Here is a 71,937-nt window from a genome sequence, read left to right on the forward strand (position 1 = left end):
TGGCCTTGAACTTGAGATCCTTCTGCCTCAGCCTCCTGAGCTGCTGGGATTACAGGTGTGCGGCCCCATGCCCAGCTGTTGCTGATTTATTTATTTTGTTTCTGACCCAAATGAGAGTGCTTTTACTGGTTTATCCTTGAGGTTTTGCTCCAAATAAGTTGGAGAGACCTGAGGCTGCGGGGAAAAGATGGTGGCAAAGTCCGTGACCCTCATTTAAAATCCATGCCTTTGTCTTATTGGCCAGGCTGGCTTGTGGGGGTGCCTGTTTGCTCAGTTGCCCATTTTAACTCCCTACCTCCCCGGGGCAGGGCCATAGAGAATCCTGTGAGAGATGGAGGAGGACCAGGTGCTATGGTTTGAAGGTTCCCTCTAAAATCCATGTTGGAATTCAATTGCCATTGTGAGGGTATAAAGGAGGTGGGACTTTTAAGAGGTAAACAGGACCCGTGGGGGCCGAACCTCCATGAATGGACTAATGCTATTATCTTGGGAGTGGATTATTATAGGGGTGGCTTTTTTTTTTTTTAATAAAACGAGCTCTCTGTCTTGTGTGTTTCCTCATCATATGATGTTTTCCACCATGTTATGACACAAAAAGAGGCCCCTCAGCAGAGGCAGCCCCTCCATCTAGAACCTCAAGCCAAATAAACTTCTATTGTTTATAATTCTCCTGTTCTGTGATATTCTGTTATAGGAACAGAAAACAGACTAAGACACTAGATGAGGGGAGGAGTGGATGGGTGATTCCAGAGAGTCCTATGAATTCCTCTTCATGGTCAAAGCTGACATGGAGCTGGAGGTTCCTCCATTACCATCTTCTGGTGTCTCCCTTCCACTCTCTGGGTCAACTTGGGAAGTTGTTTACTTAATGGAGACAGGGAAGAACAAGAGGAGGGGGAACATTTTCTTGCCATTCCTCCCAGTGCAGCATAAGTTTGAAATATTATTTTTTTCCCTCACTGTTAATAACACACCAACCTATTTATATTTATCACGGATTCTCCTCCATTACAGAACACCCTCCCCCTCCCCCCAACTCATCACGGAAACATTAGAGTAATACTCTTTTTTCTGTTAACCTTTCCTTCCAGGATAGTTTATTTTCGAGAGGAAACATTTGATAGAGCTCAGAGTAATTTTAAATACATGATTTGCCATGTTAACACTTGTCACTTATCATATGCTCTTCGATCCGACCTCCCTGCCTTTCTGTTAACCTTCCGAGGCGCTGTTAAAGCAAGCCATTTGCAGTTGCCCTGTGAAAACTCTGCATTTAAATTGCTTTTCCTCCCTTCCCCAAATTTTCCATAACTATAAATAAATTTAATTACCATTCCAAGAAGTGTAAGCAAATCTTCTATTACATTTTTTGATCTTTTATCTCTTCCTTGTCCCTCCACCAAATATACAGTTTATCAAGCAGACACCCTGCGTCTAGCGGTGCTCACCCCTTCTCTGCTCCCTGCCCCCCAGGAATAAAAACCTTGGTCTGTTTCTCCCATCTGTCCAGCTGGGTTTCCTGAGGGTTACAGTCCAACCAGCACTGAGGACCTGCCCCGTAGACATGAGCATTTCTGTAAAGGATAGAATAGGGAAATGATCTCTGAAAATGCCTGTGTGTGACTCCCTCCCTAGTAGCTAAATGTGGCAGACCCAGTGCAGTGTCCTGGCCACATGGAGAGTGCAAGTTTCCCTGCACCATGAGGTTGGGTCCAAATACCACCTTAAAAAGGCACACTGACATCAATGTACCTTGAAGGTCTTGCTCTTTTCAAAGCACTTTTTAATGCATTCTTTCAACTGCTTTTGGCAAAATCCTCATGACATAGGAAAGGCATCAGTTTTTCTCACTCCCTTGATGCAGAAGGAAAATTAAGACACCTCCTCACTACACACACACACACACACACACACACACACACACACACACACACACACGCTGCCTCAGACTTGTCTCTGACTCTTACCCTCTGCTCTTACCTTACTCTCTCCTTCTTCCTTAGTCACATTTGAAGGTCCTCTTGCAGTGACAGCAGTGGATTTCAGAGCAGGGACTGCTTAACTCCTTTTCCAGAACAGTTGGAGGTAAAGTAAATGGATCTGGATGTCCACCTTGGTCTCTGGAACTTTCTGTGCTTGCTGGACCCTCCCTCAGTCCTCCCCAGGCTCTCGCTATATCTCATCTCCTCAGATTTCCAGAGAATCGGCCCAGGCTTCGTTTCTGCCACTCAGGTTATATGCTATGCTCCAAGTACCTGCCCGTGAGCCAGGCTCATGGAGCGCTGGCTGGACCACCTGTCTGCATGGAATTCTAGCCCACAGCACCAGTTACCTCTGGGTCTTTGGGTTCTTCTGGAATTGATCAGGGAACAGGAGAAAGCTGGATTTGTTGCTCAGGTGGGAGCAGGAAGATTCAGTAAAGGAAAGACTGAATGGGTCTGCAGAAGGCCCGGAATCTTGATCTAGCCCAGCAAAGTGAACCACTTCAGATCTTCTATCTACTAATGGCTGGTTGGGTGTAGGATAAACTCATGCATGACATTCAGAGAAAGCTGTGAAAACTGCTGCTTGCTCAACAAAACAACAATACGTATGTTGATAGGAATCACTGGATGCCAGGCACCCTCTGAAATGCTTTGTATGTAACAACAACTCACTTCACTCTTCACCAATCCTATGCAAGAAGAAATAGTATTGTCTACGTTATGCACAGAGAGGTAAGCACAGGATCTAAATTCACACAGCTCTAGTGGGAGAGTGAGGGTTTAAGCCTAGGGATGAGGCTCCAAAGTCTATGTTCTCCTTTATTATACTTGAGAATCAAAGATAAGAACAAAATTCAACCTTATTTCAATGGATTTATATCTTGGGATGCCTTCAATTGCAAGTATCAAAGTCACTTAAACAAACCACATGGATAAACCTTGAAGACACTATGAGAAATGAAATAAGCCAATTACAGAGGACACATTCTGTATGGTTCCTATTATCTGAGGTACCTGGGGTAGTCCAATTCACAGCCAGAAAGTAGAATGGTAGTCATCAGGGAAGGGGGTGGGGGAAATGGGAGTGTTTTATGGGTACAGAGCTACACAGTTTTAGAACATCAAAGTTCTGAAGATAGATGGTGGTTACAGTTGTATAACAATGTGAACGTATTTAGTGCCACTGAAATGTACACTTAAAATGGTTAAAAGGAGAACTTTTTAGCTGGGTGTGGTGGCATACACCTATAATCCCAGCAGCTTGGGAGGCTGAGGCAAGAGATCTCGAGTTCAAAGCCAGCCTCAGCAATAGCAAGGTTTGAAGCAATTCAATGAGACTGTCTCTAAATAAAATACAAAATAGGGCTGGGAATGTGGCTTAGTGGTTGAGTGCCCCTGAGTTCAATCCCAGGTACGTTCCGCACCCCCCACCCCAGGAAATGAGAACTTTTATGATATATGTAAATATATGTATATATACATATTTATATATACTTACCATAATTTACAAAAAATGATTTACTAATGAAATTTAAAATTCTCACGTAGCGCACAAGGTCCACAGATAGGGTACCTCTATGGTTTGTGTTTGGCGGCTCCATCATTGATGACTCACATCATTCCATCTTTCTGCTGCACCATTGCTGGGTGCATATCATGCTCTACTCACGATCACAAGATGGTTGCTACCAGTTACAGACATCATATCCAAATATGAGATATTGTAGAGGGAGAAGAGACCATTTATCTTGGGGAGAGAGAGTGCTACGGTCTGAATTTTGTGTTGTCCTAGCTCACTCTAAATTCTTATGTTGAAACCTAGCCCCCAAGGTGATGGTGTTAGGAGGCAGGGCTTTAGGGGGTGATGGGGTCATGAGGGAGGGTGGAGCCCTCATGAATGGGATTAGTGCCCTTGTAAAGGAGGTTTGAGGGAGCTCCCTTTGCCCTTCCACCAACTGAGGATGCACAGAGGCACCATCTATGGGAATAGATCCTCACCAGACACAGAATCAGCTGGTACCTTGATCTTGGACTTTCCAGACTCCAGAACTGTGAGCAATAACTTTCCATTTTTTTCACAAATTACCCAGTGTAAGGTATTTTGTTACAGCAACTCAAAGTGACAGGCAGAGGGCTTTCTTAGGAGAGAGGAGTCGTTTCCAGGAGGCTCCCAGCACATCTATCTGCATTTCATTACATCACCTGCTCGCACCTACAAGGACTGTAATGACTAGTTTGGACTCATCAGAGTTCGCCATTAGGGGCTGGGAGCAGAGCCTCCTTCTCTTGAAACAGAAGGCCACATGGAGTAGGGTGGACAGCTGAACACACCGCTTCTGTTCAGGAGGTGGAAGGTGGTAGAGAAGATGCTCAAAAGACACCCAATCACGCCTGCTGGGAATTATTAAAGAATACTTAATAAGGTCATTTATAAGTCACGCTCACCATGACCGTGGCACGCTCATTAAAACACGTGTCATTAATACCTGTCAGGTTAAGCTGTTTTAAATTTCTTTTTAAATATATTACAACCCGGTCTCTTCTGTAGTTCACTTGGCACAATCGTCTTCTCATAATGGCTTAAAAATATAAAAGTGGTCGGGGCTGCCATGCAATTTTGATCATGCACCACTGAATTTCTCTTTCAGTGAGAGAATTTAGGGTAAGGGGAGAGGGATGGGGGCACATGGAAGGGCAGGTGAACCTGAGATGAAATGTCCCTCTCCATACACACACTGGAGCAGAGCCAGCAAGAGCCCGAGAGCCTTGGCCACAAACCCAGAGACTCAGTTTCAAGCCTTCTTGGACAAAATATAAGCCACTTGACCTTGAACAAGTGATTTGATGTTTTTGAACCTCGGTTTCTTTATTATTAAAAAATGGTAATTTAGTGAGTACCCCCCACAAAACCCACAAAGGGCTGTGAGGAATTCGGTCACCCTGGACTCATCCATTCCTCTCTCCACGAGCCTCTTCAGCTGCCAGCCCTCCAGCACCTCTCTGACACTATCCCCACCTCTCTGTCCTTGTCCTGCAGCACCGTCCACACCTGGACTTACTGCAAAGCTCCTCACCTGGCGTCTAGACTCCAATCTTCAACATCCCCAATACATTTATCCTGTGCTCTGAAAGAAGCCTTTCAGAAACACTCCACTGACCATGCTCTGCCTCTGTAGCCGGCAGGGTGATGGGTCTGTCCACCTCTCTAGCTCACTGGTCACACACTGCTGCCTGCCCCTGACCCCATGTCCCTGTACCTGTGGGATGTGCTGTGTTCTTGCTCACACTCCAACCTTTACCTCAGACGCTGTCCCTCTTGCCCTGGTGAATGCATGCTTCTTTCATCAAAGTTTGGATCCAGTGGGTCTAGTGGGTCTGGATTCTAATCTCAGCGCTACCACTAACTAGCTGGGAGACCTCAGGCAAGTAACTTTATGCCTCTGAGCTGAGAGTTCCTGATGGGTCTGATGTTGCTTGCAGGATTGTGAAAATTAGACAACGCCCAAGGAAAGAGCTTAGGAGAGTACCTAGCTTCTAGAAAGTTCTCCAAAATGATAGCTACTTTCAGATCATCATTATACCAGCTCCTGCATCATTTCCTCAAGGGAGATTCCCTAAGCCCCTCAGCTGAAGCAGTCCCTTCTTCATTTCTACATAGACCCTTCCTAGGGGACTGTGCCACCACCTGAGAACTACATTCACTAAGGTTTCCTCCATCCTCAATCCCATGGACCATAAACTCCTGGAGAGCAGGAAGATGGCGCATTTATCTTTGTATGCTCAGTGCCTGGCCCAGGGTGTGTGCATTCTGGACCATTTAGCAACCCATCCACAGCTTTTGGGGAACGTCACCTGTGTGCCCAGTCCCATGTCAGCCTTCAGAAAGACCACAAAATCAGCCTAGACATACAGGTAAAATCCCTGAGGTAAAACCACCCTGACTTCCAGCAGCTCATGTCCTTTGGGTGACCTAGTTGGGTGCCCCTGACTGCTCAGGTGACCCATTGTCCTTCCTCCCCACTCCCACCCAAGACTGGGGGGGAACCTAATTAAACACACACACACAAACACCCCAATTGCTTTTCCCTCTCTCCTTTTTCTCTGGGGGACAGAAAGTCGCATTCCAGGGCCATTGTGTGACCGAGCTATCTCCCAAGTCAATTTGTCAGTCTCATTTTCAGATGAGGCAAGTACTTATGCACATGACGAGGCCTCCAGAAAGGTCTCTGGGAAGGAGGGGTGAGAGGATGCGGCTGCGGGAGAGCAGGGGTCAGATTGTTGGCCAGGTTCCTGAAAATAGTCTTCGTGTCCAGAACTTTTTTTTTTTTTTCTCCCTGAGCCCGTGGACAAGGCTAGACGGAAAGTCTGGTTTACCTCACTCCTCCCCCGAAGCCCACTCCATTTTTACATTGCTCCAAGGTTAATAGCCATGTCGTGTGGGGTCATAGAAGACATCTGTGTCTCAGATAATATGCTTACGGTGATTACCACACATAATTGACTGACCTTCCCTCATTCTTTCCCGGCTGCAGGCCGAGGCTGATAGGATGAAGCAAGCACAAGAGTTTATTTTCTATCACACACTATTGTGCTGCTGAGCAAATATTTTAGTAAGCTTTGAATGAACCACCTTTTCAGGCTCTAGGTTTTCAGACTTAAAATAGGAAGCCATGACCAACCTAATAATATTAGATTTTAAATCAGCTTTGGGCCATCCTACTTAGAAGCATGGTCGTGGGCATCATGGAAAACCAGGTTTGGGGCATGAATATCACAAGGATCTTTGTCTCTTCAACTTCGTCCTTCTTCACTTTGCCTTGAAGGCCGGGGGTGGCATTCTTGATGCTTCTCATTGCAGGGTCTGGTTGCTTAGAGGGAGGGGGAAATTAGTTCTTGGGTTCCAAGACAGTATCCTAAAGGTAACTGGAGTCCAGCCTGCCGCAGTCAGGTCATCTGATCACAGCACTGGCCACCAGAGATCCAGCCACCAGCTCCTACATCCACCTGCCTGCCCTCCTTGGGGCTTAACAAAGGACATCCTGAACTCTCAGCAAATGGATCCCTTCTTCTGCAGAGACAACTAAGACACCTGATCCCAGAGAAAATGGAAAAGCAGAAGACTGAAATGCAAAAAAAAAAAAAAAAAAAAAAAAGAAAAGAAAAAAAATCCCCAAAGCAAACTTCAAAATGTTACATTAAGATTTTAAAACTTTTTAATAATGTTTTACCTTAGCTCTATTCCATCTATCTAGCAATTAATCCATCAGCCTTCACATACTACACACCTACAGGAAACACGATTACAGTCTCTGGGCTGGATTCCACTGTGAATTACTAATGTGTTAACACTGGGGAATTCCAACTCCCTTGACTTTCAGCATCCCCTCTCCCCATTCCACTCCTCCCAAATAAGTTCTTAGGTGTCACAAAAGACGGAATTGGGGTTCAGCCACTCCACTGGGATTCTGTCCTAGCCCCCAGAGAACCAGCCAGTGACTAATTCTCAATGGTACCACCTCTCTCTCCCAAGTTTCAACTCTCAATGCTTACACTCCAAAACTTACATCATCTCCCCCAGCCCCTACGGTGCTGCATCTCAGGAGGATTAGCTAGAAGACAAGTGTCAATAAGAAAGTTTTCTGCCAGTTTATCACATGAGTGCTGCTTCAGAGTCATTTTAATTTGAGCAATAACCTAAATTGGGTTCTAGTTGCCACTTAAAGAAATCCACCTGGAATTGTCAATTCACCAACATTTCACGTAAATCATCCACGTCTTCTGTTGGTGGGGGAGGAACCGAAGAAAGAGGGGCTGGGGGGGTGGTTTCCACTGCTTAACAGAAAAATTATACATATTCTAAACATATGGGTGATCTTTAGAAAATCTCAGCATCACTTCATAATTATATACTACAAGTTTTAATTAACTAAAGCTCTGCAAATCATAATGCCTTATTAAAATGCAATTAATCCTTTGATTAAAAAACAAAAAGCACAAGTATTTACAACAAAAACACAAGTAGAATAATTACAAATATCATGTACCCATTTCTTTTATTTGGGTGTCACTTATGATGTTGCCTGCTCCCTTCATTAATTCAAACACACACATTATCTCGCATCCACAGCAGCGTGAGTGACAGTGGCCACCAAACACACAGCACTATATCCTATTGATTTCGGCAAATCCTGAACAATGCCATTTGCATGCTTGTTTCTGTAATAATAAAGATATGCCATTCAGAATTAAAGCCCGGCCAGGCTAGTGGCAACTAATTGTGTCGTATGTAATGAGTGCAATTTCAATTTGATATCACCCTCAGCTTTTCTTGCCGCACTCGCTAAGTACTTTCAAGTCTTTGTGGGGAAATAATTGATTTTTTTGTGCTGTGGGCACAAGAAAATTATTATGATCTTTTGAATAATGCCAAAGAAAAGACCATGAATGATTTAAATTGGTATATGAAGAAGGCTTCGCCGTGGACGTCGGCTTGACTGACATCCTGCTAATGCAGTATCTAGATTAGCCGTTCTTAAGGAGGTAGCTAATACGGAACTGGTAAAACAGAAAGGTTGCTACCAGTGTTGGGTGGTGGTGGGCCGGTGGTGGTGCGGAGTGCTGTTCCATTTTATTTGTTATCCAGGGAGGACCAACAATTTGGGGATTTAAGGCATGACACGATTACATAATTGCCTGGCCCTCACCACCGAGGGTATGTTTCCACTGATAAATTACACATTTGAAATGGGCAGATAGGAGCGAGCTGAGCCGGGATTGTGAGCGCAGCTACAGTGCAGTTGGGCAGACCCACCTGCGGTGGGCAGATCCCCGGGTCTGGAACATGAAAGTTAGTCAGCATCGTTTTTCTGACATTCAACTCCAGGAAGAAATGGGGAGCAAGGGAACTACTTTATTCCTTAATCTTCCCATTAGGAACAACTGCTCAGTCCTGCTGTGAGCCTGGCTTGGGTCTGGCAGAAGAGCTAAAGCCCCTTTTTGTATATATGTGTATGCGCGCTGGGGACTGAACCCAGGGCCTTGCACATCAAGTCCCTTTTAACCTGGGATGATGACAAGGAAGGAAATCTAAACCCAAGACAGGTTTCCTTTGTGCCTGTGAAACCTTACTTCTGCAAACCCAACCAAGACCACTGGTCCCCCTCCCTTTCCACCCGTCTCCCTTCCCCCAGTCAAGTCCACCATCCTTACTGCGGCAGCAGCCTGGACTTTAAGGATGGGAAAATAAACACCTTAGAAAGATGGATCACCAATTCAAAACACAATTCCACCTTAAAATGCATCCACCTTCCAAATCTCATTCTTCAGAGGAGGGAGTGTTGTTAATTTAGTTGGTCATAACTAAATAGTTTCTAATCTGGAGCAGGAGGCTGCTGGGAATATTGGACAGTTTAAAGGTTAATCACCATCGCCTGGTTACACAAGTGAGGCAGAACTAATTCCTCCAAAGGCAAATGGCTTGCAGTTTTATCAGCAGTGCAGATTAGAAGTGTTAATATACAGAACAGAATGGACGCTTAAGGGCCGGTTTTCCCCTTATCGGCAAACTTTGCAACAGAACTCAGTTTCTGCACAACCTCTGCACTTCTATAATAAGGCCCCTTATTTTGCCTCTCGAGCAGAACTATCAAACAATCCTGTCCAAACCACTGCCACCAAAATCAGGGTATTACAGACCACGGCTAATTGGAAGATCACTATAATGAAGGAAAAGATAAAATACTTTGGCTGTTGGCCTAAAATGTGGATCAACACAACATAGGAAGCTATCTTGCTATGTCACATTCTGAGAGATTTACATAAACAATAAACTCAATCCAACAGCACCCCCCCACACACACCACACACACACACACACACAAAATACATCTTTGTTTATAGTCAATGCAACCTAAAGCCAGACCAGAGGAGGAGGGAGGGTCTTCACATAGGCAATGTGATTAGGCCAGCAGTTTTGCAACTGTGCAGGAGAGCTGGGGCTGTGTGTATTTCCTCTCTTGCAATCAGCAGGGAGAAAATGGTTTTTAATGTTCTCCATGCTTCCTATATCATAGATATTTAAATATTTGGACCACTCAATATGCTAAAACGCTTGCAGCAGTCGTACAAATTGACTTCCTGTGATTCTGTGAGGGCTGCAGGTGCCTTTCCAGGGGAGGGGAAAAAATGGAGTGTGTGGAAGGGGAAAGTTAAAAGGCTGCCAAGGTTGGTACCCAATTGATTTAGTGGGTATTCTTTCAGAGACTGGGAGGAAAAGGGCAGATATGCCCATGTGAGAGGGTGGGACTTTAAGGGAGAAAAATTAGAAACATCCAGCCTGGTCAGGCAGGGGCTGCAGTGTTTCCTTGGCGGAGAATCTGCAGTTGGGCCATGACCAAACATTCCAAATACAAAAGGAGAAGACATTGGGGGCGGAGGTGGGCAGGGGCATGTGCTAAGGCAGGTCCACCCAGGTGGTATATTCTGGGTCCAGGTTTATTTCTTTCCCAAATATCTGAGACAGCCTGGATGAACCCACTTCCCAAGCACGGGATAATGATTTTTCACTGTGGGCTGCTGGCTCTCCCCCCAGACCCTCTAACACCTGTCTGTCCTGAGCTCTGGGGTAGGTATAAAGGGTGGGGCTCTTGTCTGGTAGCAATAGACTTCAGTCATTCTCTTCTCCAATGGCTCCTTCTTCCATTGTCAAGAAGGAGCCAAGTCTTTTGTCCGAATGGCCCATGGCACCTGGAAGAGTGTTTCAATCAGGCACTTCATGATTCATGCCAGCTGACTGATGTGTTTGATACGTATTTATTGAATGCTATTGATGCCGTAGAGGGCACAGGCTGCCTACAAGAACTAGCAAGCTTTCCGGGGAAAGGCTAAGACTCACAGCAGAGAAGACTCTACGGGAGACTACTGGTCACACAGTAAAAGGGGAAATGTGACATGGAAGTGTGGCTAAGCATCAACGACCTAGCCAAGGCAAGAAGTGCTTTGGAAGGTTCACAGGGGGGCCAGGCCTGTGTGGCCAAAGTGATCATGGGCCTTAGAACTGGGCCTATCACCCATTCATGTATTCAGTCATTCACTCACTCAACAGACACATATTGATGCTCCTCCTACAATCCCAGGATGTTCTAGATCCTGGGCATGCAAGGATGATTGGTTAGGGACCTCTGCTGTTAAAGAACTCTCAGTGGGAGGTGAGGAAGAGCCACCAACACAACACCAAATGACCTCCACACGTCAGGCCCTCGGCACTTCCAGGTGTCATATGGCAGCTTTGGATCCCACATGAGTTGTTAAGACAGTGACGTGCAGCTCTTAGAGTTGATGGGGACCCAGGAGGGCCTGTGTGTGGAGGGAGGTCCTTTCCTGATGACGGGTCCTGGCCAACTGCTAATTTAGTTATAAAGGCAAGCGGAGGAAGGAAGCGGAAGCCGAGGAAAAGTGAGGAATATTTAAAGATGGGCAAATTTGTGGCAGATCTGTGTGCCAATGAGATTTATTCAGAGGAACAAGAATGAATGGTGATGCCGAAGATAGAAGACACAATTCTGGAGGAGATTCCCAGATGACAAGGTGGGTTGAATCCTGGAAACTGTGGGAGACCGTTTGCCCAGGACTTGCCCATGTTTTGCACTGACAGTCCCACCTCCCAGGTAAGCCCTCAGACCCAAGCAAATTGAGACGACAGGTTTCCCCAGTGAAGGGTCAGCCTCAGAGACCCAGAGGAGGCGGAGCAGATGGTGCTGACATGAGTGGGCTGGTTGATGGATGACAGGATGGAAAGGTGGCTCCCTTTTGATGGTTCTGTTTCTTTAAAGAGTATCTTATTAGCTGAGGGGAATGAGCAAGGAGAAGAGGCTGAAGGTTTGGGAGGAGAAGAGGTGGTAGAAATACTGGTCTAGAAGAGAGGAGACTTTGAGGCAATGCCACTTGAGACTCAGTGAAAAGGTGAGAGTGAGCCCAGCCAGCAAGGTGGTGTGCTTCTCTTCCACCAGGGTGAAGGGACCAAATAGAAGGGGACTGCAACCATCCAGAGCAGGCAGCTTTGGATGGGGAAACAGAGGGCTCACTGAGAACTGGAATTTCAAGAATTCACAGGCACTGCACCCAACTCAGGTGAGCTGCCGCAGCAGGGAGGAGGAAGCCCTGCAGGCAGGTGGCAGAGGGGGTTCAGGGCATGGAAAGGTCCAAGGAGCCAGTTGGATCATGAGACCGGAGGACACTTTGAGAGCTTCTGCTTATTGATAGGAAAAGGGAATGCCATCTCCTGTGCCTGTGACAGCGTCCAAACATTTCATTCTTGCCACTGCAGCGGAGGGAGATGAAGAGATGACGCTTGCTCCAACTTGGCTGTACCTAGGCTCAGCCGTAGCTTCCCTGAGATTCTTTGCATTCTAACTCAAGCTTGACCATTTCTTTTATGCCTTCTTGGAGGAAATGGATCAGAGGCTCCTAAGGTCATCAAAGACTGTGGCTCAGAGAATTTTATACTTTATTACAGAGGAGCTCTGGAGCCACAGAAGGGACACACTAGTTCAACCAGCATTCACTGGCACGATACTAGGAGCCATGGGAAATAAAGAGTGACCTACCATGTTAGGGTCAGGAATAGGTGAGGAGGATGGTCTGTTGAGAACAGAACCCAAGAGAGAGGCTGAGGGCTACTTTACCCAGACTTGGTGAGTCATGTTCAAACACCTAAGTAGAATCTTCTTATTTGGGACTGTGGATTGAATCCAGGGATGGCTTACCATTGAGCTATGCCCCGCTCCTTTTTTGAAATAGGATCTCTCTAAATTGGCTAAATTTCTGAGGCTGGCTTCAAAATTGTGATCCTCCTGCCTCAGCCTCTGAAGTCACTGGGATTATAGGCCTACCCCACCACTCCCAACCCAAGTAGTATGTTCTTGAGTTCCCTGTCATGAGTCACTGGTGAACTGAGACATCAATTTCAGTGATTCTCTACCTGAGGTTTCCAACAAAGCCAATGAGATGCTTACTAATGGGCATGCTGAAGTTACTTCAGCGTTTTAAAAGCCAAGTAGAAACCACCATATTTAACCACCACAAACAGAACAAAGATGAAGTGTTTTTCTTTGGGCCTGGTATAGGGCAACTCTGTGTGTCATTTCTTGTTGCTCAGACTCTTAATCGACAGTTCTGAGCCTCTAACAACAATGGGAAGGTAGTTACTCAAAATGATATTTCTTTGACAGTATCTTTTAAACTATAGTAGCCAAGCAATAAACTAATAAAAGGAAGGAGCGAAAAAGTTAGAAAAACAATGATCTGCATGTATTTTTGGTTTGTTTGTTTGTTTGGGTACCAGGGATTGGACTCAGGGGCTCTCAACCACTGAGCCACATCCCCAGCACTTTTTTGTATTTTATTTAGAGACAGGGTCTCACTGAGTTGCTTAATTAAGGCCATGCTAAGCTACTGAGGCTAGCTTTGAACTCATGATCCTCCTGCCTCAGCCTCCCAAGCTGCTGGGATTAGAGGCGTGCACCACCAGGCCCAGATTCATGTATGTTTTTTTTGCATAGACTGTTTATTTGAGCCAACATTATAGCTAACATTCACAGGTGGGCTGTCTAGTGGTGTCTTAAACAGAAAATATGTGCATCAGATAAGTTTTGTTCAGGCATGAGTAAGGCTATGGGCTGTGGGCTCAGTGGCATCTGTCAACAATATCTATCAAATAAGGCATCTTTAAACAGAAACACACGTAAAACAAGGGTATATGTAGACTGGTGGACAAAAATCTTGTGAATAAGAGACTTGTACAAAACTGGCCCTTGTGTTTCTCCTAGAAGCAATTATTCAGAATTTGCTAACTTAGCGTTCAAAGCAACTTTACAGAACACAACTTTGCAAATAGTGAGAATCAACAGTGAACTGGGTATTTGTGGAGTTAGACAAAGGTCCCAGGCACTTGGGAGGTGGAGTTGAACAACCTCCAGAGTTTGGCAACTGCTAGCCCTTTATATAAAGCCCCTCGAACTATGAGGGACCTCTGGAGACACTGATAAAGATGCTTTTCATTGTTTTTTAGTTTTTTGTTTTGATATCGGGGATCTAACCCATGGGTACTTTACCACCGAGTCACATCCCCAGTCCTTTTTATTTTTTTATTTTGAGACATGGTCTTGCTAAGTCACTTAGGGCCTCACTAAGTTCCTGAGGCTGGCCTTGAACTTGTGATCCTCCTGCCTCAGCCTCCCTAGCTGCTGAGATTACAGGAGTGTGCCTCGACACCTGGCCTGTTATTTCGTTTTTAAAGATGCTCTTCTTCTATAAGAGTGTTGAGGATGATGATGGGATTTATCTGGATGAATTTCTGCCTGGAATTTCCAGTGCTAGAACTCTGCTTGGACTTGGTCAGTTCCTTTCTCCCTTTTCTCTTTTTGGATGTCAAATGCTCTTTACCTAGACATCCATGTGTAACCTGCTCCTGATTTTTCGTCCCTGCAGCTGATTCTGTCACTCTTTGCCCCTCCTTCTATGCTACCAAGCAGGTCGAACAGCAGCTTCTGACCCTCTCAAGCTGCCCCAGCCTGCCACATGGGCAGGATCAGAGCACACAAACAGAAACTTAAAGGAAAGACATGGAAATGAAGACAGGCTCCTGGGGAAGTGAAGCTGGTATTACAGGGGTCAGAAAGGTTTCCCCTTGACCTCCCGCCTCTGTCTCTCTGCATGGCTCATTCTCCCTGTCCATCCTCCCACGAGGCCCCTCCCAGTCCTTCCCGTTTCTCTCCTGGTCTGCACTAGTCTCCGTTCTCTTGGCCGCCTTGCTCGGCTTCCTCTGGCCAGTCTCTCCCCTCCAATTGGCTGGCTTATGACTTGGGTTTTCCTGGCATTAGTTCTGACTCCCATTTCCCAGGGCCTCTATTTCAAGGGCCCACTGTCAAATACTCTTTATTAGCTTTGTGTTCGCAAGAGAATCTGCTTTTGGTTTTGGTTTTGGTTTTGGTACTGGGAATTGAACCCAGGGTGACTTACCACTAAGCCACAGCCCCAGACCCTGTCTTTTTTTTTTTTTGACAGGGCCTCACTATGTGGCTGAGGCTGGCCTTGAACTTGCAATCCTCCTTCCTCAGCCTTACAAATTGCTGGGATAACCTATGTGTACCAACATGCCCAGCAATAACAGAGACTCTGATTGGCTTTGTTCACCCAGCTCCTAAAATCTTCTTGGAAGTCAGGTGCTCTGGTCCAACCAGCTGCAGCTGGAAGGGAGGGAAGGTCACAGGATAGCCATTTCGACCTTCAGAGGGACAGTGGGCAGAACTTAGTTCCCAGGAATGGGCCAGAACCCCAAAAGAGGCTATTGATAGTAATTTCACAGCTAAGGTCATACTCTGAAATATGAGGCAACCCTCTGGTGGGCATGAGGGGTCCTTATTTAATATTGCATGTTGTTCATTATCAGAGGGAGAGAATAGGAAAGTCGCTGACGAAACCTGACTTTGGGGTTTAGGACTGTATCCCAGGGACAACGTTTCAGTCCTTAAGCCAAATCCCTCCTCTCCTCTCTGAACTTCCTCCCATATTTCATCAGCATTTCACGAAGTATGACATGATTGGCAACCAAGGACAACCATCTCCTCCAGGGAGGACTCCAGCAGGCCAAGGGTCACCCAGGAAGTAATTTCAGAGCTTCTGCTGCACAGAGGACCTGTCTGGGGAGATGGAGAAATGAGTCTGAGCTGGTCACCAGGGAGGAAAGACAATCAAAAGGGGTTTCCTAGTTAAGGCAGATGAACCTCAAAGCAGCAAGGATTAAGGATGGTCTGGACCCAAGTGGGGAGGAATGGGTTATGTCTGGAGGCCAGTGGCATTGATGGTAAGAAAGGACACTTCTCTGCTCTCCTTCCTCTGCTTCTGCTAACTGTCTGTGGGGAGAACAGAACTTCTCCCAGCCTCCCTCTGCAGCTGAAGGAGTGATGGGGAAACATTCAGGCTCCCCTGTCCAGCCTCTCTCTCCACAGGAGGCACCTACCAGAGCGGAATGGTCATAGCACATAAAAGGCTCATGATCACTGAGCCTTTTTTCACTTCCTGCCCTCCACCTGGCTGTGGGGCTGGGTGGCCTAGCTGGTCTACTGGCCTGGTGTTGGAGGGACAGGCTGGCTCACTGTTTTGTCTTGCTCTATTTTCTCCAGTGAAGATGCTTCACCCTGGCCTTTCTCCTTAAGTTCTGGGGATAGAATAGGCAGAGATTTCTGGAAAAGGAAGAGCAGTTGCCACTTTGACCTGGAGCCTAAGCCATCTTCTCCGACTCTACTTTTTGGGGTTATCTGGTATTGCTCAAGGACCTGGTTCGGAGTATCCAGTATTATGCCCAGAGACTCTTTATTGAAGTCAGCTTTTTTGCTGCTATGACTAAAAGATCTAAGCAGAAGTATTTTAGGAGGCAAAGTTTATTTGAGAGCTCACAATTTCAGAGGTCTTAGTCCATAGAAAGCTGGTCCATTCCTTGGGGCTCGAGGTGAGGCGGAACATCATGGCGGAACAGGGTGGCAGTGGGAAGCAGCTCACATGATGGTCGGGAAGCAGAGAGAGAACGCTGTCTCCACTTGCCAGGTACAAATATATACCCCAGAGCCACGCCCCAGTTCCCACGTTCTCAGCCACACCCCACCTCTTCTGTTACCATTCAGTTAATCCCTATCAGGGGATTAAATCACTGATTAGGTTAAGACTCTTATAACCCAATCATTTCTCCTCTGAACCTTCTTGCATTGTCTCACACGTGAGCTTTTGGGGGACATCTCACATCCAAACCATAGCACTCTAAAAGCTACACTTGGTTTCATGATTGGCTAGTGCTCCTTGGGCTGCCATTTCCATCCATCAGAACCTCACAGGGAGAGGAGGCATTTGCTCCAGGATGCCGAGGAGACTCAGAATCCAAATGTATAATACCTGTGGGAGGGAACTCCAAATCTGTTTCACCAGTGGTCTTTTCCGTCATGTTCCCTAAATTATCACAAGTGAAGAGACTGGCTACCTTAGAGACTACTGACTTGTTATTCCTTGGTGGAGGAATGAAAAAATTAAGAGAGGGATTCAAATGTGTGTATTTGCGTGTAAAATTTGATGTAATGCCTGTCAGCTTCATCATCTCTGCATTCACCCTACCCATTTCCTGGGGAGCAAGGTGAAGAATGGAGGAGTACTCCCCTTGAAGGCAGTGGGTGGATGGCTTTAGAGCCCCGGTGAAGATTTTTCTTTCCTAGGGGGGGAAAGAAAAGCAGGGCTCTGAGAACCTGTAGACAGTCTAGAATTAGGCCACACCCACCACCTGAGCCTACGCCCAGCCATGAGGTCCTGGATCCCAGTGGTCTTTCAGGAAAGTAGAGTCAGCCCTGCCTTTTGTGTTCAGTGGTGACAGACAGCCCAGCTAGGACCTACCTGACTGGTTAGTAGATCCATCCTTTGCTCATCCACAGGCCTAAACCAAGTTTTCCCCCAATGAGCCCTTTAAAAATATTGCCTGGGTAAGTATATACTCACTACGTAGACTGTGAAGATAGGCCAAAAGAAAAAAACACCAGAAATCCCACCCTGCCGAAGGGCTATTGTCAACACTTTGTGGGGAGTTAGGGGTGCTTGGGATTGAAGCCAGGACCTTGTACATGCCAGGCGAGACTCTACCAACTGAGCTATACCCCCAGCCCCTATTGTCAACATTTTTGACAGATATCCTTTCAGACTGTGTTCATGCACATGTGATGTTTGCTTACAAATAAATAGATACTATTAAACAATGCTATTTTGTAACCTGCCATTTAAAATCAAACGCTATATTGTGACTATATGTCCATGTGATACATTTGGGTCCACAGCATCATTCCGGATGGCCGCACACTACACCAAGGAAAGGCCGCGCCCTCGTTTATTAACTAACCAAATCAGTGGGTGTTGATGAGGTTTCTCCCAGGGTTCTGATGCTGTCATAAGCACTTCTGAATGCTATTTAAATATTACCTACATTTCTAGAAATGCAACTGCTGGGACAAAGCATATATGGTTATTTAAGGGTTTTGTTGTATTATTGTTGCCAAATTACCCCCCTGCCGAGTTTACCAATTCATACTTCTATGGCAGAGTAGGAAAAGGCTGCTTCCCACACCCACGGACCGTGTTTGGCTTCATTTCTGCCCCCGCACAGCAGTGCTTGATGATTCACATGTACAGGAGGAGGTGAGTGTGGACAGGGAAATCAGCTCGTCTCTAGCAAGTCCTGGCTCTCCCCTGGGTCCAAGTCTCCCTTGTAATACTAACTAGTGAGTCCTCCACCATCGTGGGCCATGAATAGACATAGCTTGGTCCAGTCTTGAAGGTCAGGCTTCTAACGGCGATCAAGGTCAAGCCACTTGCCCCATCTTCCATTCAGATTGCATCCTATCTCCCTCCCTGATTCTCTGGCCAATGTCCTGGTGTCCTCTGGGGTAAGTCAAGGCTGACCAGCCTGAAGCAGGAAGCATTCAGAAAGAGAGAATTACTAGCACGTGAAACTTAGCTGCCTCCCCAGAGAGCTGAGAGTCCGTAAACATCCTTATGGCTTTCTCTTTGGGTCCTAGCTGGTTTTTTCATGGTAGATTTATTGGAAGTTTGGAGCTCCCCTGTCTGTAAGTTGAGAAGAAAAAAACAGTTAAATCACCGAGCAAGCCCCAGAGCTAATCGGAGACCACAGAACCTGGAAAAAACAGAACAAGGTAGAGAAGCAAATGGCCCCCCAAGTTCCTTTGATCTATTTGTTCCTTTCTGCTGCTCTTTCTTATCTAGCATCACCTAAAAACAGTGTCTCCCTCCAGCTGGTGAGGAGGAGCGCTTTCCCACCAATCGACGTGGTGTTGTCTGCACAGACTTGAGCCTCCACTGAAAAGGCAGCCGAGTTATGGGGAATGGATTTCGCCTCCTTCCAGTCTCCGGAGGCTCTCCATCCACTCCTGTTTGGCTCCTCATTCATTCACCCCTCTCCTCATTTGCCTGATCTGATTATTCTTAGATATAATGTATTATTTTGCTCATTTATGTTCCACCGACCACTCGTTTGATAACGGCCACTCCTGTGCTCTGTAGCAGGAGACGTGAAGGTGCTCATTATAGAGCCTGCTCTGCCACTGGGGGTCTTCCCTGCCTCTGGGATGGGGGATGAATCAGTAGAAAGAGAAAAATATGATCAAAAGGTCTAGAGTCTCACCAAGGTAAGGAAGGGGCAGCTTCCCTGGTTCTTTTCCTCCTGGTGTTAGGAAAGTGCTGTCACCGTTAACAGCATGTTCAGGTCTCCGTTGTCCTCCAGGCTAATGCAGTAGAAGGTTCACAGAGGGGGCTGCCTGGTCTACGGAACCCGTGGCAAACACTTCACCTAGGACATGATGGCCGAGAACGTTCCCAGAGCACCAGGGCGGGGTTCAGTGCAGTTTACATGAGATTTGCTCAACTCCAGAGCTGGGTGGGATTGTTCAACTGTCTTATTTCATCTCTTCCCTTTTCCTTCCTCCCTCCCTCTCTTCTTTCCTGCCTTCCTTTCTTTTTCTTTCTTTATTTTTTTTTCATTGCCATCCAGGGAAATGGATGGAGAGGCAAAGAGAATTTTCAGTCTTGAATGCAAGAACCAGGAGTTTGAGGACTTGCCACATGGGCTTAAACAAATCACTTGGCATCTCTAGTTTGGATTTCAATATGTGTAAGATAATGTGTGTCAAAACAGATGATCACTAACCTAGCTTAGGAAGTCAAACTCTGGAACTCCAGAAATGTGCAGCACTATCACCTCCATTGTATAAAGTGGGGAAACTGAGGGAAGCAGGTTGGTGGATGAGGTGCTGAGACCAGTTAGTCTATGTTCTCAAATTGGCCTATTGGCTCAGAGCTCAGGGAAAATATGGCATCACACAGAGCCTGGCGCTGTAACGATTCTTCTCCCATCTTGGCACACAGGGAAGTTCAACACTCCCTCTCTGGGCTTCCTCCGAGTGCCATAAAACCCCACCCACCCCTGTTACTTCTCAGGTTACATGGAATTGGCAACTGGACAATGGTTCAGACTCTCCTATTTCTCAACCAATCTTTTATTTCCTTACATCATTCTTAAGTGTCCTGAAATCTGCTATTGCTAATGCCTGGTGTCCAGGGCAGATGGCCCTTTCTTATTTCCCACTGAAGATGCTTCTGCGCCAACCCCATTACTTTCCCTCAAACCTTATTCTATTTCTCTCCACCACTGCAAAGCGATCCAGATCCCTGGCTTTGCAGATCAGTCTATCTGTCCCTCCACCCCTCCCTCCCTCCATCCATCCGTGCATTTGTTTGGTAGTTCCACAGTAGAAGGTCTGTTTTGTCTGCTCAGGAGTTTGTTCCACATTTGGGGTTTTAGGGACATAAGGTTGTATTCCGCAGTCAATTAGGGCCATTCTTACTTCTCCTCAGAAAAGAAAAACTGATCTCTCCTGTCAATAGCAGCCAGGGAAAACCAACTTAGGAAAATCAAATCCTAAATTTACCAAACAGATCCATTAGAAACTGATGATTAAACTCACAGAAAGACTCTGCTTCACCAAAGGCTTTTCTGGGCCTTTTATTGATGCATTTAAGAGTTGGTTTGTACCCTTCAAAACCAATTATTGGGCAGCAAACAGAAACCTTAGGTAGCAAGCTGGGGATGTGGCAGAGTGCTCATCTAACCTGAACAAGGCCCTGGGTTAAATGCTTGTAATGCAAACAAAAAACAAACCTCAGATTCTATCTTACTCCACAAACCTGGAGCAGGATCATCTGGAGAACTGTGAGGGTTTCCGATCCTCAGGCCAAGTGGGTAGTCAGCTCTATTGAAGAGCTGATTCTGTTGGGCTGGCATTTGGGACATTACCTCTCTTCCTTCACAAGCAACTCAACAGAAATCCAGCTCACTCAGGCAGAGAGACCTGCAGCTCTATTGACAGGAGTCCAGTCGTTACTTAGATGTCAATCTGAGTCATCATGGAAATGGGACTCCGTTGCCAGACTTTCCATTTTTTGCTGGAATTCAGGAACTTGTGTCTTATGGGCCCATGACCATCTGTCTCCTTCTCCCCTTGCATGTATTTGACCCCTGTCACCATTACCCTAAGGGAGGGGCAAGGAAAACATGCCAACCGAGTTGGAGAAGAAGGTGAGGAGGCCCCAGGTGGGGCCCTGGTGGCATTTGGCTCCCTGAACCCAAGGAGTGAGGGGCCATCCTCATGCTGAGGTCTCCAGCCTTTGGAGCCTCTGGGATCCAGATTTTAATGGCGGTTGGGGTTTGGGCAGCTCTTTGCTTAGGAGATACCAACAACTCTGCCAATCCAGAAGAGTAAATTCTTACCCTGAAGAAAGTGGCCCGCCCATGGTGGAATTCGGAATACTCAGTCCCTCCTTGGGCCACCGTGTTCTGGTTACCTGTGCCTCCCCTGAGCTCTCCTCCCACCCCCACCCTCCTCACTCAGGCCCTTCTCTTCTACCCAGCTCGGCTCCCTCAGGGCGAGGAGGTGCTGAGAAGTCTACACCAGGACCTTCATCTGCTTCCTCCAGGGGGACATCACTGATTATTTCCACCCCAAAGGCACTTCAGCCTTTCACAGGGTAGCCCTGAGGGGCCCTTCACCTGGGTCTGAGGGTGTCTCTCAGGTCCACCTAGAGGCCCTCAGCTCTGTGTCATATGTGTCCTCAACACGCAGCACAGTCCAAGTTGGCGTCTCTGCGCCTAGGGACATGCAGAGCTTCTCTCGTGCCTGAGGGGCATCTCAGCTGCCAGCTGCCAACTCCTGAGGATCAGGACCTTTGGCCTTTTCTTCTTTGTGTCTCTTGCATTTAGCACAGGGCCTGCCGGGCACATGGGTTTTTAATTCATGAAAACTCTAGGATACAGACCAGGGTCAGAGAAAGAGTAAAAGTAGGGGGAGCTACAAAATTAAAAGCCCCTTAGAATCTTAGAAGGGCAGAAGGATTATTTCCAGTATTCACTAGAATCGTGGTTTCCAAAGGGTGTTTTGGAGACTGTGGGGAGGTCCCCAAGACCCTTTTAGGGGGCCCTGAGGTCAAAATTATTTTCATAATACTCCTACGATATCATTTGCCTTTTCACGTGCGCATTCTCTCAGGAATACGCATGGCCTTTTCCAGACGCGACTCAATGTGTGATCTCACAAAAGACCCACTGCAGAAGCAGATACCCGAATCCAGCTGTCTTCCATTAAGCCACACACCAATAGGATTTGCAAAAATGCAAAACAATGCACTCCTCTCACTGATTCTTGCTTTTTTTTTTTTTTTTTTTTTGGAGGGGGGCGTGTGGGGAAGACATAGTCCTGATTTCATAAGAACGTGCTAGTAATGCTAATATGTGGTGGACTGACTTGTTTTTTTGTTTTTTTTTTTCATGGTAAAGTAATAAGTAAATATTTATACATTTCTTAGTCAATTTCTGATATGGTGAATATCAACAGATATAGCACACGTAACCAAAGTTCTTTGGGGTTCTCGATAATTTTTAAGAGTGAGAAGATGTCCTGATATCAAAAAGTTGGAGAATCTTTTTACAGGAGCATGAATACTGTTTGTCTGTCTAGTAGTCAGCGCCCCATCCCCCTACCCACCCAATTTCCATCTCTCTTTTATTCCTGGAGCCTGTGTTCATGAATTTTGGGATTATTCTTAGCTTCAGATAATCCATAAAGTGTGGCTCCCAGCGGCCCTCAGTGCCGGCATGCTAATGAGGACAGACCAGCTGTGGGCGGAAGGGGCTTAGCCAGGGTCCCTGGGCGCTCTTCCCACCATGGTCAGCAGATCTTTTCTTTTTCTTCTTTGAGGAAGCCCTTATTGCTCTTATCACCTTGGAAATTATTTGTTTCGTTTCCCACCATTGGACCAGTCCCACACGCAGCCCTTCGGGCTTTTGGAAAAGCCAGAGTCCAGAGGCTTCTCCAGGCAGGTCCTTCAGGAAGAGCTAAACGCCAATTTTCACTCTCCCTTGGAGATGGCAGGGGGTTGGGGAAAGTGAAGAAGGAGGGATGCCCTTCTCAGAAGGCAGCTGCCGGGCTGAGGGTCCTCGTGGCTAACCCCACCCCACCTCCACTCAGTGACAGCCACCCCAGAATCTGAGAAACTGTCTGACCGGGAGACTGTCTCCAGGCCCCGACAAAAGCGTGGCACGTGTGAGTTGGCATTGACGTGAAAATGTGGACCGGCTCGCTGCTCAGGATCAAATCAATTATGGCATGTCAAGGACCCGAAGGCGGGGTCCCAAGAGAGCTGGGTACGGTCTGGAGGACAGAAGGCAAATAATAAGAGTGACTGATGTTCGGGATTAGCACAAGCACCGGGACACACTTTTCCACAACCACCTTGTGGAGTAAGCACATTATTAACATCTCCCTTTACAGGTAAGGAGAGGAAACTTAGCAAGTTCCAGCAATTGGCCCCCAGGGGAGTGGAGGCTTTGCTCTGGAGTGAGGCTTTTTGGGGACTCAATGTTCTGGGAGAGGCCTGAACAGGCAACTGGTTCTTTGCTAATTATTGTCAGAAGGAAAGGAAATAGAGCAGCTCTTCTGAAAGCCATGTCACCCGTGCCGTGGGGCAGTAGTGGCATTCGTTTCCCATGCAGTGCATCCAGGGGACACACCAGGAAGCATCATTCAGTCCAGGCAAACAGTCTCCAGTTCTTTCTTGGCAGGGTGGGGGTGGGTGTCTGGTTCCATCCGCTTTAATCATTTTTCAGGCCAGACAGTTTGGCGCACCCCAGGAGCAAACCCCGAGGGTGGGCATCACCAAGTATCTGTGTGCTGGCACCAACTCCAAATGTCTCCCGAGAAGCAGTGCGGTCCCCTGGTGAGGAGGCTGATGGCAGTCTCAGGAGATGAGCCCCTTATGTCCACAGCCAAGCCTGACCCAACTTGGCTGCCTTGTTATCTCACAAGGGACTGAAGACATTGGGGACCCTCCCAGGTTCCCGCCAGGCAGCACAGAACCCAGCCCGCCACTCCTCTGTGTTTTTCACAGGCTTGGCTACAGGGAGAGAGATCTTACATTTATTTGCTTTAAGGATGCAAGGCCCTTTTGCACTTGCAGAGGCTTAAAACCTGCCCACCCCCAGCCCAGCCAGATGGGCAGAGAACTGGGGCCTTGCACAACTGTACTGGGTCTTTCTGTGATGCTCCTGAAATGAACTGGTCACTGGTGGGTGGCTGGGCTATCATGGGGAGGCTGTTCATTATGTCAGAGGTGACCCCCACCTGAATCTTTCTTTTCTTTTTTTGGTTCCCGCCAGGGATTGAACTCAGAGACACTCAGCCACTGAGCCACATCCCCAGCCCTATTTTGTATTTTATTTAGAGATAGGGTCTCACTGAGTTGCTTAGCACCTTGCTTTTGCTGAGGCTGGCTTTGAACTCACAATCCTCCTGCCTGAGCCTCCCAAACTGCTGGGATTACAGGCGAGTCCACTGTACCTAGCCACAGTCTTTCTTTTGAACAAGTTTAGGCGGAGTTACCTTAATGCAGATTCATGACAAATAGCTCTCACCTCTAATGCTATACACTCCCCAACTCCTAGTCCTTTGTCATGCCCTCCTGTCTGGATGTTCCAGAGCTGCCACTGCTGCTGAGGTTACCAAGACAGAGAGCCAGGAGGCTCCTCCAAAGCCTGGCATGCTTTCACCTTTAAAGTCACCATGGCTCTAAAACTAACCTGGCTCCTTCCTTTATATTGTCTGTTAAAGAGCTTACAGATCAATCTGTGGCTCCCACACTACCAAGATGCAGCCACATCAATGTTTATAGCAGCTCAATTCACAATAGTTAATGCCGCAGTCTGGCTGGGCACAAAAATAACCGGGCGGGCATGAGCCACTTGTAGGTTCATACAGGAACTACTTTATTGCCAGAATCCCATGGGAACTCTCCAGAACTCCATGGAAACTCCGAGAGAGCCAATGGGAACTCAACGGGAACTCAAAAGTAGCGGGCACCGGAGGCAGCAGGAGCCGCCCTATTGCCGGACAGCAGAGGTCTATATACACAACTGAATACACAGCTTGCTTCAACCCAGCATCATCCAGTTACAGCAATCAGTCATTATCTTAATAATTATACACGGCTTAACTTAATTATCATCATCCCAATGGCTAGCTGTCACCACTTCTCAACCACTCCTTCTGGCAAAATGCCAGGTGCCATCCTGACTTGTCCATGGCTCCCAACAAGTTAAGCTACAGAGTCAACCTAGGCGCCCATCAGCAGATGAAAGGTGGTACATATACACAATGGAGTATTACTCAGCCATAAAATGAATGACTTTATGACTTTCACTGGTAAATAGATGGATCTGAAGAATATCATGGTAAGGTAAATAAGCCAATCCTCAAAAATCAAAAGGTCGAATGTTTTCTCTGATATGTGGATGCTGACATACAACCAGGGTGGGGGAGGGAAGAATAGAAGTTCAATGGGTTAGACAAAGGGGAATGAAGGGAAGGAAGGAGGATGGGAACAGGAAAGACATTGGAATGAATCTGACACAACTTTCTTATGTACGTACATAAACATATCACCAGTGAAATTCCACATCACGTACAACTACAAGAATGGGATCCTAATTAGATAAGTTATACTCCATGTATGTGTATGTCAAAATACACTCTACTCTCATATATATCTAAAAAGAACAAATAAAAATATTTTTAAAACTAGTGGCTCCTTAGAGTAAGGAAATACAACTTGGAGGCATTGGTCCAAATCTTATTCTATTTCCTTCTTTTTAATATAGGTTGGGCGAGAATTAAATGTGCTTTGTAAAGCTTTTGATATAGCGCCTGGCACTTAGGAAGCAGAACACAATATATTCATTAAGTAAAAACAGATATTATTTTAATCACCCAGATCATCAGCTAGAGTGACCCAGAGATGTCCTAGAGCAGGAAATGATGATTAAAAATGGCCTCACAGGAGCTGGGCACAGTGGCACACACCTGTAATCCCAATGACTCAGGAGGCTGAGGCAAGAGAATCCCAAGTTCAAAGCCAGCCTCAGCAAATGAGAGAGGCTCTAAGGAACTTATCAAGACCCTGTCTCAAAATAAAGTATAGAAAAGGGCTGGGGATGTGACTCAGTGGCTAAGTGCTCCTGAGTTCAATCCCTGGTACCACACACACACATAAAAAGGCTTCACTGAGTCGGCGTCCCAGAGAACAAGGGCCGGAGCGATTCAGATCTCTTAATCCAGGGAAACTTATTCACCAAAACTTGTTACCTGTGGGGCACAGTAAGGAAGCCTGTCACACAAGACACAAAGAGAATGGCAGAATTTAGGATAGATGGATGCTGAGAACAGGGCTTGATGTTATGACCAAGCGTTCAGGATTAATCCTGTAAGAAGTAGGGAGCCAACAAAAGTTCTATGCAGATGGGACGCATTGCAAGGAAATGAATCCACCAGGGTAGGCTGCCTATCAGATATCTCCCACTTCTCAGTAGCATAAAACAACAAAGCTCATTTTTTACTCAAGATACAAGTGTCTCTGTCGTCAGCCGAGCCGTCACTCCATCATGGCTTCCCTTTGGGAACTGGTGAGAACACGGTCAGGCTGTTGCTGCGAAGGAGAAAAAGTACGCGGCAAACCATGTGCTACTGGGGCTCAGAGCTCCTGTCCAGAAGGGATGTCCACTGCAAGGGCCAAAGCAAGTCACAAAGCTAGGCCTGCTCTCAGCAGGGCAGGGATGTGGGCTTCCCCCAAAAGAGGCAGCAAATATTTGTAAACGATGAAGCCATCATCGTTTCAGGACCTAAGATTGCGATCACACAGCTTTCTGCCCCGAGGTCCCCCCAGCCCAGTTACAGTGTGTCTGTGCATTATTGCAAGTTTCTCTTTAGACTCTGATGCTTCAGAATTTGCCTTGAAATCAATGTGGATCTCCCCAACCCCCAACCTCAGGATGTCTCCATTAGCTGATTAAAAAGGAAAGGGTTCCTCTAAGAACCGGTTTTTTTTCCCCCACCAAGCCTGAGAAATGAATATAATGTCTCTGTTTTCTAGTTGCTCGGGCATCTTGGTTGAGGTGAGCCCGTGCGGTTCTCGGGTTTGCCTAGTTTTATAATTTTGTAGCCTGCTGCGATTTCTGGCCTATTGATTAATGGGTCTCTCTCTCCCTCCACCACCAAGCGACCTTAATCTTTTCTTAATTGCTTTAATGGCTGTTCGGCTTCCCTCTCGTGCCTTCCCCCACAATGTTGTTGTTGCAAAAGCTTTTGTGTCTTAACTTCATTCTCCAACCGAGGACTTTGCAGGCCGATGAAAGGTGAATTCTCTCTTTGTTTACCCCCTTTCCCTCATTTTTCTCTCTTGCTTTATTTCTTCTTTAGCTGTTTTCACATTTCTTAGCTGGTGTGGGGGGCATTGCCTGAGGTAATTGAGCAAAAACAGAAAAATAAACAAAAATACAAGGAAGAAAAGGTCAATGCCAAGGTCCACCACCCCCACCCCCGCCCAGTGGCCCCTGCACTACTCTACCCATGTCCAGTCTGGGTGTTGCACCTCCAGGGTCAGTGGCCAAGCAAACAGCCTGTCCCCCTGACTGAGGATGTGTGAGGTATTTCCAGAAGCCAGATGAGTGGGCTAAGCTTTTTCTTTTTTTTTTTTTTTAATATTGATTTTCTAGTTTTAGGTAGACACAATATTTTTATATGGTGCTGAGGCTCAAACCCAGGGCCTCATGCATGCTAGGTGAGCACTCTCTACCACTGAACCACAACTTCAGCCTTGGGATAAGATTTTACCTAACGTAGTTTGGGGCTCTCTCCTTCCTTGGGAACATAATTCCAGGAGCTTCTTTAAATATGCCTTATTTATTTACTCATTCATTGATATATCTGTCAAAGCTTACCAAGTATATATTGTGGATGGCCCTGTGTTGGGTACGGTGGGAACAGGTAAATGAGGCACGGGCGGTGAGGTCAAGTCCCTGCCTGATTACACTCCCAGAGGTGGGCAGGTACCTGACAAAGGGGTGCATTAGGAATCTATGAAAGTGCTGGATCCTGACGGGGGTCTGAGGTGAGAGGCCACAGTTCGGCTGGGGATTTGGCAGACTTCCTGGAGGAAGTGGGCTTTAAAATGGACTTTAAAGGATGAACAGGACATAGAATGCAGATGAGAAGGCACTTCCAGAAGAGAGAGGAACATGGGGTGCAGAGAGCAAAGGCAGAGGAGAGGGAACCCTAACTCCCACGTGCCTGGGCCTCGCTGGCATGGCCTGGAAGAGCAGGTATGGAGGGAAGAGGGCTTCGCTGTTCTGACCAGGCCAAAGGTCCGCTTGATTTGCAGACGTCCCTTTTTCTATTTGGTTTCCCACTCTTCTGAGACAGGAATAACTAGAGAGTGCCATTTTGAGAGAGAGAAGGGAAAGAAGAGAAGAATATTCTCATTCAACAAGGACTCAACAAGATTTCTGGAAGCTTCTTAGGTTGCTGTCTGTTAGGGTCTGTACCTTAAACATCCCCCCCCCCCAAGGCCATGTGTTGAAGGTTTGGCAACAGCTGAGGCACTGCTGGGAGAGGAGGGAATCTTTAGGAAATGGGGCCTAAGAGAAAGAAGTTGGGTCCCTAGGACCATGCCCCTAAAGGGAATACTGGTCCACCACATTCCTCTCTCTTTGTTCCTGGTCACATAAGAGGTGAGTAGCTTTGCTCCACCAAATGTTCCCTGCCATGATGATATACCTTGACACAGGACCAAAAATAATAAAGGCGGCAAGAGACCATAGACTGAAACTGTGAGCCAAATAAATCTTTCCTCCTTTTAAGGTGCTTATCTCAGGTATTCTGTCACAGCAATGGGAAATGGATTAATACATAGACATAGACATGCAAAGTCTGAAAAGATTCAGATGGAGCTCATGTCCTCCACATGACCCTAGGCCACTGTCTTTTGTGCCAGGCTTGTTGAGATGTCAAGACTCATGAAAATGTCTCGTCCTATTCCACTTGCCAGGAATCCTGACTTGCTTTCTAATGGACCTCACAGGTTTCTATAAGTCCTGGGGGCAGGTCTGAGTCCTCTCTTATATAAGAATAGACAGGGCCCAGGAGCTTGATAAAGAGGGGCTGATACCATTGTGCCTATGGTCCAAGGGGACTCATCTCTGCTCCTCTAATAATTCTTTTCATTTATTTATTTTAGTACTGGGGATTGATCTCAGAGGCTCTCAACCACTGCGTCAATCCTTTTTGAGACAGTGTCTCACTAAGTTGCTTAGGGTCTCGCTAAATTGCTGAGGCTGCTCTCAAGCTTGCAATCCTGCCTCAGTCTCCAGAGTTGCTGGGATGACAGGTGTGCACCACTGCACCCAGTTCTTACTGATAAACTCTTATGGGAGGTACAAAAAGAAACAATGTCTTAAACACTTATGCCAGTAAATTAAGGAAGACATGATGTTTGGGTTAAGATTTATGTCTGGGGTCTGGCAGAACAAGTTCACACCCAAGCTCTTCAAAACTACTGGTCCCCAGATGGATGGCTTTGAGTGACTTGTTTAATTTCTCTTTTCTTTTCCTAAATTGTCATAGTTTAATTATGAAACATTTAAGAGAAATACTTAGTTATTTATATGTATTACACTTATATGCAGGTGCTCAAGTCTTATCACTAGCGTTAAAGACATAAATAATACAGCATAATTACCTACCACCATTATAGAAGAATAAATAAAATGTTCACAAGTAGGTGAACCTACCCTCGTCTTTTTCTCCTCTCTTCTTATCCAAAGGTGACCAGTGTCCTGAGGTTGATGTTTATTATTCCAGTGTAGTTTTTAAAAATTTTACTACATATGTTCTTCATATATATCTACAAACAATATTCGCTGCTTTTATGAGTTTGAAATTTTGTATGAAAGGTACCATATTTTACTGGATCCCTTTGAAAGTTTCTTTTTTCCCCAAACTCAAATTATATTCTGAGGTTCACCCCTGTTGTTCATGTGTGATTGTTGCGTGGCATTCTGCTCTGAGAGTGAGCCATTGTTTATTTATCCATTTCCTAGAGCAAGGGTCAACAATTCTTTCTGTAAAGGGCCAGAGAGTAAATATTTTAGGTCACGCAGTCTCTTGCAAGGATTTAAAGCTACCATTTTAGACAGAAAGCAGCCATAGACTATGTGCAAACTAATGAGTGAGGCTGTGTTCCATTTAAAAAATTGTTATCTCGTATAATTTCATGTTTCATAAAATATTATTTTTTGTTTGACATATCTATATAGATTATTTTTTTTTTTTTGCCAACCTTAGCTCGCACACTGTGAAAGTTGACCAGAGGCCAGGCACAGTGGTGTACCCTTGTTATCCCAGCAGTGTGAGAGGCTGAGGCAGAAGGATTGTGAGTTCAGAGCCAGCCTCAGCAAGTTAGTGAGACCCTGTCTCTAAATAACACTCATTTTGTGGGATATATAAAGGGCTGGGACGTAGCTCTGTGGTTAACACTCCTGGGTTCAGTCCCTGGTTAAGAAAAAAAGAAAGAAAGTTGACCAGAAACTGGTGGCTTGATCTTATTTTCCTCCTGTCACTGTGGCCGTCATCTCTGTTCTCTCTTGATCACATTGTGGGTGTTTCTCCAAAGCAGGGGGAACTGTGGCATCACAGGGTACGTGCTTCAACTTGACCCAGGTATTGCTAAATTGCTCTCCCGCCTTGGGCACCTGTGTGGCCTACATTCCTACCACTCCCTAGTGTGGTGGGACTTGACTTTGGCCAAACAGTGCAGTGTGCTGAGTGCTATCTTACCCTTATTTTAATTTGCAATTTCTTGAGAGGTTGGGGATTTTTCCAAATGTTTATTGCCTGGGTTTCTTCCATTATGAATTGTCCGTGACTAGCCATTGCCCATTTCTCAATGGTATGATCACTTTCTTATTGATTCATAGCGGTTCTTTAGATAAAACTGCTTAAGCCCCAGTTTCCTCATCTGCAAACAGGAATGCTAACAGTCCCTACATTGTTGAGTGGCTATAAGGATGGATGGAAATGAGTGTCACGTAGAGTCCCTGGCTTTATCACACACAGTAAGGATAAGCAGAGAATTGTGTTCCTGTAGTTCCTCTCCAGGAGGGACTTTTGTATCTGCTTGGAGGAAATGATGTGCCAGATGACAAAGAAAGGAGGGTGAGGCAGGCAAGGAACACCCAACAGCAAAAGATGGCTGCTCATTGGCTACGTACGGCCAAGAGCCAGACTGGCATCACCATAGAGAGAAGGAAGAGGAAAGAGAGGCTTCCTAGCACAGGTGGAAAGGAGACCACACACACACACACACACACACACACACACACACACACACACACGTAATGAAGAAACTTCAGAGTGGTGCTACAGGGGAGAGGTCTCCTAGGTACATGCCCCAACTGCTTCTCCTACTGTGAAGTCTCAGGAATGTCACTGTGACCTGTCACTCATCCCTAGAAGAGGTGCCAGGGTGTGCCCTTGGGCTGGAATAAGAATGAAAATGGATAGCGCCTATGCACATAAACACTGATATTGTGGGGGAAACCCCACAGCTCAAAAGCTATGATGTCTCACACTGTCCTTGGTCCTTTCCAAATATGACTTCATTTAATCCTCACAGTGGCCTCATGAGGTCTTAATAGGATCTCTACATTACTTGAAGGACTTGAGGATCAAAGAGTAAAGTCACACTGGGTGTGGTGGTACACTCCCATAATTCCAGCGACTCAAGAGGCTGAGGCAGAGGATCCCAAGTTCAAAGCCAGCCTCAGCAATTTAGCAAGGCCTTGTCTCAAAATCAAAATAAAAAGCACTGGGGATGTGGCTCACTAGGGAAGCACCCCTGAGTTCAATTCCTGGTACCAAAAAAACAATTAAAAAAAAAAGAGCAAAGTCACTTGTGCAAGGTCACACAGCCAATGCACTGTGAAGCAAAGATTCATATGTGGGCCTGACCCTGTTTTTGGTAAGAGAAGAGAAGGGAGGGGCACAGAAGGAGAGGGGGACAGAGAAAGGAGTAGGAGATGCTGGGAGAGGAACAGGTAGAAGCCATTCCATATCTTTTCTGAAGCCCCATGTGGAAAGAAGGAAGATAGGGCCCTGGAACTCCCAGCTGCTCACAGCTCTGGTTGCCAAATGTAACAGATAATTATATAGGACACCCAGTTCAATTTAAATTTCTGCTAAACAATCATGCCACATGCAATATATGGAACATACTTTTATTTTTAAAAAATCGTTTGCTGCCCATCTGAAATTCAAGTTTAACAGGACGTCCTGTATTTAATCTGGCAATCCTTCTCGCAGGGCGTCTAGCTACATTGCAGAGAGAGAGACAAACAGGCTCTGGAAAGAGGCACCAGAGCAGCACTCTCCTTCCTCTCCTTGGGCTCGGGGTATTTAAGCCAATGTGTCCTTTGCAGCAATGACCTCCTTTCAGAGAACCCATCCCTCAACTCCTGAGATACAAAACTCAGCATGGCCGGAAGAGAGAGCATAGGAAATGCTGTGAGCGTGATGGACCACCAGGGTCTTGAAGGACATGTGGATAAATGGGGAAGATGGGAAAATTTGCCTTTGACTTCTCACTTCTCCCTTCTTTCAGTGTCCCTTCTCCTACCCCGGTCCCCTGCAGCTCAAGACTACTCTGATGCTGCAAGAGCTTTTGATAAACTCATCCAGACTGAGGCTGCAGTAGCTCTATGCGGAAGTCCTCCTAGGAGAACTGGCAGTGGAGAGGAAGAATTTGGGGAGGGGTTTCGCTTCAGCCAAAGGCTGGACTCTGAGGGTGGTCTTGCAGGCCTGTTGAAAAGAGCTGGAGGGTTATTTGGAAACAGAAGGACCCTTTTGGTACCCCCCAAACTATATCAGTATGTCACCCCCTAGTTGACCTGCCCTATAAAACTGGCCCTGCCTGAAGGAATCAATAATTGAACACAAGGATGTGGCATCACACCCAGCACAACACCCCAGGCTGAATCAAACCTCTCTGGGGTTGTCCTCCTTCAGGCTGCTTCCTCCTGCCCTGGGGAGCCCTTGAAGGGCTGAAAAGCTTTCTTTGTGCAGACATCGCCAGCACTGAACAGCTCCGAGAGTCTGAGCCCCTCTTACTCCATCCACTCTTTCTCCATCCGCTCTTTGAAGGGTTTCCCACCGAGAGCAGACAGTTCTAAGCAATGCTCAGAGGCCAGCTCACACAGGAAGGGGCTCCAAACCCGGCTCTTCATACACATACCTGTCCTTGGCTCATTGTCACTCCCTCCTAGAAAGAGTATCAGGCCTCCCACCCTGGCCCTCCCACATCTAAACAGCCTCCGTGTGCTGTTTCCATGACAACCAGAGGCATTGCTGTAGTTTCACACCTATAACACAAATCCCCCGCCACCTCCCCACCCCCCACCCCTGACATTGTTACCCCCATGCCCAGGATTCTGGTCTACACCCTCTCCAGTCACATGGAGTACAGACATACTCTGCCTAACAGGTCCCCTGTCTCTCAGCTTCTAAAAATTTCACTCCCATGTTTACTCAGACACATCCATGGAGGGCCTCCTCTTTGAATGTTGATTTCTTTTTTTTGAAAACATTATGATATTAAAAATGTAACAAACAAGGATTGGGCAGTTGCAAAAATCTTCGGTAAAGTTAAAGCTGTGATAGAAGGCTCAGAGATGGGAGGGGAGAACTTGGCCCAGAGGCCTGTATGTGGAGAGGTGATTATTCTTCAAGTAGGAGTTAATGGTGAGGCAGACCTCCAAATATTTCATACACGGATTACAGCCAATTATAGGATTATACAAGAGGCCAGCATGCTGGTTCCCCTCTGGCCATCCTCACGTCGACACAGAAATGACGAAGAGCAAGGGACCCAGGAGAGAGGCCTGGCTGAGGGGAATGAAGAGTGGAAACCTGGAAGAGAAGGGCCCAGCCACTGCTCTGATTCTGCTCACAGCACAGTTTCTGGGGGTCCCCTCCATGCCCCTCTCATAGTGCCCCATCAATGCCTATGTCTGATTCTGCTGCCTGTGTCACCAGCCAAGCACCCCCTACAGTTCCAACCTGAAATGAACATAAATTTCCACAAAGGGAAGACACCGGAGAAGCAGGGATTATGAAACTCTATCATGTGATTTATTAGATCTTGGCAAAAATCATCATAATATTGTTGATCTGAAAAGAGGTCCTGCCTGGGACAAGACCCCAAGATCCAGGAGGGGACCACGGATGTCTTTAGGTTTCAAACTTCTGGATGATTAGGATCTGGTTCATTCTTTGATCTTTCCTGAGGGTTCAGAAAGCTCTAGATGGTTGAGGAACAGAGATAGGGGCAAGAACTACAGGGCTTAATGTCCCCCACCAATTCTAACCTGCCACCTCCTGACTGCATTTCAGTATCTCACCCTCCTCCTGGCTCCTTCCTCACCCAGTGGCCAGGGGACATCTCGCATGTCAAGTATTCTGTATAATCAGGCAAGTAGCTGAAATCAGAGGACAGTTTCCCCATGGCCCTCCTCTCGGGTATTTCCTGATCAAAAAGTTGTTTTGTTGTTGTTGTTTTTCAATCAAAGATTCTAAAACACTAAGACTAAGATGTTAATAAAAAGCACAAGTCACGAGAGAAAAAAAAAAAAAGATTCTAAACCAACCTAGGGCTATTCCACTCCAAATAGTACTCCCTTTCATAGATGGGGCATGGGTGATGACTTTTCTTTGGAGTGTCCATTATTTCAACCTGAGCCCTAGTGTTTGGGGATTTTATGGCAAGTCTCACAGGGCAGGCTGACTTCTCCTGGTCTGCTTAGCCCTGTGTCAACCGGTTCCCACCAGGTCCCCTCAAATTAGTGACTACAGAAGTGAACTGGGGTATTAGTCTATGAGACAAAAGTCCTCTCCTCTTCCAGAGGTGAGCAGAGCTTTCAAAGAACAACTCAGCCTCCATGGTGCCTTTGTGCACTGCAGCCACCCCACCCCATGAATGTCTATAGAAGGGCGCATCCACCCTGTTCACTTTGACCTTTCTAACATGGTTTCAGATGATACTATCCTCCTAACTGCACTGTGCTGAACCCTTGCAGTTCCTACAGGCTCCCCACCTCCTGGCCAGCTGGCCATGGGTGACTGCCCTCCGCACATAGAGCAGGAAGAAACTGAGACCTTGTAAATACACTCATCAAACCCTTAGCCTAAGAATTTCCTAAATTCAAGATTCCAAATTTGAGCCAGACGTGGTGGTACATGCCTGTAATTCCAGCTACTTGAGAGGTTGAGGCAGGAGAATGGCAAGTTTGAGACCAACATGGGCAATTTAGCAAGACCCTGTCTCAAAATAAAAAGAAAAGGGAATGAGGGTGTAGTTCAGTGGTAGAGCACCTCTGGGTTCTAGCCCCAGTACCACACACACCAATGCCAACTTTGACATTAGGTAACTTGAACATTTCTGGTCTGTGTGACCTCTTTGCCCTTCCCTCATCCCTCCTCTTCTGAGTGGAACCCAGAGTTTTTGAAAGTGCCTTGGAGCTTCTTAGACCCTCTGGCTCTGTACGCTTGCTCACTTCATTCAGATGGCTGCTAGAGACAAAGCCCAGGGCACGCTACCGCCGCCTGCCACCACTTCCCCATCCCAAATTTGTGGTTTTTCATCAGCCCAGCTGCTTCTAAGTCTGAAAAAGTAATTTTTGTTTTGTTTTTAAAGCCCCAAATCAGCAGACACATAAGTAATTGCATCCTGGCAAGAGTAAATTAGGTAAGCTAGAGAAGCAGTAGGGGATGTTATGATTTAGTGATTATGAAGATAACCACGCAAGTCAACCCCAAATGAAAGATTCTCATTTCTTCTCTTGATCCTTTCTGACAGCCTTTGCCATCCAGGCCCCCCTGGACTCAGCCCTTCACTTCGCCAGCCCCAGCAGGTACCACCCAGGTCAGAGACAGTGACTCTGGTCCCCCCCTCCCCCCCTCCACTTCTAGAAGTTAAGGCACATCCAGTGAAGGAAGCTGATCCCAGGACTCTCAAATGAACTCAGGAGGAGGCTCAGGGAGATTAGGCAGCATCTCCTGCCAATGCCAAGATGAAAAACAGGCTTCTGGGGAAAGCAAGTCAGGTTCCTACTTAAGTCTTAGGAGGGAAGTTCTGGATCATAGATCCTTCAAACCCAGAGGAACTTCTGGAAATAGGATTGTGATCTATTCCACGCATCGGGACAGTTGGCCTGCTAATGAGCAGGATCCCTGTGTATAAGTTTTCAGGGAAGGTTCCAGATAGCACCAACACACACATCCCAGAGTGAATGGTCTGGAAGCCAGGAGTAGCCAAAGCCAAAGTGGACATTGAAGTATTTTGACACCAGTACAGGGCTATCAGAGAAGAGTCAGAAACTGCAATTTCAAATGGGAATCACTTGCTATGGGAATATGAGGCTGTCTTTGAACTCTCAATCCTCCTGCCTCAGCCTCCCAAGCCACTGGTATAACAGGTGTACATATACCACTGCACCTGGCTAGACAGATTCTTAGAGAGAGTGGGTGGAATAGTGGTTACAAGGAGCTGAAGGGGACAGAGTTAATTTTAATTGGTATAGAGTTCTGTTTGGGAGATGAAAAAAATCTGGAGATGGATAGTGGTGATGGTAAAATTACATTGAGAATGCAATTAATGCAATTAATGTGTTAAAATGGGCTGGGCGATGTGGTGCAGGCCTGTAATCCCAGCAACTCAGGAGGTCAAAGCAGGAGGACAGCAAGTTCAAGTTCAAGCCTCTGCAACTTAGGGAGACTGTCCTTCAAAATTAAAAATAGAAACATCTGAAGGTATAGCTCAGTGACAGAGCACTCCTGGGTTCAATCCGCAGTACCACAAAAAGAAAAAAGAAAAGTTAACATGGTAAATCTTATGTCATGAATTTGGATCACAATTAAAAATGAATTATTCAAGAAAGGCTAGAATAGCAAGAGAAGGTATCACCGAGGAGGCTTTCCTTGTGCAGGATTTGGCTGGGAGAGGTAGAGGAAGAAGCTTTAAGCAGAACAGGTTGATTCAGGAAAGGCAGGGCTGCAAGAGTCTCACAGGAATAGCAGCGCCAGCAGGAACCTAAAGGTACGAGGTTGAGGGATGGAGCTGCTGGGTGGAGCTGTCCAGCAGGCAGGCAAGAAGGTGTTGACCAGGCATCTGTGCAATGAACGAGGGAGGAGGGACGTGGTGCGAAGGCTTAGATGAGAAGTGGGTGCAGAACGTTCATTGTGGAGCACCACCTGGGAAGCTTGGGTCTGGGAGGGAGAGTGCAGTTACCTGAGGAAGTAAATCCAGCAGGAGGAGTCAGAAGAAGTACTCATCAGTGGATGGAGAGGAGGAGCCAGAAGCTGCATCAACAAAGGTGTGGAGGAAGTGGTTAAGGCCAATGGGGCTGGAGATGGAGGGAGGGGGAGGTGTATAGGAGACCTCCCCCAAGCCAGGGAGAGTCATGTTGGAAGGCTGGTGGAACCCAGGCATGATGGGCTAAAACCAAACTAATGTTGGTGGCAGTACCCAGAAGGGCCCCTTGTACCCAGGTCCCAAAGTGCAGATCCTGGGATCCGCTCTTCTATCCCTGGGTAAGAAGAGACAATATCAGTTCTTCAGGGCAAAGTTTCAGGCTCCCTGCCACCAGGGGAAGCCAAGTTTTCCTGGGATTCGGGGTCAGTTTCAGCAAAATTATAAATTCAGCACAGTCAGTTTTCCTTCTTCCCACGTTGTAACTCTGTATTGGGCATTTTACACCTTTTTTTGTGTGTGTGAATTTAAACTTTGATTTTCTTTTTCCAAAATCTTTTGCACTTCAGCCAGGCTTATTATTAAAAGATTTTGAGAGGCTGGGGTTATGGCTCAGCGGCAGAGTGCTCGCCTAGCATGCTTGAGGCACTGAGTTCGATCTTCAGCACCACATAAATGTAAAATAAAGATATTGTACCCACTTAAAACTAAAAAATAACTATTAAAAAAAAGATTTTTGAACATCAGGAAATAGGCTGGGGAGGGTCTTAGAGATAGGGTGGTCTTTCTGCCCCCCTCTACAATCACTCCCTTTACCTGTGAGACACTCCTCGATGAAGGGGTCACCTCTCCCCACACCCCGGAGAGTTGTCACTTCCTCCTTAATTTAACATCAGGCATTGCTTAAACAGCAAGATTTTCACTAAATAATAAAACATCTTAACAGCAAATAGAAAAATCTCTATAAATTGCTATCAGTTGAGATGACAGTGGACTAACATTTTAATTAAACATGGCAATTCCAATCATTTTTATCATTATTGAAATACCCAACATTTTGACATATTTCAGGTATAAATTGATGGCTCCAATCTAATGGAAATTGAAATAATTTTTCAGGCAATATTTGTAAGCTTTTGGTGGCAGCAAGAGACGGTTTTCAACAGTCAAAACTATGGATTCTAGACAGTCCCATTCAAAATACTTATTCTGAATTCTCCCATCTACCATTAGACAGGTTTAAAACTCATCTCCCCAGAAGCATACACACTATGATAGGTTAGTTTGGTATTTTATGATTTGGAAAACTCACGCGGAAATGTAGTTTGTTTTTCCTGGTGGAATGTGATACTTTGTTTTCTTGGTGTCATCCCCTTTATTATCTCCCATCTAGGGTGTTGAGCCATTTGCCTTAAGTCCCTTGAAAAGTAGGGTTGACTGTCAATGACCGATCCACTGAGCATGGAGGATGTGACTTAGCAGCACACTACTGCTGACCTTCGTGGGGTACTATGCAGGACAGGATTACTGTCCCCATAGACCAGGAAATCAGGGCTCAGAGAAGATAGATGAGCCATTTGCCAAAAGGCACACAACTACAAAGTGACAGAGCCAGCTCTTTTGGTTACTGTCTTTCCTCTCCAAAAACAGCTATGCATAGCCTCTGCGAAAAGGGGACTCCATAATTATTTGCTCATTTGTTATCTTTTTTCTATATTCTTGGCCAAAGACCTTCACTAACTGATCACATGAAGCTGTATCAACTAATCTTGGTGAGACAAGTTTTTTTTTTTTCCTCTGTACTAATTCTCTCCTCTCAAAACCACCACCATCACCATCACCAGCATCATCTTCATCAAAATACAGATTTTATTTGCAGGATAAATATTTTTCAAGAAAATTATAAATATTTTCTGAGACAATGCTTTCCTTTTTACATTAAACAACTTCCATCTTTAAAATCTAGTTTAGGCTAAACCAATGTTTGTTTCCATCATCTGTATTATTTCTCAACTAGGGTGCCAAAGCCTTTGCCTTAAAGTCCCTTGAGAAACATGCATAACTTTTCCAGCAAAATGAAGCAATTTATTTCCCCATAGAGCTTCCCCAGCCTCTTACAGCCATGCAGGCTGAAACCTGCAGAAAAGCTCCACAAAAAGTTTCACAGTGAAATAATCCACCCACCCAAACATGGCAAATGCCCATCAAGGCAAACACATTGAACAAAGTTCCACTTACATATTATGAAGTTTTGAAAACTTTGGAACATGTCAGAGGAAATAAAATCACTGAGAAAAATAGCACAGTAAATATTCTGAACCCTTTGTAGACTAATTACACTGGCTATAGTTACTGGTAAATAATTAACAATACCATGATGTTTTGGATGATGAAACCCTGTAGGTCCAAATAATGTTTATTAATAAAAATCAATAAATATTTCCTGTCTAAAATTATTGCTGCTGTCAGCATATATTTTGCCTCTCCTAGATTAAAACTTATTTTTTCTTCCCCTGCAGGACAGGACAGTCCCTTTTTATCTTTAAAACCCCCAACAGAGCCTTGTCTAGTGTTGCTTTGTAATAATTTTCTCACTAAATGTTTGTTGAATGAATATCAGTGTTTAATAATTCTTCTACAGATTTGTCTGTGATTCTGCAACTGGGAGAAATTATAACTAAAACAAAGTACAGACAGCAGTCTGAGTATAACAAATGGTACTGAATTGTACACTTTAAAGTGATTAATTTTATGCTATGTAAATTTTGCCTCTATTTAAAAAAAAACTGCAGAAACTAGGGAATAGCAAACTTTCATTAAAATTCAACATGGTAGATTATATTTTCATGTCTACTATACAGTACAAAAGAGCCCACAAATGTTGTTATGAATAGCAAGTTTCTTTAAAAAAAATCATTATTCAAATTTTAAAATTGCAACAGAATCTTCAAAAATTGTGATTCAACAGCCTGAAATAGTGAAAGCTCTCGCGCCTTAGTGAGAAGCAGCCCTCTGCAAGGTTTTTCAGACTCTGCTCTGGTTGCTCCTGGTGGCAGTCCCCCAGCCCCCCATCTAGACTAAAAGGAAGGCTGGAGTTCAGGCTCTGCAGAAACGAAGGCAGAAAAAGGAGCCTCTGAGATTCTTCCCCATCCAGAAATGTCCCAAGTGCCACAAGACAGCGGCTCCCTCCCTACACTCCCATCCTGTTACCAACTTTAATCACAGTTCCAAATTCAAGTGGCATTTCTAAGGACCTCAAACTTCTAAATTTCCAAAACGAAGGTCCCCTTTTTTTCTGGCAATGTGATGACAAGCTTTCGCCTTTTTTTAAAAAAAACAATAAAGAAAAAAACCTTCTTAATTCAGTAGGGTTGAAAATATAAAGTTCTTTCAGTTTAGAGCATATTTTCTTTTCTGATTATGGACAATTCCTTCTTCTTTTCCGTTAAAGGGCTGGGTCTCTGGAGATAAATGTTTCAGTACACACAAATATTCCGAGGACACTGTCCAAGGTTTTCAAGCTATATTTTTAATTGTACAAGGCCAGTGATGACCAGCTTGCTCTCAAAACATTAATGCATACCGGGGAAGCTGCAGTTGGAATCTTGTCTGTATCAAATTTTCCTTTCTGCTCTCTGATAAATCACAATGTGACAGCTGAGGAGCCTGTCTCCCTCCTCTGTTTTATTTGCTCATTAGGTCTTTAAAAGAAAATGCAAATCCTCATCTCTTCATTAACCCATCTTAGAAAATAACTCAGATGTTCCTAATTTCTCGTCTGATTTATCAGACCGGTCTCTGATAACTTTTGAAAGAAGTCTATTCAACCTTCTCAAGGACAAAGGACACTTTATAGAAATAAATAAAAAGAAGTCCTGACATAAGCACAAGAAAAGAGAAACACCAAGAAGTTTAGTAAATGTTGCTTGCTGGAGAATTATTTCAAGTTCTGCCCAGACCGATAGACACATTACACACTGAAAATGTTTTATTCAAAAACTTCTCTGATGTAATCTATGAAAATAACGAAAGGACTCTCCGTTTCACTCCCCATTATAGATTCCTGGCAGGCTAAAGGAAATCAACAATCTTATGTAACCTTTTCCTTCAAAAGAAAACAACAAGTTCGGAGACATAATTCAATCTGAATGGATCCAAACATGGTCATTCTTAACTCTGGAAAAATCTTCTCACCATGTGATTGTATCTGTCTGTACATTTTAAACTCTAAACTGAGGTCCTTTTTTCACATGCCAACACTAACTCCTGGGGTCTTCTCAGAATGCCTCCCCAAGATCAGGTAGTCTGAAAAGAATTCTATTTACCAAAATCATTATGACACTGTTTATTTTCCTCAGAGGGGGGCTGGGGGCAGGGCAGGAGGAGAAAGAAAGGAAAGCAGGTGAGTTTTTGCGTAATAAATGACCCTATCTTGCAAATAAACAAGTGCTTTGCTTTCAGGATCTCTGCTATTGGAGACATCTCCAACTCTTAACTGCATTTCTCAGTTCCTTACCAGAAACAGAAAAAAAAAAAAAAAAGTCGAGGGACCAGGGGCGGGGAACTGTGGACCCCACCAAAATCAATGCACATCTTTCCGCTCCTGCCCAAGACACAGGGAACCTAAGGGCAGCTTGGGAGGGAACGACTTTCTCGAATCCTGCCCAGACACATTCTGAGCCTTTTGATCACAACCTGGGCACCTCCCTTCCCCATCTTCTCTCTTCACACAGATCGCAGAGACAGACCCAGGCTCCCCAGAATCCCTCCATGCTGCCTACATATTTTTTTTCCCTCAAGTTCTCAGTACTTAAGGTCTCCCAAGTTGGAGAAGAGACAGGGAGGAGCTCTCCCCAACAAAGACAAACCACAGTTTACAATCACAAAGCAGGGGGCTGGATCTGCATAGGTGGTGGTGGTGGTGGTGGTGAGGGGGCGTATGTTTGGTTTGTTTTTCTCTGAAAAACAAATTGAAAAATCCAAGCAGCACGGACTTCCCAAGAAGTTCCTCTGGAGGAGGGCGGTCACCCCTCGGGAAGGGAACTTGGGAGAAGCTTCCCAGAGAAACTCAGACACCCAGGAGTGCTTCTGCACAAACCAGGAAGATCCAAAGATACCTCAGGTGGGAGAGCCCTGTCCTCTCTACCTGGCCAGAAGGAGCCTGGTCCTCTAGGATGGGGATGGAGACCAAGGGGAACTCAGATATGGGGACAGGGTGTTGGAGGGGCAGGAAGGCCAGTCCTTCCCCACGGGCCCACTGGACGGGCTCTTTCCTTTCTGGAAGCTGCTTTGCATTCTCTTCCACCTGGTTCCCGGCAGGGAGTCCTGGCCCTCCTTTGGGGGCCTGTTGACTAATGAAACAGTGAAGCACAGGTCAGCCATCAGGCAAATAATAAACATATTTGCGTTGCACGTCTGTTAAGCCTGTTTAATGGGTCGTCCCCACATGTAAATGGGCTTCCTACCCCAGCCCCCATCGCTCCACCTGTATCAACAACAATGGCTCCGCACAATTATCTTACCTTAATGAACTTAATCTTTAATTTCCCAGCTTGGCCCTGGTCCTCAGCCTCCTAACAAAGGAAGTGGAACTGTTTGAGTCCCTGTGAGCCGCCTTCCTCCAACAGCTAGGGAAACTTTAGCCACGACAAGGATTTTTGCCCCTTGTGGAACTGTCAAAAGCAATAAATATTTTTCTTTTTATTCCATCATTAGACCCTCCTAAGAATGCCTCCCATTGTCCACTGTAATTCCCAGAGCTCTCTGGGCAGGGGCGTTATTGTGGAAAATGAATCCTGAAGTGTTAACAATCCTGCCAAAGCGGCTACACTCCCCCCCCACACCACCCCCAGGGCGTAACCGTTAGGAATGTGTCGCCTCACCATAGCCTGCTCGGCGAAAAGAGCACTTGTGTTTTTTAACACTGGTCTTTGAGAAGGATGCTCAAGTTAAAGCATTGTGGCCACTGTAAATAGATGCACTCAGCAGAATAGAGCTTCTTCATTCCTAATTAGGGAAGTAACTCTAGAAAGACAGAATGTCACTTGCTAGGCTGTGCATATTGTTGAGTTTGTGCTCGCCTCCACAATGTGAGGTAATTGGAGTTGTACCTTTTAGAAAGCTGCTAATTTCACATAGGAAGTGCTAACAAGACCTTTCTGGGCCATGTTTTCCTTCTTCCTTTTTAAGGAAGTTACAGACCTTCAGTAGTGGGAATGGCTGAGCCCTGGCCTGGCGAGGAAACAGCAGTAATGAACCACTTCAGCCCACAGTTAGAAAAAGGAGGCCTCATTTTGGAGTCCTGAGAATACTAGGCACAACAAAAGGTTCTGTTTAAGCTTGTTATCCAGGACATTCTTACAGGCTACACAGCTCTCCCTGCAATGACCCTCTTCAAACAAGTGCATCAAGTTTGAGCAAATAGAAACACGCAACTTTCAAGGCTCAGAGTTATAGTTTTCTTTACAAAGCCATTTATATAATGTAAGCTGCAATTAGCATGGGACAGAGCGAGGAGATTTAGGCTGGGAAGTTCTTTAACAAAAGATAGAAATTAGTGGAATAAGTAACAGTTAAATATCGGCTTCAGATAACTAGTTGAAAAGACCTTTTAAATCATTTACTAATAAAAAAAATAAATAAAATGATTTTGCCTCAGACTTTGTTCCAATCAAAGTGTGGTCTTTTAAATCACTGAACTGATTAATCTTACTAATTTTAAATTAGCCAGCAAGAATGGATCGGAGCAAAAAAAAAAAAAAAAAAAAAAATCCACACACCCCCCAAATGAAAAGCACTACAGCTTTTAAGCCTGACAATTTCATCAAAATGTCCATAGGAATTACATAAAAAATTCAAACCATAATGAAATAAATTGCTACTTACATTATGAAAAGTCTGCAAAAGCTTTTTATAGACTTGAAATGCAGAAGTTATATAAACTGCACAGTAAAAAGAATTAGAAATTGACCTTTACAGATCAAGGGCTAAAATTAACAGTCTTCAGGGGAAAAAAAATTCCCAGTTCACAATGGCTTTTAATGCCATTTTTTTCCCCCTACACTCATTTATCTAATAACCATGGCAAGGTTAGGATAAACAATGAACAGTATGTTTTCACATTTTCCACCTTTTGTGTCCTCCATATGAATTTCTAAAACACTTAAGAGAATAGATACATAAACCTGTGACCTTCAAATGAGCTTTTTGATACTCTCAACATTTTGAATAAAAAGATCAGAAAATGGAACCACTTTTACACAGTAATGAATTCCATTCTGTTGGGTAAACAAAGCTAAATTTTAAAACAGAGACCTGACATTTGTATGGCTCAAGAAGCCATTCTGTTCTTTTGGGGGTGGGCAGAGGAGGGAGGGGACATTGTCAGTACTTTACCCTGGGCTCAATAATGACCAAATCTACAATTCACATAAAAAAAAAATAAAAGGAGACAAACGCATTTGGCCGCGTTCAACAGAGAGCCACCGTTTCCAAGACAAGGAAAACAAAAATGCCCAATTTTTTTATGACTATTTCCCCCCACCTCGTGAACAATTGATCCACCTCACAAAAAAAAAAAAAAAAAAAAAAAAAAAAAAAAAAAAACCGAGGTGGGGGCTGATGGAGCAGGCCCACGACGCCATTATGGAGCTAACGCTTATTGACGGGAGCTACAAGGGCCTCCAAAAGTTACTCCAATTTCCGTCGAGCTTTTGTGCATCCGTTGTCCTGTCTGAAAGGCTCAGTTAGGTATTGTTGCAAAAAAAGTCTGCATCCACATTTGTTCCCCTCTAATTCATACTCGGCATTGTGAAGTTTTGCTATTCAGGGGCTGATTGGACAACAGCCCTGACAATGGCCAAGCGATTAGTCTCTCAGCATGGGCTGGGGTTGTGGGTATAAACCTAGGGATGGGGCTGGAATTCACTGGGGCATTCAGCTTCCTCTCGGGGCCTTCCTGAGAGGCCGAGCCTCCTTTGCTGCAGGTAATGCATTCCTTCAGAGCCGGGAAACCGAATCCTTGTAATTAGCGTGTCCAGGACGGGGCAGGCCGCCCCCTCCCTGCACCGCGGCCCTCGGGGGCCCCCGAAGCTTTCTAAGGAGCTCAAGCCCCTGAAACGCTCCAGCCTCGTCGAATTGAAAACTTTCTCGGGCAGCTCGGTGGGCCTGAAAATCAGCACACAGGGGAGGGGAGCCGCCGAGAGCGGCGATCGGCGCACTTAACCCTTGGCACGCCGCGCCGCCGGGCAGGACCGCGCCTGCCAGGGGGGCCCCCTGGGGACCGCGCGCGCCCCTTCCCGCGTCTTTGGGGAGGGACGCTGGCGTTCCGGGCTCCGCCACCGCGCCTTGAGCGCGTCGTGAAGTGTACAGATGTCAGTCTGGTGTTTTACATGTCAGTAACTTGGAATTAATTTACATTTATTTTCCTATTGTTTTATATCATTTTATGACAATGTGCCGCATAATATAATTTAAATCTTTAAGGTACAACTAATTCTCTACCATTAATTTGTCAACATGATTACTGGATATGCCACCCGGAAAAGCAGGCTGGCTTGAAATCTGGATCAGACATTCCCGGGTTTTGTCCCGAAAGGTTTACATATGAAATGACAAGAATTTAACGCAGGGCTTTTCTCCTGGACTGCCTCTCGGCTTCCGAAAACTGCAATTTCAGTGCGATTTCCCACTTCCACCAAGGAATTCCAGACATCAGTTGGGAAAGAGGCGCACACAGAGCCCCCTTCCAGGAGAAATTAATTAGGCAGCGCCGCGTCCTCGCAGCAGCCGCCGGAAATGAGCCGGGGCCCAACCCTGGGGCGGAGAGGGATCCCCCCAAGACCCGGCTGGGGTGGTCGGGACGCGGCCGGCCGGGCGCCTGACCCGGGCTCCAGCTGCGGGAGAGGAAGAAAAGAGGAAAGGGCGGTGCCTCTGGGCAGAGCATTTCTGGGCTCCCCTGACTTCGGGGTTCCCCCAAACTGCAGCCTCCCTCCTACACCGGTTGTCTTGAGCTTCGCCTGGAGAAGCAGGTCCTTCCCTCCACGCTTGCACGGGGAGGACCTGCGCCCAGCAGCCACCAGCCAAGTGCTAACACCCAAACGTTTGCACCATGACAATTAATAAGCAGCAGCACCCCAAACCTTATTAAACATTCAAATAGAAAAAAAAATTAAGATATTCTGGGCAAAAGAAGTGTTTAGACAAAGGCTGTCTGCTTCAATTTCCCCGTTAAGCGGGGAGCTGGAGAGAGAGTGACGGTGGATTCCATAAATTAACTGAAAATCCCTCTTCTCCGGAGCCCAAGTTATCTCTCCGTTGCCTGCAGCTCTGATTTAGAATGGGAGCCGGCTTGTTTACCGGTTTAATTAATGCTCCTTTTCAAGCAGGGAGGAGGGGAAGGGAAATGAAGTGACTTGGCGATAAACAGGTGTAGCCGGGCCTATAGCAGCGCTCACGGGGGCCGTGGCAGCTCATCAGGCTTGACTGGGCTTGACCCCGCCAGCGAAAAAGGTAGATGGCCCAGTTGGAAGCGCAGTAGGTGAGCATTATTTTAACTGCGAGCCTGTGATTGGAATGGCTTAAAGGGACAATCAGCACTTGGGTTTTTTCTTCTCCCTCCAGAATGCATTGTGATTCTTTCCTGTTGCTGAGCGGAGAAGCAGCAGACCTTGACTATATAGGTCACGGGCCTTTTTTCCCCTCCTCTTCCTCAGCCGTTACCTCAAAATTTCAGGGGAGAGAGCCACTTAAGGAGGAAACCTATGTCTCCGGCAAAGCTGGGGACCGGCTTGCTGCTCTGAAAAAAAAAAAAAAAATCCCTGGGCATTCTCTCTTTATTTACTTATTTCGGTTTTTAATTCCAAGAGCCTAATATCTGGGATTGGACTGTCCGCAGCCTACGTGTTTCTGTGACCTTACAGATAACAGGGAAGCTTGGATGGAAAATGAAATTCAAGAGCCAGCTAATTTTAAAAACATCACTAAAAACTCATTCCCGAGGGGGGGGGATGGCAGTTACTGTAAGCGCAGGCTGAACATGTTTTTTAAATTAATAACTAGCCCTGGTATTTGCTAAGTGATGGTGGTATAGGGGAGGATCTTAGTCAATAAAAACAGCAGGTGCCCAAGGTGAGAATGTATGTTTCATGACTTAGAGCCACCTGTCTGCTCTGCCTGCTCTGCCTGCTGCCTTTCTACAGGCCAGGGTCCTCCAGAAGCACAAGAGAAACCAGGAGCTGACTCTGTCGGCCATACTGGCCTCGTGGAGATTTTCTTTTTCTAAATGACCATTCATGCAATGTACACTTGAAGCCCACAGGCGCGTCATACCTCATTCTGGCAGCTCCCCTACAAGGTGATTGTGCCCATTGGCCTTTCTGGGAGAAGTTAGAGAGTTCTGGTGACTTGCCCAAGATTGCAAAGCTCAGTGCCAGAGCCCCCCAGGGTCCTCTCCTTTACTCCACCCTTGGTGAGGCAGCACTGACTCTGGATTCCTACACTCCTGTGAAGAAGGGGATTCTGTTCCTGATAAAGCCCGCTCCAGTCCTTGGTTACAGGAGATGAGACATTTTCAACACCTGGAGAATGCCACAGCAAGTTCTGGCTTAAGTACTTAGGCACGTGACAGGCATCTGGAAAGGACTTTGTAGAATTTGGAGAAATTTCTTTTGGGAAAGGTTTTCAGACCAGGAATTAGGATCTTTCAGCTTCATTGCTGGTTCCAGGACCCATTGATGTGTCCCCTTAAGCAAGTCACCTATGGGCTGAGCCAGAGTTGCTTCAGCCTCAAGTTTCTGTGCTTCCTCCTCCTGCTTCACACTGTAGGATGGGGCCAGAATGTACTGCAGTGGTTCAAATCCATTGATCTCTATGAAGACCTCTTCAAATGTACAATTTACTAAAACTATAAAACCAATTTCACAGCAGTCTGAGGTCCTGATAGATTATATACATGCATGTGTTTTGAAAAGTGTGGATTACTATATAAGTAATAGTTGTATGGGGGGCTTTTCTTCTTATTAAAGACAAAAGCCATTAGTTCTCAGTTTCTAAACGTGAAAAATCTTGCCTATGTTAATAATGGTGCTAAAAGTTCTAATGCATCCTAAAATTGTAGCATTTGGATGAAAGAGACCATTAGTTGAAATAAAAATGATAATAATGATGGCTAAAGTCACTTAACACATGCCAGAAAGTGCTTAAGTATGTGAAACGACCAATTAGACCCCATCACAACTCTGTGAGAAAGTACTATTGTTACTATACCCATTGTGTAGATGAGAAAACAGAGAAACAAGGCAATTTGGTTACATAATTCACCAAGAGCAGAACGATCATTTGAATGAACCCAGCTAACCTGGCACTGGAGTCCACACACTTAATGGACTGTTATACCCATGCCCTATTATACCCATGAGATCATATCTTCCCATGAGGCAATTTTGTGTGTTCCCTACCTCTCCAACCTGTTTTTCTCCCCCATCCCCAGTCCTGGGAATTGAACCAGGGGTGCTCTACCATTGAGCTATATCCCCAACCCTTTTTTTGGTGGGGATATACCAAGGATTGAATTCAAGGGTACTGAACCACTAAGCCACATCCCAGCCCTATTTTGTACTTTTTTAGAGACAGGGTCTCACTGAGTTACTTAGCACCTTACTGTTGCTGAGGCTGTCTTTGAACTCATGATCCTAGTGTCTCAGCCTCTCCAGCTGCTGGGATTACAGGCGTGCCCCACTGTGCGTGGCCCCAACCCTTTTTATTTTGAATCAAGTTCTCACTGAATTGACAGGTTTGCTCTTGAACTTGAGACCCTCCTGTCTCAGCCTGCTGAATCACTGAGATTACAGGCATGTGCTGCCAAATTCAGTGTCCAACCCATGTTTTTAGATTGATGAATGTGAAGTTCAGAAAGGCTAAAGGATTTGCCCATCATCACCCATCTGTCTCATGGGTCTCCTTATGCCCAGCGGTGGTCCTATTCACAACACAACTGCTCACTTCAATGGGCCCTCAGCCCTCTCTGGGTTTAAACATTGGCTCTGTCATCCCAGGCAAACTCATTAGCTTTTCTGAGCCTAAGATAATGGTACCCACTTCACTGTTTGGCACATGCATGAAGTGTTTAGCATAGTTCTTGGCATATTGTAATTGCTCAAATAAATCTTACATGTAAGATGCAGATCAGGAAGAGTGACCTGAACAGTGGGAAGGCCTTGATGTGGCCGTGGCTGCCCTACTCATGAGTTAGCTCAAGCTCAATTGAGGGAAGATACGACTTAGCTTGTGTCTTCCAGCTAGAACATGGCTGAGAAGAGAGGCAGAGCCCATCAGTTGCCGGGGACTCTGGAGGCCAGTCCCCTCAGCCATTAAAGGGTCTTCTGGGCCGAATTCCAAGGACATAGGCATTATAATCATGGACCGTCCTGTGGGACAGAAGCAGGGAGTTGACTGAGGATAAGGGGAAGGTGAAAGGAGGAAAGCAGGCCAGGGAAGGCCAGGTAGGGAAAGAGGCCACCTACGGATAACATATAGGGTCTTCATGGTGGTCATTTCTGGAGACTTGAGTGATAGCTGTTTCATCTCCAAGGGGAGCGGAAAGGAGGGGGGAGGTCATAAGACAGTGTGTGCTGAGGAGACAATGGCTGGCTGACAAGAGGTTGCCCAGAGAGAGAGGACTGGAGAGGTGTCCATGTATAGGGTGGAAGGAGGGTCACCTGGCTGAGGTGAGCATCCAGAATCCCAGGGAAGGGACAGTGGCTGAAGGGCCACTCAGGCAATGGGAAATGGGGAAGCAGCTGCTTGTCAGGATGCTAGGTCCAGGTCCTGGAGCTCTGGCTGCCCTTGGGCCATGGGGATACTACCTCACAGTACTCAGGCTCTGGTCTGGGCACCTCTAGCAAAGGTCATGGGACAGATGATCTCATCCCAAGCATCGGTTCCTTGCCCAGCTGGCTCTTTCCCCAGAAAGACAAGACCTGCAGTGGTTTGAATCACCACGAGTCCTGTCCTGTGTGATGTGGTCCAGGGATGGGCTAAAGCTACTGGGTATCGGTGGGGGTACAGTGAGGGCCTGTGCTCCACCTGTGGTTTCTACCTCTGTAGGGATTTTCAGTTCAAGGGCCTTGTGATTTGGAACAAAACATTCCATCTGATTTTGGAAAAGTACCTAAGGAACTAGAAAAAGGACTAATGTTGGTCTCCATGCCTGTCACTCCTGGCAGGGTGGCAAAGAGCAGATGCTCAATGGGTATATTTGAACAAATGAACAAAGGACGGAGTAGAAGAACTAGAGGTAAAATTGGAGTATCAAGGGATTCTCTGCCCCCTGGGCTCCTGGAAGAGGAGAGGACCTCTGTTCAAGGCAAACTCTTCATGGACCTTTGTCTTCTGTTTCCACATCAGTAAAATTTTCCAACTGCTGCCAGGCACCGTGGTGCACGACTGTAATCCCAGCGGCTCGGGAGGCTGAGACAGGCGAATCCTGAGTTCAAAGCCAGTTTCAGCAATGTAGTGAGATCCTGTCTCAAAATAAAAAAATAAAAAGGGCTGGGGATGTGGCTCAGTCGTTAAGTGTCTCTGGGTTCAATCCCCAGGGGGGAAAATTTTTTTTTTCCAACTGCTCAACTGGGATACTGGAGAGATTTATCTCATCTATAGAGAGAGCAAAGAATATTAAGCAAGGAATTTTGTTCAAAATTTCAAACTTGCTAGAAAAATTCCTAGCCAATATTGTTTCATTCTTCCCTATCTCATCCCCAAGACTATATTGGATTACAATGAAGCAAATTTTAAATACATCATTTCAGTTATAAATATAACAGGATATTTAAGACTTTTTGGTAAAAAAAAAATAATTCTAATTTCATTATCACTTAAAAAAAGAAACAAGTTGATACTACCTCTTCCTCCCTCCCTCTTTCACTGACCTACATACCCAACCCTCTTTACTTCGAGGGAAGATCTCACTAAATTGCCCAATCTTGCCTCAAACATTCGATCCTGTGCCTCAGTCTCTGAATATCTGGGATTACAAGCACAGGCCACTTGGCAGGCTGACTATAGTTTCTTAATATCGAATACTGAGGCCATGTGCTGATTTCCTCCTTTGCCTTACAGAAGGACTTTTACATGAGGTTTTTCAAATCAGGATCTAAATAAAGTTAACACTTTTTACATTTTCCATAGGGTTTAACCTTGACCTCTCAGTCTGCTGAGGCTAGGAGACCTTTGGCCAGAAATTATCTACCCACCAGAGCAGCAGTACTCACCCACCTTTTTTGAGGAAGGTGCATGTTGTGCTAAGGATTGAACCAAGAGGCTCTCTACCATTGAGTGATACCCCCAGTTCTTTCTGCTTATTATTGTTTTTAAAATTTTGAGACAGGATCTCAAAAAGTTGCCCAAACTGGCCTTAAACTTTCAATCCTCCTGCCTCAGCTTCCTGAGCAGTTGGGATAATCATAGGCTTGCAACACTGAGCCTGTCTTCCCCACCATTTCTCTCACCATCCATGAGCCCCTTGGAAGGATTCTTGGACATGTAACAACTGGTCGAGTAGCTCATCTAAATTTGAAGACCCACAAAAAAGGGGATGCTTCTGGGGCCAATATGGTAGTGGGGTGGGGAGATAGCTGCTCCTTTGCCAACCGGTGGCTTATTTATTTATTTTGGTGCTGGGGACTGAACCCAGGGCCTTATGCATGCTAACTACGAGCTCTACCACAGCTCTAAAGTATGATTCAAAACAGAAACTTTAAAAACAAACATTGGAATTCTTTCCCGTTCCTTTCCCAAATCCCACTCCTCCCCTTTTAAGTTCCCTCTCCATTGCCAGCCCTATCCTGCCTTTAGTCTTCTCCCATTGGGGAGCCCCTGTAGTATTTCCCACCCACTACCATGTTTTTTTTTTTTTTTGTCATTGGCTTCTAGAAGTAGAAGCTGACCTCCCTTAGGGGGCGAGTATTACTGTACATCTGGATACCTTGCCTCTTCCTCTAAACTCCAAGTTCCTAGTCGCAGGGACCTCACAGCATCTGGTACCTATTTGGTCCAAGTATCCTAGACCTGTAGGTGCCCGACAGGCTTACCACATGAGTGCTCTCAGCCGGAAAGACTTGAAATCCTTGTTTAAAATGGGGGGAGTTTATGCTGGTTGATATTAATAAACTTGTACACCTCTTCCTACATGTTCAAAATAAGGGACTGGTTTCCTATATGCTGAATACATCTGGAACATTTTTTAAAGATTTTTTTTTTTTTAGTTATAGGTGGACACAATATCTTTATCTTTTTTTAATGGGGTGCTGAGGATCGAACCCAGTGCCTCATGCATGCATGTTAGGTGAGCGCTCTGAGCCACAACCCCAGCCCAAATATGGAACACTTTTATTCTTATAAAAATAATGCCCATCTAGTCAGAGACCGAGTGGTAGTCACACACTGTCCATAAAACGCGGCCGGTCCCCCTCCCTCACCCGTTGACCCCACAACCTTTTAGACCTGTTTGAATTTTATTTCTTTGAATGGATCTTAGGTTGCCAAATTTAGGAGGAGGGGTACAGGATGCCCTAGCAAGTTTGAATTTCAGATCGATAATGAATGAATATGTCCCAAATGTTGCATAATGTGTTTTATTATGATAATCAGCAACCCTAGGTGGTCGCCCCATATAAAGAATAACGTGTAGAGTCTTGCACCTCTAATGTTCTAATGTCCTCATCTATTTCTGCATTTGCCAAATTTTAAAAATAGTTATCCATGGAATTCTGAATATCAGAGAATTTCAATGTTTAATATTTATATATTCCATTCTTGTACTGTTAGCCTTTGTAAATTTTTTTTTTTTTTTTTTTTTTTTTTTTTTTTTGGTGTTGGTGCTGGGGATTGAACCCAGGGCCATGGTAGACAAATGCTCTATCACTGAGCTGCATCCCTGGCCCTTTTAAAATTGGTTTGAGACAGGGTCTCACCAAGTCACCTAGGTTGGCCTTGCACTCCTCCTGCCTCAGCCTCCAGAGTCTCTGGGATGACAGGTGAGCGCCACCACACCCAGTTTGATCCATCAACATTCTACAGCCCCTCCTGACTGTCTGCTTTCTGAGTTGAAACCATTATTGCTCACATTCTCTTCTCTCCCTTTCCATGTCCCACCTTCTTCCACTGCACTTATACTTCTATATTTTCTTAAGGTAAAAATTTATATTCTGTTCTGCCATACAACCCACCAACCTAGTTTTCCAAGGTTTGCCGAAAGGTTGACTCTTAAAATGGGAATTCTATTTTACTTGAACTTATTACTTTTTTGTTATTATGTAATTTTTGTATACTTATTTATTTATTTTTGGTATTGGAAATTGAACCCTTTTTAAAAATTATTTTAAATTGCCTTTTTTGAGACAGGGTCTCAGTTGTTGAGGCTGGCCTTGAACTTTTTTTTTTTCTTTTGGTACCAGGGATTGAACTCAGGGGCACTTGACCACTAAGCCACATTCCCAGCCCTATTTTGTATTTTATTAGAGACAGGGTCTCAGTGAGTTGCTTAGCACATCATTGTTGCTGAGGGTGGTTTTGAACTCATGATCCTCCTATCTCAGCCTCCCAAACCACTGGGATTATAGGAGTGTGCCACCGTGCCCGGCTGGGCCTTAAACTTTGAATAATCCTGCCTCAGCCTCCCAAATCACTGGGATTATAGGCCCACACTATAATGCATGCCTTATTATCATGTGATTTTTATTTAATAATAGTAGTAATGTTAAGATTAAATTCCTATTCAAGTCCAGTGTCATGATCTACAAGCCTCTCAAGAGAATTTCTCCAGTCCCAAACCAAATGGAGCCTCATTTCTTATACTTCATCATTACTTAGTTTCATGTCACTTTTAGTTTTTCATATTCAGATCTTGACTTTTATTTTAAAAACAATTTTCCCCCTAGAGTTTCCAGTTACCTTTATTCTTTTTCACATTATTCACTACTATGTTCTAATTATTTTTTTATTTGTTTATTTTGGTACCAGGGATTAAACCCAGGGGCACTTTACCGGTGAGCCACATCCCTAGCCCCTTTTGTATTTTATTTAGAGACAGGGTCTCGCTAAGTTGCTGAGACTGGCTTGGAACTTGTGATCCTCCTGCCTCAGCCTCCTGAGTCACTGGGATTACAGGTGTGTGCCACCATGCCCAATTTACCTTACTTAGTAGTAGATTCTTAGTATCTGCTGAGAACTGCCTTTCTGCTCTTCTTCCAAGTCCTCTGTGACCCTGCTCCAGGATGGGCAGATTGCTCTCCAGGCTGCGTACAACTGTCATCTGAGACACCCTGCCCTGCACCCTCCAGTTAGATCCCAGATTTTTTCTTTCTGCCATCGTATGTCTTTGTTTTGCTGGAGTACAGCCTCCAGTGACTTCCTAAGAAAGGACATGTTGGAGGCAAACTTCCTGTCCTCTTGCTTGTCTGAGAAAACATATTGTCCACCACTTGGTGGATAGTGTGTGCACAGGATTCTGGCCAACAATAATTTTCCCTCAGAATTTTGGAGGCATTTCCCCATGATCTGCCAGCTTCTTGTGTCTATGAGCAGAATTCTGATGCTATTCCGAGCGCTGTCCTTTGCGGGGGACCTGAATTTTGTCTTTCCACCTTCTTCTTGTCCACTCTTTCTACTTAATGTTTTGGAATTTCCCAGGCTGTGTCTAGTGTGGATCTTTTTCAGTCATTGTGCTGAATGCTTGGTGACCCTTCTTATATTAGGACTGTTCTTCCTTCAGACATGAGAAATTTTATTTTCTACTTTCTTTGATAATTCTCTCTTCTTCTTTAATTATCCTATTTTTTCCTATGATGCCTAGATCACTCCTCATGTCTTTTATTATAGTCTCCCATTGTTTTCTTGCCCCCACCCCGACCAGGGATACTTTTCTACTGAACTACACCCCCCAGCCCTATTTTCTCTTTTTCTTTCTGCCCTCTGCTTTATGAAATTTCATCAACATTTTAGTCCTTCTGTTGTATTTCAACTACATTTATAATTTCCAAGAACTCATCTTCTCAAATATCCTGTTTGTTTGTTTATTTACACAATTGGGATTGAACCCAGGGTGCTTTACCCCTGAGCTACACTGCCCAGTCCTTTTTTAAATTTTGAGATTGGGTGTTGCAAAGTTGCTGGAGTTGGCCTCAAACTTGCAATCCTCCTACCTCAGCCTCCTGAGTCTTGGATAACAGATGTGTACCAACACACCCAGCTAAAAAAAATCCCACTTTTAGACTGTATTACCTGCCTGAAATATTTTAAAGTGACCTCCTGCTTTTTCTGCTAATTTTCGGACTCATTCTCTCATGCTGATGGTTCTCTGCATGTCTTCACATGGACCTCCCTGGGTTGAATGTGAAGAAACTATAGACACGGTGATCTGCTGTGCGGTTGTGTGCATACCTCCCCTTATTGGGTTTCCCTGAAGCTCTCTGAGGTTTTCTGGGTGAACTGGCTTCCATCTCCTCAGATCATTCTTCTGCCCCTCCTGGAGCACTCTGTGTGGCTTTCTTCAGCTGTGTCCTTCCATTGGTTTGACACACTCCAGAAATTCGCTTACATTTATTTGTTGGTGGTTTCCTCCTCTTGTCTATAGCATTCATTCTAGGTCCGTATGTTTTTGGAATTCTAAAACTTTATTTCAAAAAGATTTCTGGAAACATGTAGGCAAAGGTATGGACTGTGTTCATCACCTTGTACTATGGGGAGGAGATTGGGGACATTTTTATTTATATATATTTTTTGTAATTTTAATCACACCATTAAGCAGTAACATGGTGTCCCAAGCCAAGAGGTCTCCCTGAGGTTTAGGATCTCCCCAGGAGTTATTTATAGATTTTTTTTTCAGTATCTGTGGCCTTCTTACACTAGGGACTGGCTTTCCCCAATTTCTTCCTGTGCAAGTCTGTGGTCCCAGGAGACAGATTAGGGAGGCCTGCTCCCTTGTGCACACCATCTCCCCCTCCGCCGTGGGCCTTTGTGGCTCTATAACACTGCACCGGCTCCCTTCGCTGTCCATCCTCTCCTGCTCCCACCCTCAGCCCACTCAGCCCTTAGGTACCCTTCAGTTCTCTGTTCCAGCCTGAGGTCCTCAGAAAAGCATTTCCTGTTCTCCTTGACTCAGTTTCCTCTATCATAGATGATCCTGGAACAAATTTTCCCCGCTTTATAGCACTCATCTCAGACTGTAATCCATGCAAAGTGGGACTGTGTCTCTTTTCTGCTCCCTGTGACGTCCTAAGCACATGAGCACAAAGCCCGACACATGAGCAGGTACTCGGTAAATACCTGTTGAGTGAATAAATGATCCCAAGATGGCCACAAGAGAAACACGACTGTGGTTTGAGGAGTAACCCACACACGTCCATAGTGCAACCCCATTGGTGCTCCATCTCAGAGGTCTCCCGTTCCACTCAGGCACACGGAGGCCCTCCTGAGCCGTGACCACCACAGGGCTCTGGTCTGAAGCCTCAGATGCACGAGTGGGGAGGGAGGCAGGCTCTTGTGCCACCTAAAGGGCCCGAAACTCCTGCGGCCTCTGACCACCCAAGCTTTCTGCAGGAATTTCATTTAGAACAAGCAAATTTGAGACTTGTCTCTGGATAAGGCCCTTGAAGCTTGAAAAGAAGAAAAACTGCTTCACCGGAGGGGCCTGGTAAGAGTTTTGTTAGCCGAGACCACAGACCCCTGGAGGGGTGGGCCCTTGAGGCCTGCCACGTAACCAATGGCGGTGTGGCTGCCTGGGAACAATGGAGTACCACACCTCAGCTACCTTTGGGCTCCGGCTTCCTAGCAGTGAGGCTCTTATTAAATTTGGGATTACCATGTGTAAAGCACAGTCTGAATTTTGTTTGCTCTGCCATGTAACTTGCCTTTCTAAACGCTCAGTCAGAGCTGCAGTTAATCTACTGACGTGGGCTTAACCGGCAGGTGGCCAGGAGGCCTCCACCAGACTCCTCCTGACCCTTTGTTACCTGGACTGGAAGGGAGAGATTTCTGGTTTGGGTAGTGTTTCTCCTCCCCCCAAACATTTTCAGTATTAAGAGTCTTTTGTCACCATAAATCTGAAGCAGGGGATTATGACAGGCAGGCTGTCACCCAGATTGTTTCCTTCCCCGGGATAATGGGAAAAGTTTGTGAGCTGGGCTAATGAAACCTTTATTCTTGGGGACAATGCCATTTCCATTAAATTACAGCTCAAGTCTTAACAATGCTCCAGAACAAACCCAATTTGAATATTTAATTTGGGATGGAAGGAGCTGAGTAAACACCTCTCACTCCCTCAGCCCCTTTCTGGAGACTTCTCAGCAGAACTGAGGACGAGTCCTGGGCTGAGATGTCAGGTTAGCAACAACATCAAAGGTGGAAAAATCCAAGTCTTTATTTAATATGCAATTAACATTTTAAAATGTGAAGTTTAAAAAAAAACTTATCTATTTAAGAAAGCAAATACTGCTCGGATAAATGACCAACTAAAATCTGTCCTGAGCCTTAGTTAGCAATTGTGGCCTTTAGGATGAAAAAATCTCCCCCACCCCCAACTGCTCAGGATCCATGACCAATCACAGAAGTCCTCTGAGAATTGTGCTGTGCCACCAACTCTAATCAAGATCCTCCTTCTTGGGGCTAGGATTGTGGCTGAGAGGTAGAGTGCTCGCCTACCATGTGTGACACCGGGTTCGGACCCTCAGAACCACATAAAAATAAAATAAAGATACTGTGTCCACTTATAACTGAAAATAAATATTAAAAAAAAAAGAAAAAAAAAGATCCTCCTTCTTTAAGGCTGGGGATACAGCTCAGTTGGTAGGGTGCTTGGCTTGTGTGCATAAGGTCCTGGGTTCGATCCCCAGCACCAAAAAAATAAAAAATATCTTCCTTCTTGATTCCTTCAAAGAGAATCTCAAGAAAGAAATGTCTAAATGTGCCTCATTTAAAAAAAAAAAATGGCTGTAGTGACGTCAGATGCACTGGAAGGGAACAGAATTCTCAGTATCTTCCTGTCTACTTGGCAACCAGGCAGCCAGGCAACAGGCACCTGTGAGGTGGAGTTGTGTGTGGGCTCCTCTGCACTCAGAGTCAGAATTACCCAGGAATAAATCTCTGTGATGGTTTGCGCAGTTGTCTTGTCTCAGCGCCTCAGTACTTCTCCGTCTCCTCTTCACCCCTTGCTTTGTAGTGAAGACCTCCTCTTTTGTTCTCTTCTCCCAAAGATGGTGATCCACCAAACACGTCTCTGGGCTGGCTCTGTTTCCCCGACTCTCGTGTTTCCCTTAATTTTCCTCATCTTTACATATAGCAGAGATGATCAGAAGCAGCTTAATCATCCAGGGAGGGGGCGAGTCACTCTGACACACCTAATTTTCTCTGTCAAAAAAAGTTGATTTCTACCTTGCCGAGGAAGAAAAGGAAGGGAACATGGGAAAAGGAAGATCTTTTGGCATGGCTGTCCTGATGAGCCTTGAGCCTAGCCTCAGGCCAGCTGAGGAGACCACAAGTGACCCCACCAGGAGGCAGGTGCTCAGGCCACAGGGCTGGAGCTCACAGTACAAATGCTAACCCAGTTCCTGACACCCACCCAATTCCAGGGCTTGCCCATCAAACCTCACGGTACAGGCAGCATTTAAGATGACTTTAGAGACCAGCTAGCAGGATCACACAACCTCTAGCTACTCTGGGTCCTGGGAGGACAGAAGAAAAGCCCAGGGAAAGTTATGGCCGTGTGTACATGTGCCTTTAGGAGGCAGGGAAGGAAGGTCTGGCACGTGGGCTTCATAGAGGCTGACCTTCAGTCTCCATGTGGCTGGGTGCCAGCCGAGCCTGCCTCTGGAGGATGGACTGCCAGGCATCTGATCAACCCCCATGCATCACAGCCCCAGCTCCAAGGGCCTTTGCTTAGACATGATTTTTACCTGTCGGTGTGCTTCCATGAGGCCACCCGTCTCCCGCCAAGCACCAGCGATGCCCCCTTCTCCTTTGCATTCAGAGTCACCTAGAAGTTTTCTTTCCGAATGAGCTGTCCTCTGAGCAAGAGGATCAGAGGCCGAGGGCCCAGAGTTCATCCGGGTTCATCATTTCCTCCACAGAAATGGTGCAGGGCAGTGACCATCAGGCAGCCCCCCACCCCTCCAGGGGCAGTCGCTTCCCATCTCTGCGTCTCATCCTCCTGATCTGTAATGGGGGACCATGACCACACCAACACCCCAGGGCTGCGGTGGACATTAATGACACAGTGTGTGGCAAGTGCTACATGACGGGCCACGTCAGTGCCAGGTGAACAGGAGCTGCTGCTACCATTTCCCTGGTCGGGTTTTCTGTCCTTGAAGTAGTCCCCTGATGACAGGAGATGTGACCTCTGAAGACAACTTTCAGAGCTGCTGTTGGAAGACAGGTGACATCCTCACCAATTTGAGTGCAGCTTGGGAAAGGGGGTAGAGCCCGCACTGGCCCAGGCTCTGGCCTCTGGCCTTCCTGTCCATCAACCACCGTGGACCAAGGGCCTGCCACATGCTGGGTGTCCCATGGCACAGGGAGTGAGGCCCTGCCCTTAGGGACCAGCACATGGGTCCTTGGCCTCTCCAGGGTCCATGAGAGAGCCCTAGGAGAGGCCCAGCACCCAGCACTCGCACTAGAGATGGACCTGGGCCTCTGCTTCCAAGGGCACATCTGCCAGCACAGGAGCTTTGTCACTCCAGGTCTTCATAAAGGTCACACTGACCTGGTCAGCAGCCCATGTAGCCCCCAAGTAGTCCTGATAGAGTGCAGCCCTCTGGGTTTGATGGATGCTTCTTTCTCACCCTCTTAGCTTTGGCTGGCTCTGGGTACTCCTGTTACCTCCTGCCAGAACCACTATGGTAGCCTCTGCCTGGGACTCCTAGTTCCTCTCTTGCATACCACTCTCTTCCTATCAAAATAAAACCCATCCTCCCCACCATGGCCTATGAGGCCCTACAAGATTGGGCCTGCACGTTCCTCTGCTCATATGACACTGCTCCCTCACTTTGTTTCACCTGTAAGACTCTGCAGGTTTGCTGCTGCTTCAGGGCCTTTGCATTTGCCATTGCTTCTGCCTGGAACACTCTCACCTTCAATCTTGTGCCTCCTTAGAGAGAGCTTTCTCGGCCTTTGATCTAAAGGAGGCCCAGTCACTTCCTAAGATATCAGCTTGCTTTATTGTCCTCACTGCATGCATCCAACTTGAGCAGCCTTATTTGTTGACACATCTTTTGCCTTTCTTCTACTGGAATGGCAGCTCCTTGAGATCAGAGACTGTCATTTGTTCACTCTCTGTCTGACATCTGTTAGGCATTTGATGAATGCCTGTGGGATGGGTGAGTGGATCTGTCTTTACCTCTTGTAGCCCTCATTCCTGCCAAGTCAACACAACCTGAAATCTTGCTCTGTTTCTTAGCTTATGAGCTTCATGCCCTTGGTGGGCCTCTCTCCTTACTTCTATGACTCTCAGGTCTAATGCAAACTCGGCCTCCGCTCCCACAATGCAATCTCTTCTTCATTCAATCTCTACCTGCCCTTTGCAGGTTCTTTTCCACAGATCTGTCTTAGTTGAGGACACCCTCTGTCTCCCCAATTAGATTGTAAGCACCATGTAGGTGGAGACCCCCACCTGCCCCATTCTCACATTTTTGTGCACAGGGGGACATGCTGTCAAGGGTGTCACATGCCAAGGAGGATCGCTCTCCAGATCCAGATAATATTGTGAGAGTGACAAGTGGCTCACATGACTTTTGATACTTGGATTTACTTCTGCTCCTTTTCCAAGTTCTTTTTTTTTTTTTTTTTTTGGTACCAAGGATCGAAATCAGAGCACTTAACCACTGAGCCACATCCCCAGCCCTTTTTTTATATTACATTTAGAGAGAGACTCACTGAGTTGCTTAGGGCCTCGCTAAGTTGCTGCTGCTGGCTTTGAACTCAGGATCCTCCTGCCTCAGTCTCCCAAGCTGCTAGGATTACAGGCGTGTGCCACCATACCCAGCCTCCTTTTCCCAGTTCTTGGGGTCCCTTCACTCCTCTCCTGCCCCATTTCACTACCCCACCCCATAGAGGCTCATTCTCAGATCCTTCCCACCAAGGGCCATGGAGTATGCTGTCCTGAGGGTGCCTCTTTGAACAGCAGCTCTCCCCTGAGCAAAGGGAAGGAAGTTCTTGTTGGAATTTTATTATCAATGGCACATTTTCTCTAATTCAAGGATTTTCCTATGCGCTTTAAAGCAGGTCACAGACTAGCTCTGCATTTACCAAGCTCTATGAGGGGCCATGACCTGAACAGAGTCTCGTCTTTGACCTCTTGGGGTCTTTTCTTGGGTTCCCTAAGAATGGAATTGCAGCACTGGATGCCTAGAGATACACGGTGAATGAGAGCCGGAAATTTACGTGGAAAGAATAGAAGTGGACTCACCCTCCTGCCCACACCTAGCTGGCCACACCATCTCTGTCTCTGACCAGGTAAGATTGCAGCTCTAGGACATGAAGATTCCCATTCCCAAGCGCCCCCAAACTTACAGAATGGGTAGTGGAAAAAGGTGGAAGTTTCAGTAGCTCCTCCCCCCACATCTCTGCACATCCTGGGACTTTCAGGTAAGTGGGGAAAGGCTGATTCCTAGGTCAAAGGGACTCGGATATCTACAACAGTGGGCTCAGACTTTTAGGCTGCCAGTATCTGCCCCAAAGCTTTTATGAGAAAGCCTCAGGAACCTTGGTAGTTCCAAGCCAAAAGCACACTTGGAATTGGTTTGCTCTTCTTACCCTATCGTCACTCATGTCCCTGGTCCAAACTGCTGTTCTCTTTTGCCAGGGCTTCTGCATTACAGAATTCTCCTAACTGGACTCTCCGCTTCTAATCTACTTCCCATCTGGCATTCAGAGTGACCTTTTTAAAATGTACATCTGATTATGTCATTATCACCACTCCAAACCCTCCCCTGGCTGCTCAGACTCCAGATAAAATTCAGACTTACTAAATCCTGTCCAGTCTGGCCCTTGCCCACTCTACATTGTTCTGCACAAGAACCTAGCTTCTTATCTCTCTCTTAGAGACAGCAAGCTCAGGCCTTGGCAGAGCCTGCCTCCACATTCCCTCCTTCCACCATTGTCTCCTGCTCCATCTCAGTTAAAGACCCCTCAGGGAAGCATTCTGCAACCATCTCTTCTGAAGAAGGATCTGAAACCTTTCCTGTTTTTCATAGAATTTAGTACGATTTACAACAGCTTTTATAAATGCCCTGGCACATATGAATTTGCAATGCAAGCTACTTATAGAGAGCCACGTTGTTGTTTTTAACTAGCCCCCAACCTGTAAGAGGGTCTTTTGTGTTAACGTTTAGATCTCTGGTATCTACATGGATATTTATTAGATAAGAATAAAGATAGAGGAGCTCTTTCTCCACGGTGGGACCTGGGACAGCTCCCCAATGTTCAACTTGGGGCAGAGCAAGATAAAACTTTGGGGTCCACCCTTGAGAAGTGCTAAGTAATCTGTAGGGTCAAGCTAGTGTCTGACAACTCCTTGGTAGTACCAGAAAATTCTCTACATGTACATTGGGTCACCTCATTCCCTGAGGTGACCAAAATCTCTGGCCTGATGATGGGTTGTTTTTACCTTAAATAATTCAGAATGAAATAGGACATCAACTCATCCAGTTCATCCTTTCTATGTTCTAGAGGGGAAAACTGATACTCAGAGACTCTGCCTAAAATCACCAGTTACTGGTACCGCCCAGTTGGGAATCTAGGGATTCTGAGATCGTTGTTCCTTCTCCTGAAGTCCATTTTTCTCTTGCATCTTTTCCTGGTAGCTTGGGAATGACTTGCCTCCATAACACACTGATTGTCTGAAGGGTAAATAAGACCTGTAACACATGTATTCTATTTTTATGCTTTCTAAATGCAACTCAACACATTTATTTGCTTATTCATTTTTTGTGGTACTGGGGATTGAATCCAGGGGTGCTTTACCACTGAGCTACAACCCAGCCCTTTTTATTTTATTTTGAGGCAAGGTCTTGTTAAGTTGCCCAGGCTGGCCTCGAACTTGTGATCCTCCTGCCTCAGTCTCCCTAGTCACTGGGATTACAGCAACTTCATGAGCAGCTAACTCAACACATTTTGGGCAAAGCATCATATCAAAAGTTTTGGTAACTCAAGGGACATTTAAAGATGCAGAAAAGTATCTCACAGAGAGATAAAGGACTGTCATCAGTTATTTGTTGCTGTGTAAAAAAAACTGCCTAAAGTTTAGTTGCTTAAAATCACTACCATTTTTAACTCAGGATTCTGTGAGTAGGCAATTTGGACTGAACCCAACTGGGCAGATTTTCTGCTGGCTCCCCTACAAACAGCCCCAGCTGCAGCTACACTCAGCAGCTGGATCTCCTGGGGCTGTTTGGTCCTGGATGCCTTTGCTCAAGACAGTGGGGGTGACTGTGCCACATGTCTCCAGCACCTAGCAGGAGAGCCTGGGCTTTCTCACATGGTAGCTGGGTGCCAAAAAAACCAAGAGAAGGCACACAAATGCACAAGGGATTTTCAAACTTCTGCTTGCACTTGTATTTTACTAATGCCTCATTGGCCAAGCCAAGCCAAGCCAAATTCAGAATCAAGGGGGGGAAGAAATGAACAAACTCACACTCTTTTTCTTTTTGGTACCAGGAGTTGAAGGAGGGGTGTTTTACCTCTCATTTGCACTCCCAGCCCCTTTTACTTTTTATTTTGGAACAGGGTCTCATCAAGTTGCTTAAGACCTTACTAAATTGCTAAGGCTGGCCTCCAATTTGTAATCCTCCTGCCTCAACTTACCCAATTGCCCAGCTTTAACCCCATTTCTTGATGGAACTGAAAAAAAACATTATGGCTGTTTTTTCCCCCCAATCTACCACAAGGCAGAGCTGGATAGATCCCTTCAGTATCACATTCACACTGAGAATATTATAACCATCCGCAGCATGGTTTATCTGATCTGTAGGCTGGGGGTGTGTTGGGAGGGCTCAGAAGCAGCACCTGTGAGCGAGCCAGCGGGGGCTGCAAACTGGAGGCCCTGGGGTCTGTAATCCAGTCTGCCTTCAGGGAGTCTGATCTTACAGAAATGGGTTGACCAGAAGTCAGGAACTGTTCATTCTCCTCCCTCTCAGCATCCCGAGATGCCCGCTTGAGAGACAGAGAGGAGAGATCCACTCAAAACAGGCTGGGTCGGGGCTGTGGCCTCTGCTCCTAAAAATAAAGTCTGTGTAGGAAATGAAGGCTAATGCACCTGGAGGTGGAACCACAGGTCAGGTGGGCAAAGCTTTTAAATGTACTGTCTTCTGTGTTGGGGACAGCACAGTGACATTCTTCCAAGCTCAAGGAGAGCTCAGCCATCAGGAGGCAGATTGCAAATGAAGACCGTGATGGCCTGAGCTCACTTCCTGACCCGGTCTGACAGAAACATGTTAAACTTTCAAATCTCTCACATCGGTAGGTTGCAAACAAAACAACCTAGACTTTAATTTACAAAGCAGAGTCCTCCTCCTCGAGCGTGTGGGCGATTTTTGACACAGCTGCAACCTTTGCAGATCCCCCCGCCCCGTTTCTCCGGGCCCTGATCTAGGGTGGCGAGGTGACAGCGCCCACCCGGCAGGTGGAGGGGCTGCCAAACCAGGCGAGGGAGGGTCGCTGCTCGGAGGCCTTTTACTTTCGGCTCCAGACAAATTAAAAACCTCCTTACCAGCCATTCATTCCGAGGAGGCCTCTTCCTTCCTCGGCGGGGGGCTGCTGCGTTGGGGGGAGATCGGATTCTGGGAGGCTGGGCCTCCCGGGGCTCTCGAGGAGGGGGAGTCGCAAGAATGGAAAGAGAGAGGCCCTACCCCCGAGGAGATTGGCAGGCAGGGAGCGGGGGCAAAGTGCAGCCCAGGTCACTGGGAAAAAAGAAATCTCCAAGTAAGGGAGTGGGGGAAAGTTCCACTTCGAGCCTCAGGATGAAAGGGGCCTGGACAGAGGGGCGGGAGGGCGCGTAGAGGAGAGAAAAGGGAAGTGAGACGTGGCCGAAAGCGGAGGTGGGCGGGGGCGGGGGGGAGAGACCACAGAGAGACACTGACTCGCAGAGGGCACGGGCAGGGAAAGGTGGAGACTTTGCAAACTGGGGGGGGAGGGGGGGGGAGGGCGTGTTGAGAACCCGATTCTGAGACCTGGAAGCCCATTGGGTTGGGACTCCCAAAGAGGGAAGGCCAAAATGCCCTATTTAGGGTGGGACGAATTGATTTCCCAAAGAAGTACAGCAGCAGCGTTTCCTCCAAATGCCCTCTCCGGTCCTCCTTAATCTGCCCTGGAGGCAGCAGGTGACCTCGCACGGGCCCCTGGAGGCGCCTTTGTTCTGGGCTTTCTGCAGCCCGCCCCGCCCCCTCCCCTTGCACCTGGGCAGCGGCCTCCAAATGCACTTGTCCACTCTCGGCTGGCTCGCGGGGTGGGACCGGCGGGCGCACGGCTTTGTAGGCGAAAAGCCACGAGTCCTCCAACTCGTGTTTTCCCTTCGGGTTGACACAGTCGCTCATGGTTTTCCTGTTCACTCTGACAGCCATGGAAACTTCTCGAGAAGAAGACTTGGGCCCGCCACACTTTATCTGGGAAGCCAAGTTTGGGACCCAGACCCACCAAGTGGGCAGACCCTCCCTTGGCCATGGCGAGAGCCACCCCGGAGTCCCCAGGTGTTCCCTGCTGAGTTCTAATCCGTCCCTCGGAGGTTTGATGATTTAATTGTGCAGTGGGCACACCTGAGACAGTCCCCTCACCACCCCTAGACGTAAAAAGGCAGACGAAGGAGAAGAGGAAGACAGGGGCTTTCGCCATCGCCCAAACGTCTGTTAAGCAGAAGAAAACGACGGGTGTGGGGAGGGGCGGGAGGGCACATCCAAGTTAGAAAAAGCAACAAGAAGTAGCTAAAGTTCTTGCTAAGTGAGTCTGAAACATGTATTTAGCCCTCGTAAATTAAACACCCTGAGTTTTTAAAGAGTGACTCCCCAAACATCCATTATTCACGCCAGTAGGACAGACGGTAGGTCACTGTAAGATTTATAGAAACTAAAAGACTTCCCATGCTAAAGGTTAATGAAAGTGTAATTTGAATCATGAAATCTTTATGTGTCGGCTCAATTTACACCGAGGGCTCATTAAGGATGCGTTGGGTACCGCGGACGGCGGGTGACGTCACAGCGGGCATTTAAATGGGCGGGGCCAGGCCGCTCTGCATGGAATCCTTTAAAAACATAAAAGAACTCCCTCCTTCCTTCTCTGTCTCTCCAGCTGTAACAACTTCACCAACTGTCTTGGTTCCACCCCGAGGATTTCACAGAGAGAACACGTTAGAGGGAATCAGGAAGCAGAGAAAAGGTCACAAATAAGCACCTCAGGAACAATGAAAGCTTTTCTCTATGCAGCAGTGGGAGAGTTGCTAGAAAAACTGGAAAGGTATTAATCAGAAGTGGCTATAAATCCTCTGGAGTTTTGCTCTTATAAAACTCCTCAGAGAAAGTCTTGAAGGAAATGCAGGTCAAAGCCCAAAAAAGCTCTTGATCAGAGATTGCTGGAGGAAAATCTTCCCAGACGCCGTTTAATAGGCAGCAATCACCCCAGGAGTGGGGAAGCCAAGTACGCTTGAAACATGGTTGCAATTCCTAATAGGTCTTGTCACACTTAAGGCACTGCAAGCTCCATCCAACGAACAGCTGAAGCTAGCTGGCGATTCATAAAGCCAACAGTTTAAAGTTTATTATGATGAAAGCACTTAATGACAGCCATCGCTAGGGGCCCATCATTTATAAAGCTGTGCTGAGTATTAGACATGTAGCATGACCACCAATTTTATGTCACAATTGCTACCATAAAATGACCTTTGGTGATTTTTGCTGCATGTGGTGGACAGCTCTTCCTTCACATTAGTGCTCTGTGGCTTTCTTTGCAGACTATTATGCTGTCTAAAGCTTATTTGGCACTGTCGTGAGCCTCAACCCTGGTTATTACCCCGAAGGCCTGTCTAAAAAAAAAAAAAAAAAAATCATGCTCTATTACGCCACTACAATAATTTTCAGTTCTTACCAGCCTTGGGTAGTGTAATATTTTAATGCAAATATGCTTTACCATTGCATTGTATTAAAAAAAAAATAGTTCCCATGCTTCTGGCTAGTGAAATATCTGTTTGATGGGAGTTCACGGAAATGTGCCTCTTATTCCCTGGTCAGGTCTCATTGAATGGGCACTGTTTCCTCTGGTCGGTTAAAACATCGCCAGGAAAAAAAAAAAAAGGTTAATTAAACTTCCGTTGAGATTTTTTTTTTAAAAAAACAGATCCTATGTGTGATAAACCCACCTCAAGCAAAAACATCAATTCTTATTTCCCTGCATCCAGTTCCAATGCAAATTTACATCTGAGTAACATTATTTAATTAGGCTTCCATTTGTCAGCCTGCTTTGTGTAGTTAGAAAGTGTTTGAATACATGGCCACTTTACTGCTCCAATGTAAACCGCTGCTGAGAAAGTGGTCTGTCCATGCTACACCACCTTTAAATTGTGTATATAATTTTATAAATGATATAAAATCTGCTTCTAGTCCCTGGGAAAAAAAAAACCCACAAGCATGGCACACTGCAATTTTGGAAGGATTTAAAATATGTGATTTCTGCTGGTACCTACTGTATTGGGTTTTATATAAAGCTTTTTTCAATAAGGTAAATTGTTACATGACAAACTCATCTTCCACCATTATCATCTGCTGTTTGTGTTTAACAACAGGAGTCCCGCTCTAACAAAACTGTTGTAATGGCTGTACAAATTACTCAGCTGAAAGCTTTTCACCAAACAAAACAGTATTAATCAGCAGTTCTTATGAAGGTGCTAATTAAAAACAATTTTCTTCCTCAGTTTGCAATACTAAAGCCATCTTCACTCGCACAGTTTCCAATATACAGCTACTGTATTTGCTCACACTTCAGGCCCTCCATTAACTATTGAATCTCCTATTAGCCATTTTATTACATTTCTGTTTACAAGCTTGTTGACATTTTAAAAGTCACAGTATGATCTGTTTTATCTATTTAAAAAATGTATTAATTGAAAAGTCAGGGAGACAAAAAAAGCAAATACAGACTCCAAATGCACGGACTTCCAGGGCAGAGAACAGTGAGCGTTTAGCCACAGCCAGGGCAGTGGTCTCTGGTTGAAATGAAATCTGAGAATTGAAAGTGTTGTTTCAGGCCTACTGGTTTGTTAAGCACCAATGGGCTCCTTCCTAATTTGGAAACAGTCCACTTAGAGAAAAATATTTGCTCTGCCTAAAATCAGTCTTTCAAATACATCCTTTCTCTATAAAATACACTCAGCATAATTATGATGTTTCATGCAGTCTGAAGTCAGGAGATTTTTGATCTGGGTGGGGGTTACCTGGAATCTGGGAACTAGAGCCCAGGACTCAGGGCTAACTGCCCAGTGTTCCTGTGAGTGGGTATGTATGTGTGTGTGTCTCCATATACTTTGACTCCCGCCCCTGTGTGGGCATCCTGCCTCTCCCTCCAGACTTCAGTGAAAGGGTCTTGCCAAACAATGCTACCCAAGTGTCTGGCATACATGGAGCACAAATCAAATGCTGACTAAGCACAAGGACAAAATCTATGGAAGCTGGGTTGAAGGAAGACAACAGTCCACTCCTATTAAAACACCTAACCCTTAAAATAAGGTATGCCCTACTTGGTAGTGGAGAGAAGGCAAAATAAAAACAAAAACAAACCACGACTACCTGCTGCCCATGGCAATAAAACCAGGTTCTTCAACTGTCAAAAGCAGTTAACTAGTTTAGGACAGACACCTGGCTGTTGAAATAGGGCTCCAGAGGGCCACTAATCCTTCCTTTCACTCAGTTAACTGCTGGATCCCCCAAATTGATTCAACAGGTATGCAGTGGTAAATTCAGCCCATACTGAAGCCAAAGGGAAAATCAGCAAGGGGCGGGCAGCTCTCCTCTGAAAACACCCGAGGAACCAGCCAGAAAAGCTTTTATGGCCCCGACAAGTTTTCTGCTGAATACTGAGCACCTAAATTACCCTTCCCTAATGGAAGTTACATTTTCATGCTCAGTCAAAAAGCCAACAAAATACACAATTTATACAAAATAGCATCAACCTCTTAGGTAGTCTTTTCTAGCATTTTTATCCCAATTCACAGCATATGTCTTGCTATAAAATAAAATATATTTCTTATAACCAACTTGTATGTGGCTGTTCATATCACTGTATTGGAACTGCCCATGGGCGATATCAGGAACATTCTTACTCCCAATCAAAGCTACTTAGTAGGACAAAGGAAAACCATGAATTTTATCAGAAGATAAAGACACACAAAGAAGAGGAATATCATCATTATACTTATGGGTTCCTACGTAGGTAGGCTTCCTTTTGAAACAAACACACGTATAATTACATGGACAGTAATGGAATGGGCCACTTCATTTGCAATTATATAACCCAATACTGATGCATAGGAGTAATCACAAAGTTCAAAAGAAATGTAAGTGGATAAACTTTTTACAGCTGTCATATTTTTCTTTCTTAACATCAACATTCTATTAAAATGTGAGAAATAAGAACACTTTGTAATTATTCAATAATATATGACAATAGTTTTTTTAAAATAAACTTTTAAAGACCTAGACTAGAGATATTTCCAGTGAGAATTCCACAAAGAACTGACTTAACAAAATGGTAAACATTTGACAAGATATTCTCTAGGTTTTAATTACATGAAGCTAAGTATACTTCTTTGCTAGGTATCTCTTGGTACAAAAAAAAAAAAAGCTGCTTTTTTGTATTTTTTTTTTTTTTTTTTGCACCAAGGATTGAATTCAGGGGCACTCAATCACTGAGCCACATCCCCAGCCCCATTTTGCATTTTATTTAGAGATAGGGTCTCACTGAGTTGCTTAGCACCTAGCTTTTTGCTGAGGCTGGCTTTGAACTTGTGATCCTCATGTTTCACCCTCCCCAGCTGCTGGGATTACGGGTATGCCCCCACCATGCCCGGCTCAGATATATATATTTTAAATACATTACTAGTTTACTTTTTAAAATACTATTTCTCGGGGCTGGGATTGTGGCTAAGCGGTGGAACCCTCGCCTAGCACAGGCGGGACCTGGGTTCCATCCTCAGCACCACATAAAAATAAAGGCACTGTGTTGTGCCCATCTACACCTAAAAAATAAATAATAAAAAAGTAAATAAATAAAATACAATTTCTCCCAGAGAAATAAGCCCTGGGTTTCTATATTCACAACACACAAATGCAAATTGAATTCTTGCCAATGAGAGAGAGGAAAAAAAAAGAAATATTCTCAAGGGCCTGAGCCTGCTGTTCTACATTTAAGGAGGGGAAAAAAAAATAGATCATCTTAGGTGCCACTACAGAGATGGGCTTCCTTTGACAGATTTAGTTACAGGTTTTACAGAAGAAATCATTTTTTTTTCTGTATTTTCATCAGGATAAATGGAACTACTTGAGTTACCTCTTAAAACATTCCAAATTCTAATTTTTAAACAAGAAAATATGAAGCCAGTGTGCAACCTATACAGTCACCAAAGGAGAGCTGCCACTAGCTGAACTACTCAGCTAAATGGCTGGTTTGCATTGCCCTGGTCTTTATCTAGCACTGAGAATAGACTGCTGTTTTATCCAAAGAGGAATAAATTGCTGTTATTGTGATGTTAGCCCATCACTTGGCATTGCAATTCAAGTTTTTGTGAGAAAGAAATGTATGATCTAACTGCGACTTGACCTATGCCTTCTGAGATCCATCTAGGTGCTCTAATGGAGCAGAAGAAGTGGGGAACACAAGGACATGCAAACTGATGGTGAAAATTTTGTTTGATGATAGAAGTGAGCAGAGAAGACATTTCAGAGTCGCTATTTTTATGACAGCTAAGTTGGTTTAACATGCAAAAGGATGCACCCCTCAGTACCCCCCACCACGACTTTAATTGTATCACACTGAAAACACACTTTGCTTCTGCTAAAGATATGAGGATATGTAGCTAACCTACCTAATGACATTACTGCCAAAGTGGGCACAGATGATTCCTTACAGATAAACATCTGAATTTCCACAAAAGGCATTAGAGCATCTTGGGGGTGCATTGGGCAGGGCAGGCTTGGGCTCCCTGTAGGAAAGTCCTTTTCTCCTCCTCCTAGGTAGCACCTATTAAATGTTTGCTACACTCTTGAATCACAGCATCTAACAATATATATTTATTTTAAATAAGATAATTGTGTGATTGAGTTTTTTAAAACTCCCCCTGGTTGCAATCTAGTTTATCAACCATTGATTCAAAATTTCTCTGGAAAGGGCCTGTTTTGAAAGAGGCCTGGAGAACAGCAGCAGTTAGATTTAAGCCCTGATAAAGGCTCACTTTTCATTCATAGCCAGAGCCTAAATGTGCTCTTCTTGTACCTAAACAGATAATAAGCACTCAGCACACTCCCCCTCCTTGACACAGCACACTGAGACTAATCACACATAATTGGAGAGGAGGAGCAGAGGGCTGGCCACGCTATTGTGTCCAGAGGACAAACGGTCAGTTTATGAGGCTTTGGGCTGATGTAGTCATTTCTTA

The 71,937-nt window shown here is 45.7% G+C and overlaps 2 long non-coding RNA genes across 2 annotated transcripts; both read right to left on the reverse strand.

Annotated features, from left to right (window-relative positions):
• Window positions 1-16,405: 16,405 nt before the first annotated feature.
• Window positions 16,406-43,788, reverse strand: LOC110598076 (uncharacterized). Its single transcript, XR_002483882.3, has 2 exons — window positions 42,785-43,788; window positions 16,406-18,635 (listed from the first exon to the last, which is right to left on the reverse strand). It is a non-coding gene; the product is annotated as an uncharacterized LOC110598076 (long non-coding RNA).
• Window positions 43,789-53,089: 9,301 nt separating this feature from the next.
• On the reverse strand, window positions 53,090-66,134 carry LOC144369387 (uncharacterized). The gene is made up of 2 exons (XR_013429005.1): window positions 65,017-66,134; window positions 53,090-58,684 (listed from the first exon to the last, which is right to left on the reverse strand). It is a non-coding gene; the product is annotated as an uncharacterized LOC144369387 (long non-coding RNA).
• Window positions 66,135-71,937: the final 5,803 nt, after the last annotated feature.

The sequence above is a fragment of the Ictidomys tridecemlineatus genome, chromosome 12, assembly GCF_052094955.1.
Source record: "Ictidomys tridecemlineatus isolate mIctTri1 chromosome 12, mIctTri1.hap1, whole genome shotgun sequence".
Taxonomy (NCBI): domain Eukaryota; kingdom Metazoa; phylum Chordata; class Mammalia; order Rodentia; family Sciuridae; genus Ictidomys; species Ictidomys tridecemlineatus.